Source organism: Hydra vulgaris, chromosome 09 (assembly GCF_038396675.1).
Source record: "Hydra vulgaris chromosome 09, alternate assembly HydraT2T_AEP".
In the NCBI taxonomy this organism is placed as follows: Eukaryota; Metazoa; Cnidaria; class Hydrozoa; order Anthoathecata; family Hydridae; genus Hydra; species Hydra vulgaris.
The window spans coordinates 47,629,664-47,694,087 of NC_088928.1; the positions used below are offsets into that span (position 1 = coordinate 47,629,664).

At 29.8% G+C, this 64,424-nt stretch overlaps 1 protein-coding gene across 1 annotated transcript; it reads right to left on the reverse strand.

Annotated features, from left to right (window-relative positions):
* Window positions 1–26,032: 26,032 nt before the first annotated feature.
* Window positions 26,033–56,129, reverse strand: LOC100197871 (uncharacterized). Its single transcript, XM_065805916.1, has 6 exons — window positions 56,022–56,129; window positions 47,862–48,288; window positions 32,343–32,452; window positions 32,211–32,252; window positions 26,659–26,817; window positions 26,033–26,438 (listed from the first exon to the last, which is right to left on the reverse strand). The coding sequence occupies exons 2-6, from the start codon at window positions 48,247–48,249 to the stop codon at window positions 26,265–26,267; spliced, it is 873 nt and encodes a 290-aa protein (XP_065661988.1). The 5' UTR covers window positions 48,250–48,288; window positions 56,022–56,129; the 3' UTR covers window positions 26,033–26,264.
* Window positions 56,130–64,424: the final 8,295 nt, after the last annotated feature.

Below are 64,424 nucleotides of genomic sequence, written 5' to 3' on the forward strand. Positions count from 1 at the left end.
ATGGAAACAGTATACATAAGAAAACTAACACGGGGTATAAAACAAAAATTCCCACTAAAGCAGCTTGAATTATAAAATATTGGCTGTTTTAATTATAAAATATTGGGTAAAACGATTCTCTCCACTAAAACGGTATTAACTATTAACTAAAAATTTGGAAAACAAATCTTTCAACTATAACGGAAAATTCTATAACGGAAAAAACTATAACGGAACAACATAAATTGAAAATTAAGGAAAACTAATACTTCCACTAAACCGGTATTAATTATAAACTAAAATACACGAACATTCCCACTAAACCTGCATTAATTATAATTAAAAAAACTAAAATTAGGAGAAACGAATATTTCCACTAAAACGGAATTAATTATAAATGAATTAATTTATATTATTTATAAAACTTAAACTAGGATAAAACAAAGGTTTAAACGATATCAACTATAAACTATAAACTAAAATATACAGTAACCATAACTTAGAATCTCCAGAAAAAATGAATTTTTCCACTATAACAGTTAACTATTAATTGTAACGCATTTATTTTCCGGTAAACGTCAACTAAATAATCACCCCAGAAACGTTAAAACACAATAATCAAAACAACGTACAGTACACTTAAAGGACACTTACCGTACACAGAACTGGACACTGAATTATATTTCCCTCTAAAATTCACTTCTTAATACTGGACACCTGTCCAAATATGGTAATTTACCTTGCACTCTCTAGCACTTACGTAAAATATCTCTTCTCTTCCCTCAGAACTACAACGGCCTGATGTGTTCCAAATAAGTGGTGGAACTTTAACAGCTTCCACTGCGAAACAATAGCAAAATAAAGTTAGTAAACATAACGGGTAATTATTAAAGTTAGTAAACATGACGGGTAATTACCCGTTATGTTTACTAACTTTAATATATCTTAAAGTAACCGGATTTCGTGTTTTATAACGGGTAATTACCGTTATGTTCAATTTATATTCGTATAAAAAAAATGTAACTGTTCGTTTTTGTATTCGCATGAAAAAAACGTAATTCGTATGAAAAAAACGTAACTGCAAATACCGTTATGTTTTTTTCATACGAATTATACATTGAACATAAGGGTGATTACCGGTTAAAAAATACGAAATCTAGCGTTGTTTTTGTTTTTTTTAATATAATGGGCATTTTTTTTACTGTGTATTCAAAGTCGATTTTTTTCATAAAGAAAATAAAAACCTAAAATTGTAACATGATTCAATAAATTTTTCTTTGCGGACTGAATTAAACAAGAAAAAACTATGCGAAACTTTTTTTGTTTTTCTTGATTTTTATTTATTGAATATATCATAAGTTAAAAATATATAAGATTATTGCAGAAATTTGACTTTTCGTATTAGCTAGATATTGATTAACAGCTGTTTTGGTGCCGGAGTATTTGCAACTAATTTTATATAAATTTGGTGCCCTGAATTCAATTATACAGTTAAATTTTGTCTATCAAACTTTTAAGGTAAAATTTTTTAGTGAAATATACATAGCAATATTTTCAGTAACATCTATGGATCAAATTGTTTTTGATTTTTTTGTTTTTTTGTCAACATAACATGTTTAACATATTACAAGTTTAGTGTCAGGAATTCAAGAAGATCTTATTATGAAGCCCTTTACAATGCTTTTTAGTATAATATAATATAATCTTTTAATATTACGATGAAGTTAAAAAAAAGTTAAAAAAAATAAAAACAATAACATAAAGTTTAATGAAACGCAATAATATAAAAAAATAAAATACGAAAATAAAATCCATTAGAAATCAAATTAAATCAAATGTATTCTGAAATAAATTTTACATTTCATGGAATATTTACATATAGTACAAGTACTAATTTTAAGTGAACACCATAATGAAAAACTAAAAAAAAAAGCGTAAACAAAACAATAATAACAATAATAAAAATAGCAATATTTATAATAGTGAGAGTTTGAAATAGTGATATAAAAAGTAATATTAAAAGAAAAAGTTAAGAAAGAGCAAGTATTAGTAGTAATAAATCAGCATTGAAATAAAGAAAGTAGTAAAAAAGAATTTAAAAAAAGATCAAGTGTTAGTAGTTATAAACCAGCATTGAAGCGAATAAAGTTGAGATGTTAGCAGTAGCGTAGCATAGGAATTAGGAAGAATAATTGTTTAATAAAAAATTAAATAAATTGTTTTTGAATTGTAAGAAAATGTAAGGAAAGATTTAAATTGTGAGGGGAGACTATTCTATGTGCATAAGCTCGAATATTTAATAGATTCGTGGCCACAATAAACAGTTCTATGTTTAAGTTTAGATAATTTGAAGCTAACCATGAGCGAGATCTCGTCTCGTTCTCGTTTCTCGTGAGAAATGGGACTTCTCGTGAGAAACGAGAAATAGAAAATTCTCGCGAGAAGTAGAACGAGACTTAAATATTATTTTCCAAATTAAAAATTATTATAGTTTACAAAATGCTTAATTATTTGTTTTTTTAATTAATTAATATTTTGACTCCATGATTTTAATAAATCTAATTAAAAATTTTTAATTTGATTTATTAAAATCACGGAGTCAAAATTTTTTTTGTTTTTGAAAAAATTTAAATTGTTTTTGACAAAAACAAATTAAATTTTTAATTAGATTCTTAATTAGATTTTTTAATTAGATTTTTTTTAAAGATCTAATTAAAAAATGTTAATTAGATTTTAGATATTTTTAATTAGATTTTAAATATTTTTAATTAGATTTTAAATATTTTTAAAATCTAATTAAAAATATTTAAAATCTAATTAAAAATATTGATTAAACACAGCCAAGATTACGCTGAGTATTCTGAAAAAACTGACGACTCTCTTCTTCCTCCTCCTAAGAAGAAACAACGAAACATGGTCGAAATGCTTGAAACAAATTCCAAATATGACAAAGACAATTCCATTCAAAAACAGTTTGACTCTGCAATGCTGGATTACTTTTGCACTGATCTGGCATCCTTTTCAGCAGTCGAAGGAAGAGGTTTCAAGAAATTGTTTGACATTGCAAACCCTAAACTGAGCCTTCATCGCAGAACAACATATTCAAGAAAGCTTTCAATTCGGTCAAGAGAAGTTCAAGCTGGAATGAAGAGCATAATAACGGAGATTACACCAAATCTAAATAGTGCTGCATTTACTTCTGACCTTTGGACTTCTAGAGCTCAGGACAGCTACATCTCTTGGACTTTTCATGCTATTGACGAAAATTGGAGACTACATCACTGGACTCCCCAAGTCCAACAGTTCCCAGGCAGACACACAGGTATCATAATTGAAGGAAAGCTGGATTCTTTCTTAGAAGAACTAAATTTGCCTGCTGATTTACCAATGTACTGCGTGAACGATTAGGCAAGAAACATGAAACTTGCAGTCAAATTGTCAAAGCGCCTTGACCAATACTTGTGCAACAATCATATTTTGCAATGTGCAGTTCGAGACTCATTTGGAATGACTGCTGGAAAGGAAGATACGTTGCAAACATGCAAAGACTTCTTTAACTCACGAGTTAACAGTTGCAGCTGAGTTGCTTGAATCAAAATCAGACGCTCAAGGAATCAATTTTAGACAGTTACGCCAATCTGCTGAAACAAGATGCAATAGTGAACTGGATTGCAAGGCTTCTGTCCTACATCTAAAGAGTGCAATTATCAAGCTTATGTGCAAATGAAGATATTTTTTCTTCAAAGACCATCAGTGCATCACAGTGGAAATCAATCGAGGGAGCAGTAGAAATTTTGGCACCACTTAAAGAAGCTACAGAAAGGTGGTCGGCTGAGTCTATTCCAACAATTAACACTGTCGCCGATTCTCTTTATTTAATCCATGACAAAATTGATCAACTTATTGAGACGGATGGAAAACTACGGTGTCTTGTATGCAAAAAACTTGAAAAGCTGCATTGAGAAAAGATTTCCTCTTTGTCACACTGGAAACTTATTGAGTGCTGCAGCAAACTACTTAAATCATGCTTTAAAGGGACTTCACTTGAAGCTCTTCAAAAATTTTCAAACAACAAAAGAATGGTTAGCCTCACATGTTAAGGATAATGATGAGTGCCAACCTGTTGCCAGAGTCCTTTCAGCAGATTTGTTCCCTAATTCAAAACTGAAACGCAAGTTAAACGTCAGACTTGAAACACAAGAGCCAACATCTGAACTGAATCCTATTTTAAGCGAAATGTGCCAGTATGAATATCTCCCTAATGCCAAAAAAGACTTTCCGATTTTTGATTGGTGGAAATTACATTCAAATACATTGCCAGAACTCTCTTCATTAGCTAGACAAATTTTAGCTATTCCAGCAAGTTCAACTAAATCAGAGAGAGTTTTTAGCTCAGGTGGAAATGTCGTCCAATCATCCAGACACAACTTACACCCAGAAAAAGTAGAACAAATCATCTTAATCAGAGAAAACATTGTCTTGTAGGAAAAGTTTGGCAAAAAAATTCTGAATTAATATTTGAAAAAGATGTTTACATTTGACAAATGTCATTTGTGTCTATTTGTCAAAACCATGTTTACATTTTTTTATTTTACTTTCTTTTTAATAAATTTGTTTTCAAAAATTGTTAAATTTCTCGTCTCGTCTCGTTCTCGGTCTCACGAGAAGTACTAACTTCTCGTCTCGGGCTCGTCTCGGTTTGAAAAAACCTAGTCTCGCTCATGGTTATTTGAAGCTTTAAGCTGATCGAAGTTGGTAACGAGTATTTTTTTATAAGTAAAAAATTTATTAAATGAAGGAGGTAAGGTTTTATGTTGCTGTTTCCAAACAAACAAAAAAACAGTTGGAGTGTTAAATAAGGTCTTTTAATTTAAGTATCTTTGATATGTAGTAGAGGATATAAGGGTCAGAGTTGCTGAAAAAAGGTTTTTTTTAGGGCTTTATTTTAGAGGCTAGATAATCTTTTAACTGTTAGAGATTGGGTTTGTCCCATTATTTGACAAGCATATCTAAGTTGAGGCTCAAAAAAGACATGTTAAGGAGCGTTTCAAGATTAGATAGGTAAGTTTGCAAAGAAGTTAAATGCATAGTAATTTAATTACTACTAGTTTAAAACTAATTTGCAAAGAAGTTAAATGCAGAGTAATTTAATTACTACTAGTTTATAAACTAGTAAGAGTTTTTATGTGTGCATTTTTTGCGAAGTTTTTTTAATAAGGTTTTATAGGTTATACAGTTATTTTTATGTTTTACTGATTTTTTTAAATATTTAATATATAACTTTTGTTTTATTTTTGAGAACTGTATTATAGACTTTATCAAATGTTTTTAAAAAAGTGTTGTGAATTGTGTTTATATTATTATTATTATCAATTTTTTCAATTTTTTTTTTAATTTTATTTTGTTGTTTAGGTGCCCTAAGAAGACCTAACAGTCTTGTCACAGCGCACCGCGGAAGTGCATTTAATTAGGAAGTTCACGCCTCCTTCCTTACCGTGACGCGAATATATGTCCAGAGTTCGTTTCGAACCTCGATCTCCTGCTTCTAAAGCAAGCGCTCTAACCACTGCGCCACGGCTGCACACGCAGTATTATAAAAAGTTGATATGATACTAACATTTTTTTTTTTTTTTTTTTTTTTAATTCACCTCCCGAGAAACAAGTTGATCGCAGTACTACCAGGGACGTGGTGGGAATCAAACTCGGAACCTCTCGCTTATGAAGCGAGCGCTTTACTACTACACCACTACCGCATACTACTAATTATTATTACTAAAGTTGATATGTTACTAACTAATAATAATATTATTAAAGTTGATAAAAATATTTGCATTCAAATTCTCTCTCTATATTTTTTTTTGTTTTTGTTTTTTATGTTGTTTTTTGTTTTTTTGTTTTTGCGTGAAGCTTTTATCGAGACAAGACACCTGCTAAAATTTTTGAATCTGACACCTTTGGAAAAACATTTGCCGAATATGCTGGAACGCTGCACTAGCTGGGTTTAATGCCAAATTGTAAGATCTTCTCAACAGGTATCAGATTTATAACATTGTGCGAACCAGGCTGTAAATGTTCTCTCACTGGCAACTCATGTCTCGTGAATGCTGGTCCGCAGCCCTGCTCTCCCATTTAGAAAGAAAACATGAGTACTTTCTGTATCCTGATTGTAGACCAAGAAGAAACGCTAGCATATTGAAGTCTCCACATACATCCCACTTTTAACTGTCATAGTTGATTTTCTCAAGCAATAACTTCACGTTCTTGTAGTCTTCCTTTTAGATGAACGGATTGAGCTAATGGAATCGAAGGAAATTGGTTTCCTTTATGGATCAAAACTTCTTACAAACTTCTTGTTGAACTGTCAATCAACAACCTCCACTCTTCAGGATTGTGAACAATGCCAATGTCATCGAAAAGACCACGAACGTCATGACAGTAGCGCAGCGATTCTGATACTACATAAAAGGATGCATGTGTTTCATGTCTTTTTTGGTATTTCGAGGTTCTGCAGTTTTAATCTAATAAATCCCATTCTTTCAAACGTGATGACAGAAGTTCTGTATTTGGTTTAGTGAGACCTAAATCTCGCACTAAGTCATCAAGTTCTTGTTGGTTATGGAAATTAGGTGAATCATTTGGTTCCCTGAAATCACAGTCATCACGGAGTTCATCCGGTGTGTCTACATGAGAATGATGTGCAGCTGCTTTTTCTAATTGAGGTGGGTTAGGAAAAGGCAATTCATTACTGTGTGGAACTGGTCCAATAGAAGAGGGTATACTATGATAAACTAGAGTCAGCCTATCTTTCGGCTTTTTATACTTTGAAATGTCAACTATGCAGAAATAAAAGTTATCATCATGGTTCATCGGTCCTCAACATATTCTCGGAATCGCAAAGGGTATTGACATTCGGGTCCCACGCAGCCATCCTAACAGAGTTGATCTGCAGCTGCCACAATTGTAGTGTAGTGCCCACGATGTGTGCTGATCCATAGCTAGGCCAAAATATGCATGATAAGCAATAAAGAGTTTTGTACCATTAACAATCTTATGTTTAGTTTGCGTTAGACTAATATAGTAACCACAAACATCCCAGCAGACACAATGACGTTGAAATAACGTTGAAACAACGTCGCAAACCGACCACATGCAATGTCAAAACAACGTTGAAATTTGTTGGAATTGGAAATAAAATCTAACGTTGTAAACAACGACGTTGAAACAACGTCGATGAATACGTTGTTTCAACGTTGTTCTAATGTCTTATCGACTACATATCAACCATTTTTCAACTTTAAGAAGGTGGTTTGGTTAGTTTGTTTCGAACTTGTTTCCCTTGTATATAACTTGTTGCACAAGATGAGACATGGTATAAACGTACATCTAAATAGGCTTCTATAATCAAATTGATCAGTTTAACCAAATGATTATCTTTCTCTGGAAGTTCCTGAATGTGATTTGTAAGTTCTTTAAAAATTGATTTAGAAAATAAATGACGGCGGATAGTCAATTTTAAATGTGGAATAGATTTCATAAAAAGTTGTGGTTCTTTGATTTTTGATTTGTCTGGAATTCTGCGTCTTATAAACTTTTCAACAAAAGAACAAATTACAATAACATCTTTTGATGGATGAAGAAGACCTCCTCTGCTTTTTTTTATCAACAAGTAAACTTTGTGAATTATCATCAGTTAGAGATGCTGTACAGGCCTTACATTTAATAGATCTTTTTAGTTTTCTACTAACAAATCCACCTATATACTTCATCACTTCTTCCGAATATTCAGACAACTGTGATAGTTCCATAATGCTTACTGGTGTAACATCCTCATTAGCTATAAATACAGTTGAATCATTGTCAATTAATTTACATTCTTGATGTTTCACAATTCCTTTTGTTACAGAAAGTATTTCTGTAACAAAAGGTTTCATATATTTTCTCAAACAGTAACCTGATGTTTTGCTTTCATCAAAGCAATTTTTAGAAAAATGATCTGAACAAATAAAACTAGTGGAAGAGGGGACAAAATTCTTTCGTTTTGTTGCAAGAATCCATACTGCTCTTTTATCTGGATTCACTGGAAATCTATTTAAAAATGGATAGCTAAGATTCATTATACATACAGTGTTTGTCTTTTAAACTTAACAAAATAAATTTTTATTGAATCTTTAAAAAAAAATGTTTAAATTATATAGATACTAAATTCTTATCTATGAAAACTTCTGAAAGCCCCTTTAGCAGATCTAGCTGTACACCCAAAAGCACTGCAAGAATTAACCATTTTAAAACAAGTACTAAGTCTTTAAATATATATGTATACTATAGATAATTATATTATACTTTTATAGATAATTATATTATAATTTTAGATTCAATATTAGTCTCTTCATATAAGTCTTGCATTTTACTACCATATACAAGTTAATTAGATAATTCATGGCATATTATTTTAACAAAATTATTATTTGCATTGCAGTATTATAGTAATACTGAGTATTTGAAAAGTTTTTTTTTTTTTTCAAACAGTCCGTTTAAATATACTAATTATAATTCCTAAAATACTTTTTTTTAGTACCAGGCTTTATATTCTTGTTATAATCAATAATAAAACTCAATAATAAAAATGTTTATCAATTTAATGATAACTTAATAAGTTAATAATATGTACCAAGTAAAAAATTTATCCTTCATAAAATTATTTTTAATTTTTTTTTAATTCTTTTTTTACACTTTTTTCCAATAAGAATTTACAGTTGTTACTTATAAAAAATAATTACATGACCGGGGCTAGAAAAAAAAACAAATTTAGTCTTATCACCAAGCCCCAAAAAACGCATCATTACTAGATAAAATATAGTTTAACAATCAAAAATAGTTTTAATGTATATATCTCTGAATTAATAGAATAAAAGAAAATGTTAATATATTGCATAGCGTTTAAAATTTATAGTTTTTCAAAAATAAGATTTAATTGGTAAAATTAAATCTTATTCTTTTGAACTGTTTTGTAAAATAAAAGAACAAAATTTAATAAAATATTAAAATGACATTTAAGAATTGGTTTGAAGCATGGCTATCTAGAAATACAGGCCTTGACAACGCGCCGAAATTTTTTTTGACTGGAGGCCGATTGAATATGGCTGAATTTCCACGATATTTAATTATTTTTGTTTTACGATAGTAATACTCTACAGCGATTGGCGTAAACACAAATTTTTAGCGACTTTGTACCGTTTTCTAATCTAACTTACGTTTTTTAATTGAAAACTTCGCACTTTTAGATATATTTTAATGAGAAGTGCAATATATTTCAATATATTTATCAATAAAGAATTATCAAATATGCCTCGAAAATGTTGTGTACCATGTTGTAATAGTGGTTATGCGTCATCAACTACAAAGGTGTCCACTTATCGATTTCCTAGCGATGAATACGAAAAAGACAAATGGATAAAAGCTATTCCTAGGAAAAATCTGGTTGTTAACAAGTACACTGTCGTGTGTCGTTTTCACTGGCCTGTAGATTGCAAATCATTTACATCATATCGTGCAAAAGAGCGTCCTACAGAACCACCGACTGTCTTTCCTAACATACCATCTAGCTGTCTTAGTTTACCTCCTTCTAAACCCATAAACCCAGACCAACAAAACTTTCATCATTCACTATAAGAAATACAACATCAGATGAACTAGATAGTTTTAGAGAATATAATCTTTTTCGATTTGATAACATCAAGGAGAGACTTTTGCAGAATAATGATCTTATTGTATACAACATAAATGATAATAATGATGTTGTTTACGTTCAGTCAAAAGAATTTATATGTGGTATTGCAAAGTTTTTGGTTATTATTAATAGGGATTTAACATTGACTTCGTTTCACCTTGGATCATCTTGCAGTATTCCTATTCTTCTATCAAGTAAGTCATCATCTTATTGTAAGTATTGGTCTGTCTTCGATGAGATTATTCGATACTTAAAAAATGAAGATATTTGCCATAAAAAAAAAATATTACTCGAACATATGGAGTGTATGTCTCAAAAGAAAATTGGTGAATTTAATTACTCTGCTGATATAATTACTAGAGCATTTGAATATTTTGCAATATCCAGGTCACTGTACAGTCGTATTTCCAATGACTATAAATTACCAAGTATTAGAACTTTGACAAGAATCACTTCAAAAGTTGGATCACAAGATAGTATGGAATTTTTAAAAAATGTTTTGATGAGTATTGAAGATACACAGCGTAAATGTGTATTGTTGGTTGATGAAGTTTATATCAAATCTATATTAACTTATCATGGAGGTACATTGTTTGGGTATTCTGCTGATCAACCCGGTGTCCTTGCCAAAACTATGTTGGCTATAATGGTAAAATGTTTATTTGGTGGACCAGAGTTTCTTATAAAAATGATTCCAATCAGTTGCTTAGATTTTCTTTTAAATCAATGCAAACCAATTATTGAAATGATTAACAATCAACCCAATGCAAAATTGTTATCGGTTATTGCTGATGGAAATAGAGTAAATCAAAGGTTTTTCAAAATTATGAATAAAATTGAAGGAAAACCTTGGTGCGGAGATGACGAGCACACATTTTTGTTATTTGATTTTGTTCATGTTATGAAGTGTGTTCGTAATAATTGGTTAACTGAAGAAAACGGAGAATTAGTTTTTGAGTTTGATGGTAATAAACATATAGCAAAATGGGCTGATTTAAAGAATCTTTATGAGTTAGAGTCTGGCAATCTTTTAAAGCTTAGCAAATTGAATGGTATTTCCATCTCACCAAAACCAATTGAGAGGCAGAAAGTTAGTACTTGTTTGCGAGTTTTCTGTGATGAAACAATTGCAGCATTAAAAAATCATCCATCCATTAAAAAGAATGATGTTATTGGCACCATCAAGTTTATTTCTATATTTGTGAAGTTTTGGAAAATTTGTAATGTGAAAGGTGTTGGAGCAGATATTCGTTATAAAGATGAGGACCGTGCAGTTATAAGATCACACACAGATAAAAGTCTGTTATTCTTATTGGATGTAGCAGATATGGTTGAAAGAATGAAAAAGTCAGGCCCTAAACGTGTTAAGCAGCTTTCAAAAGATACTTCTAAATCTATTTCTCATGTATGTAGGGGCTTAGTTAACATGGCAAGGTATCTTTTGGATTGTGGAAATGACTATGTTATCCTGGGGTGGTTCACAACCGATCCATTGGAGAAAGCTTTCAGCAAGCTTAGGCAGGGTTCTGGAGGAACCTATTTTATTACTGCTCAGTCTGTCATAGAAAAAGTTAGAATCCAACATGCAAAACTTTCTCTCCAATTAGAAATGCAGTGTTTTGATGATTGTTTTAATGGTCATTCCTGTAATAATTGTTTTCGACGTTTAAATGAGCAGGAATGTGAGATTTTTGATAACTTACCAGAATTAGAAGATAAAGTTCAAGCAGAATCATTGCTTTCAATTGTATATATCGCTGGTTACGTTCAAAGAAAAAATGGCTATGATTATACTGATACAAAATTTTATTATATAAAATGCGGTGCCTATATTGATGACCTGAATAGAGGTGGTCTTGTTATTCCCTTTGATAACATTGTTCAGTGGTGCATTTTTTGTTTTATTTTGTTTGAGCAGTTATCAGAAGAATTTTGTCAATCATTTTTGATGAAACAATTTTTATCTGTATCGGAAAAGTTTCAATTTGGTATTGATGAAAGACACTGCCGCACTTTAGCAAACATATTTCTAAAAAATTTAGCAATTATTAAATCTCCAAGATGCTCCAAGGAGTCAAGACAAAAAGTTATAAAACTGTCATGATATTCAGTCTATTTAAATTTTAATATGTTATGTTATAACTTTATTATATTTTATTAACCTTAGAACTTTATTGTATAATTTTACTTATAAGACTCCTAGATCTAATTAATAATATACTTAATTTGCTTTTCTTGTCCACATCCACTCTATTTATTAGCGCTTCACTCGGCCTCCAGTCAAAAAAAAATTCGGCGCGTTGTCAAGGCCTGTATTTCTAGATAGCCATGAGAGAAAGCAATCAATTAAGTTTTTAGGCGCGTTTCTAGACGAAAATGAAACCTGGAGGGAACATATAGGTGTGGTTGAAGATAAAATATCAGCAGTTATGAAATCAAAGTTGTGGATCATAACATTAAATAATGAACTGAAAATTAATTAATCTCTAAACCAATTCAAAACAAAACTTAAGCAATTACTTTCGTTGAATGAAAATGAATTAAACTTCTTCTAATAAAGCTTCTTTAAATTAGAAATCAATAATGAATAGTTAATTACTGTAGATTATTAATACATAATTAATCAATATATGTACATATATTTTATTATTTTAAATGATAATCTTCTTTTTGAGAAATTTATTTTTATTTTTGCGTTGTTTATTAATCCTTCACTTGTTACTGTTATTTCCTTTTACTGAAATAAAAAGTATTATAAATTTAACTAAATATGTTAAACTATAAATCGCTTCAAACCATGGCTATCTAGAAATACAGGCCTTGACAACGCGCCGAATTTTTTTTTGACTGGAGGCCGAGTGAAGCGCTAATAAATAGAGTGGATGTGGACAAGAAAAGCAAATTAAGTATATTATTAATTAGATCTAGGAGTCTTATAAGTAAAATTATACAATAAAGTTCTAAGGTTAATAAAATATAATAAAGTTATAACATAACATATTAAAATTTAAATAGACTGAATATCATGACAGTTTTATAACTTTTTGTCTTGACTCCTTGGAGCATCTTGGAGATTTAATAATTGCTAAATTTTTTAGAAATATGTTTGCTAAAGTGCGGCAGTGTCTTTCATCAATACCAAATTGAAACTTTTCCGATACAGATAAAAATTGTTTCATCAAAAATGATTGACAAAATTCTTCTGATAACTGCTCAAACAAAATAAAACAAAAAATGCACCACTGAACAATGTTATCAAAGGGAATAACAAGACCACCTCTATTCAGGTCATCAATATAGGCACCGCATTTTATATAATAAAATTTTGTATCAGTATAATCATAGCCATTTTTTCTTTGAACGTAACCAGCGATATATACAATTGAAAGCAATGATTCTGCTTGAACTTTATCTTCTAATTCTGGTAAGTTATCAAAAATCTCACATTCCTGCTCATTTAAACGTCGAAAACAATTATTACAGGAATGACCATTAAAACAATCATCAAAACACTGCATTTCTAATTGGAGAGAAAGTTTTGCATGTTGGATTCTAACTTTTTCTATGACAGACTGAGCAGTAATAAAATAGGTTCCTCCAGAACCCTGCCTAAGCTTGCTGAAAGCTTTCTCCAATGGATCGGTTGTGAACCACCCCAGGATAACATAGTCATTTCCACAATCCAAAAGATACCTTGCCATGTTAACTAAGCCCCTACATACATGAGAAATAGATTTAGAAGTATCTTTTGAAAGCTGCTTAACACGTTTAGGGCCTGACTTTTTCATTCTTTCAACCATATCTGCTACATCCAATAAGAATAACAGACTTTTATCTGTGTGTGATCTTATAACTGCACGGTCCTCATCTTTATAACGAATATCTGCTCCAACACCTTTCACATTACAAATTTTCCAAAACTTCACAAATATAGAAATAAACTTGATGGTGCCAATAACATCATTCTTTTTAATGGATGGATGATTTTTTAATGCTGCAATTGTTTCATCACAGAAAACTCGCAAACAAGTACTAACTTTCTGCCTCTCAATTGGTTTTGGTGAGATGGAAATACCATTCAATTTGCTAAGCTTTAAAAGATTGCCAGACTCTAACTCATAAAGATTCTTTAAATCAGCCCATTTTGCTATATGTTTATTACCATCAAACTCAAAAACTAATTCTCCGTTTTCTTCAGTTAACCAATTATTACGAACACACTTCATAACATGAACAAAATCAAATAACAAAAATGTGTGCTCGTCATCTCCGCACCAAGGTTTTCCTTCAATTTTATTCATAATTTTGAAAAACCTTTGATTTACTCTATTTCCATCAGCAATAACCGATAACAATTTTGCATTGGGTTGATTGTTAATCATTTCAATAATTGGTTTGCATTGATTTAAAAGAAAATCTAAGCAACTGATTGGAATCATTTTTATAAGAAACTCTGGTCCACCAAATAAACATTTTACCATTATAGCCAACATAGTTTTGGCAAGGACACCGGGTTGATCAGCAGAATACCCAAACAATGTACCTCCATGATAAGTTAATATAGATTTGATATAAACTTCATCAACCAACAATACACATTTACGCTGTGTATCTTCAATACTCATCAAAACATTTTTTAAAAATTCCATACTATCTTGTGATCCAACTTTTGAAGTGATTCTTGTCAAAGTTCTAATACTTGGTAATTTATAGTCATTGGAAATACGACTGTACAGTGACCTGGATATTGCAAAATATTCAAATGCTCTAGTAATTATATCAGCAGAGTAATTAAATTCACCAATTTTCTTTTGAGACATACACTCCATATGTTCGAGTAATATTTTTTTTTTATGGCAAATATCTTCATTTTTTAAGTATCGAATAATCTCATCGAAGACAGACCAATACTTACAATAAGATGATGACTTACTTGATAGAAGAATAGGAATACTGCAAGATGATCCAAGGTGAAACGAAGTCAATGTTAAATCCCTATTAATAATAACCAAAAACTTTGCAATACCACATATAAATTCTTTTGACTGAACGTAAACAACATCATTATTATCATTTATGTTGTATACAATAAGATCATTATTCTGCAAAAGTCTCTCCTTGATGTTATCAAATCGAAAAAGATTATATTCTCTAAAACTATCTAGTTCATCTGATGTTGTATTTCTTATAGTGAATGATGAAAGTTTTGTTGGTCTGGGTTTATGGGTTTAGAAGGAGGTAAACTAAGACAGCTAGATGGTATGTTAGGAAAGACAGTCGGTGGTTCTGTAGGACGCTCTTTTGCACGATATGATGTAAATGATTTGCAATCTACAGGCCAGTGAAAACGACACACGACAGTGTACTTGTTAACAACCAGATTTTTCCTAGGAATAGCTTTTATCCATTTGTCTTTTTCGTATTCATCGCTAGGAAATCGATAAGTGGACACCTTTGTAGTTGATGACGCATAACCACTATTACAACATGGTACACAACATTTTCGAGGCATATTTGATAATTCTTTATTGATAAATATATTGAAATATATTGCACTTCTCATTAAAATATATCTAAAAGTGCGAAGTTTTCAATTAAAAAACGTAAGTTAGATTAGAAAACGGTACAAAGTCGCTAAAAATTTGTGTTTACGCCAATCGCTGTAGAGTATTACTATCGTAAAACAAAAATAATTAAATATCGTGGAAATTCAGCCATATTCAATCGGCCTCCAGTCAAAAAAAATTTCGGCGCGTTGTCAAGGCCTGTATTTCTAGATAGCCATGCTTTCTCTTTATTAATTTATTATCAATAAAAAGGTCCGGAAGTTCTAAGAAAATATATGATTTTTTATGTAGACGATGGAATAAAGTGAATTTTGTTTTAGTAACATTTAAAGACAACCCTGATAAACAAGCTGTGGAAATCAAATATGTCTTTATATATTTTAATGTAGTTTTTAGCGCTTTTTTTGTATCAAACCATTTTTTTGTATAAAACCATTTTGTATAAAACCATTTTTTTGTATCACGTCAGGTTTTTCAGATATTTGTAAAATTGTATTTTCTATGTTTTTACTAAGCATAGAAATATATATTTCTATTTTTGTTATATTTTATTTATTTTTTTAATTTATTTTAAAAAGGTTTACATTATTAAGTTTTACCATTATTTAAATTTAAATTGAATTGTAAGTTAATATCATGGCTTTCAGAGTCTGTATTAATTCAAAAGATATATTTTGTTATGTCTGCGACTATCTAACGGACAAATCTCATCGTAAAAACGTTACACCATTTCTAAAAAAAGCGTATGAATTATATTTTGATTCAAAAGTCGATTTGGATAAGGCTTGGGCACCAAATTTTATCTACTCAGCATGTACTTGCAACATGCGTGGTTGGATAAGAAAAGCAAAGAAGAACAATCATTTTTCGTTTGGTGTTCAAATGATATGACGGGAGTCTAGCAACCATACTACGGATTGTTATTTCTGTACTGTAAATATTGCTGGATTTTCATATAAAACTCGATTGTCTGTTAAATATCCTGAAGTGGCATCAGTTTCAAAGCTCATACTTCATAATCCTGCCACTTTGTTAACACCTACTGCACCTACTGAATATAATATCGATGTAGAAGTGTTAGACAAATTTCAAATTGCGTCTTCTGTCAGTAGCTCAGACTCTGATTACAACGAGCATGACGAAAACGTCCATTTAATCAATAATGCGGAACTTTGCGATCGTGTGCGAGACTTGGCGCTGACAAAAGACCAAGCTGAATTACTTAGATCTCGACTTAATATATAATCATGGAGATTATTTATTGATTCATAAAAGAGCAGTTTAAAAGCAGTATTGCTTCACAACAGAAATATATATGCGTTTGAACCGATTGTATATTCTGCCAATCTAAAAGAAACTTACGATACAATGTCGCTGCTATTAAATAAAATTGATTATGGCAAATATAACTGGAGAATATGTGGTGATTTAAAAGTAATTACAATTCTCATGGAAATGCAAACAGGCAACACAAAGTATTGTTGCTTTATATGAGAACGGGACAGTAGAGATAGAAAGCAACACTATATAAAGAATATTGGCCTACCAGAGATAGAATGCAGCCAGGAAATAAAAATGTCCTTCGATTGCCATTAGTTAAACGTGATAAAATAATTATGCCACCACTTTAAATAAAATTAGGACTTATGAACCATTTTGTTAAGGCGCTACACAATGACTCAGAATCGTTTATGTACTTACGTAACAAATTTCCTGAATTGAGTGATGCTAAAGTGAAAGAAGGTATATTTATAGGTCCTTACATAAAAAAATTTTTTGCTGACATCCACTTTGAAAATTTACTTATTGGAATTGAAAAAAATGCATGACTGGAATTTAAATCCGTCGTTGTTGATTTTCTCGGAAATAACAAATCTGTAAGTTTTGAAGATGTAGTTAAAAATTGTATAAATGCTTATAGAGATATGGGGTGAAACATGTCTCTCAAACTTCATCTCCTTGACTCGCATCTTAATTTCTTTCCAGGAAGCATTGGTCCTGTAAGCGACGAACATAATAAACGTTTTCATCAAGATATAATTGTAATGAAGTCGCGTTATCAAAGTCGTTGGAGTGCAACAATGTTAGCGGATACTTCAACATGATTGGAGTGCAACAATGTTAGCTGGACACTTCAACACGATTTGCCGAACGTTCGTCACAAGCGTAAATCTAATGCCAAAAAACTTAATCCAGACAATATTTATTAATATTAAACTTTATTTTTAATATAAAAAAATTGTGTTTTTATTCGATTTAATTGAATTTAAAAATAAAAAAAAGTTTATATATAATACAATTATAGTTAAAAACCATTTTAGGATTTAAATAGCTACGTTTTAATTTATAATCACGAAGTTAAATAAATTATTTAAATAATACATGTAAATCATTCTAGTAATATGTCACAATAAAGATTTCCATGTATTATATTATAGTAAAATCGATTTAACATGTATAAATGCTTATACCTCAAAATCTAAGGGTGATAGGAAGTAATAATCTTCATATTTGAAATCAGCATATTTAATTTGTCTTAAAAAACCACCTAGTTAACAAGATTTCCACAAAACATTTTTATTTGTTTATCAGTGTAATTTGTTTGATTTACCAAACTAACCATTGGGTTAGTTTGACTAGTTCTTTGCTTACTGTTTGAAATAATATATTGATATCTTTATTTACTGATATCTTTATTGGAATAACAAAAGCTGGCATCATCTGCAAACTAAATCGTATTTAAAATGTTAGAAAATTTATTTAAATTGTTTATATAAACGAGAAGTAGAAGTGGTCTTAAAATTGATCCTTGAGGAATACTACATTTAATTGTCTCATAATTAGTTTTTCCTTCATTATATACTATATACTGCTTCCTATTAGTCAAATAGCTCTCGAACCAGAACAAGTTAGTATTTTTTAGCCATAACTTTTGAATTTCGATAGAAGGATTTGATAATTGATCGTATCGAAAGCTTTACTTAAATCAATAAAAAGACCTAGGGTATACTTGCCTTCATCAAACGATTTAAATATGCCCTGAACAAGATGAATGACTGCATGATCGGTGGAATGGCCAGATTTGAATCCAATTTGTTTATGGTAAAGAATATATTATGATCAAGTATGTGAAGAATAACAAATAATGAAGTTACAATACAAGTATACAAAAAAAAAACAGAATAAAGTTAAGATCTTTTACATACAATTTTAAAATTTAATGAAAACATAACTTTGAAATGCATGAATACAAAATAAAACATAAAAAAAAAAACACAACAAAAATGTAAAGGTAAAAATATTATTTAATATAAACAATTATGAAGATCTAATAGTAAAAAGATAAAACTTCGAACCTCAAAAATTTTCGAGGGATTTTTTTTCTCACAAAGCCTGCTCAAATTTATATATGCATAATAACTTTATTAATATACTGAAGGTTGAGCGAGTATGTAACACGATGCCTAATTTTCCTATTTTTAAGTAATTAAATTTATTCAAAAAAGTAACATTGTTAGATTAGATTAGATTAAATTTATTAAAACAGTGATACATGTTCTGAAGGACAAGCAAGTCCATAAAATATGAAGGACTCTGACAACGTGCCCTACAATCACATAATACATATGCTAGATAATTTACAACATATATGTATTTATATATATATATTTATATATATATATATATATATATATATATATATATATATATATATATATATATATATATATATATATATATGTATGTATATATATATATATATATAAATATGTATATATATATATATGTGTGTGTGTGTGTGTGTGTAAACGTATTTTAAAAAAAAACACGATATTTTTAATCTTGACATGTTTCGTAGTTAACATACTACATTTTCAAAAGATAAAATTACAATTTAAAACTTTGGATATAAATATAAAATCAAAACATTAAGACATTACAGAGAAATATTAACAGACAAATAGAATTGTTACAAACCAATAAAAATTATAATACAAATTATGATACGATGTAAACAGCAAAAATACAAATTATGATATGATGTAAATACCAAAAAAGGAAAAATAAAATTATAAGTAAATTAAAAAACAAAAAAACAAACAAAAAAACAAACAAACTAGATAGACAAATTTATATTATAATGAACAGTTTGTTAATTTAAAGATGACTTTTCCCATTTAATATGGAGTGCTTCTTCAATTTTCAATTTATTTTTGTCAGAAGAATCTAAAATTTAAAAAAAAGTTACAGTTACTAAGATTTTTACAATTAACAGATGAAATTAAATGCTTATAAACATTAGACTGTTTGTCACTTGTAAGATGCTCATGAATCCTTGTTGTTAAGTGTCTGGAGGTTTCTCCAATATAACATTTCATCCAGCACAAAAAAATTTGTAAACAACATTGGATTTGACCAGCTTAGGAAGTGGATCTTTTGTACATTAACTGTTTTGTAATTTGTTGGTAGTGAAAATTAAATTAATTATAACATCTTTACAATATTTTTAAATGATTTTATTAACTTTAGATTTAGTAAAATTTGAGTAAAATCCTATAAATGGAAGCTTATAATATCTTATATTATGGATTTAACTTTTTATCAACAAATAATTTAATTTCAGAGTCAATTATTTTAGGTGGAAGTTAATTATTTTTTAAAACATTAGATCGATTTTTTATGTCCTTATCAAATCCTAGCCATGTGTTGTTGATTTTATACGTTCTATCAATTAAACAACGTAATAGACTAATTTTATAGCAATAGGGAACAAAACTGGAAAATTTTTGTAAAAGACCAGTATGTGTTTTTTCGTGATAAACTGATGTGAAAAGTGAAACAGATTTATTAATAAGATCATCTAAAAATGCAATTTGATTATCTTGTTCTTTTTCCATAGTAAATTTAAAGTTTTTATGTTGTTTATTAAGATGTGTAAAAAATTCCTGAGCTTCGAACTCTGAATTAAAAATAGCGATAATATAGAATACTGGAATTATTAAACAACAGTCTTAATTTTGCTCTACCATCAGTATTTATAAAAAAGACGGACGTTTTAGCTCAGTTTGATAGCATTGCACAGTTTCTCAATACTCAACTTAGAAGCAGTGATTTGGAACCTCAACTTAAAAGCGAACTTTCTCATTTAGCGAACAATTATGTATATAAATACACACCATCTGAAGGTTGTCTAAGGAAACACAAAATATTGAAGAGACTAAAGAAAAATGAAAGCATTAAAATCACAAAACCAGACAAAGGGAAATGGTATAATTATTTTTAATAAGGTTGACTATATTAAATCTTTGTCTAATGTTTTTTTGTTTTTTAATTAACTTATAATTTTATTTTTTATTTTTTTTCTATTTACGGTATCATAATTTGTATTATAATTTTTATTGGTTTGTAACAATTCTATTTGTCTGGTAATATTTCTCTGTAATGTCTTTATATTTTGATTTTATATTTATATCCAGAGTTTTAAATTGTAATTTTATCTTTTGAAAATGTAGTATGTTAACTACGAAACATGTCAAGATTAAAAAATATCGTGTTTTTCTTGAAAATATGTTCACGTTTATTGCTATTGCGTTGCTCAAGAAATATATTTATACAGTATTGGACAAAACATTTGCTACCAACATCGAAAAATGCTAAAAAGTGTTCCTAATTTTTCATGTCTTAAAAACGAAACGAACTATACTACCATAGCAAACAGTTCAGGAGTCTGGAGTCATAGCATGCCATGACATGAGTAATCAACTGACAGGTGACAGCACACAGGCAGAATTTCGTTGACAAGTGCCATTTTGCAGCGGACAAAACAAGTGCAACTTTTTTGGTTTGTTTCATTTACTTCAGCCTGGTCCGTGTCAACGTCACGGAAGTTCTTTAATAATTAAAGGAAGTATCCAGAAGTTTCCAGAAGCATGCAGAAGCTTCCAGAAGTTTCCAGAAGAAGCATCTGGAAGCACCCAGAAATATCCAGAAACATTCAGAAGCATCCAGACGCATCCAGAAGCGTCGTAATTCAGTCAGTATATGGAAGTCAATCAGTCAGTATTATCAAGACAGTTTATCGAAGTGAGTTTTATCAAAGTGTTTTATCGAAGAACATCAATTCAAAAAGTGAAATACAACAAGTGTTTCATTACATCAATACAGTCCACATCCAACCAAGACGTTGTGTTCCACAGAGCATTATTGCATCATCACAAGGTAAATGTAACACGGTAAGCCTTGAGAAGCGTGATTATTTCTTTTTATTATTTTTATGACTTCAAGTGCAAAAATGGCTCTCGACAGACTTGGATTGGAACTAAGAAAGAAAATTATTGACGATTACGTAAGTGGAATGTCACTAAAAAGTATTTGCGATAAATATTGCGTGAAAAAATGGACCGTATCAAAACTATGTTCCAAATATCGTTCTACGGGGAAGTTGGCAGCAGATAACAAAGGTGGAAAACCGCGTTCCACCACTTCTAGAGAGGATTCTATGATCGTCAGATCCGTCAAGAAGGATCCCTGGATATCATCAGTCGAGATGCAAAAGCAATTAGAGCTGCCTGTATCGGACCGAAAAATCAGACGACGTGCTGTTGAAGCCGGATTGTTTTCTCGAAGCCCTGCAAAGAAACCGCTGATTTCACTAAAAAACCAGAAGAAAAGACTCCTGTTGGCTACATCTCATATTGACTGGAATGTGCAGAAATGGCGAACTGTCCTATTCAGTGATGAATCGAAGTTCAGCATCATTGGGAGCGATGGCATTTGCCGTGTACGTCGACCGGCCGGAAAACGCCTCGATATACGTTACTGCCATAAGACCGTGAAGCATGGTGGACGCAATGTAATGGTCTGGGGGTGTTTTTCTGCTAACGGTCTAGGTCCAATACATCGAAACGATGGAATAATGGACCGTTTCATGTATAAAAATATCATGAAAGATGTTATGTTACCTTATGCTGAATGGAATATGCCAATAAAATGGGTTTTTCAGCAAGACAACGATCCGATACACACTGCAAAAGTAGTCAAGCAGTGTTTTCAAGACAACCACTTATCGGTGATGGATTGGCAGCCTCAATCTCCGGATCTCAACCCTATCGAGAACCTGTGGGAGATCGTCAACCGCAGAATTAATCGTGAAGGTATCGTAAAAAAGATCAACTGTTTAAACATATCCAAAAAGGCCTGGGCAGCGATTCCACAAAGTTTCATTGATTACCTTATCGAATCTATACCTCAAAGATGCAAGGTTGTGATCGACAACAAAGGATTCGTCACAAAATATTGATAGCGAAATACAGCTTGGTCAACATTTTGTTGAGTTGCACTTGTTTTGTCCAGAAGGAAATCAACTTTTTTTAATACTTTTGATTAATTTATTAATTTTCGAGTACAAATAATGAACTTTGTGATGAATGAAACTTGAAGAACTTTGTCTCTAAACAGTTACATAGTTATTTCTCTAAATTGAAAAAATGAAACACTTTTATATAAAGAAACTAAATTAGCATTATTTGGTTGCACTCGTTTTGTCCGATACTGTATATATATATGTATATATATATATATATATATATATATATATATATATATATATATATATATATATATATATATATATATATATATATATATATATATATATATATATATATATATATATATATATATATATATATATATATATATATATATATATATTTAAACAGTTTTAAAACATATTCGACAAAATAGAGTGCTCAATGTTCTTAAAAGAACAGAACAATTATAAATTAGTAGAAAATCACTTAACGAAAATTTTTTCTCATTTAACACTGTGTTTCATCAATAAAGACTCTTGATTTCTAATGAATCTTTATTGATGAAACACAGTGTTAAATTAGAAAAATTTTCGTTAAGTGATTTTCTACTAATTTATATATATATATATATATATATATATATATATATATATATATATATATATATATATATATATATATATATATATATATATATATATATATATATATATATATATTGCAATTATATATGATATTTTTGGCATTCACGACGTCAGACGGCAAGTTATTCCAAATATTAACAAACCTGAATGAGAAAGAATATTTACGGACATCGACTTTTTATTTTAATTTGCGTAACTTGAAATTATGATGTCGAGTGTAAATATAGTTGCTAATTAAAAAGAACTTGACTTATTCAGACAAACTAAAATGTTCAAAATTTTGTAACATGAAATCATGTCTTGCTTAAGGCGACGAATTTCTAATAGTTCCAAACCAAGAGTTCTAAGTCTATTTAAATATGATAAGTTATTTAGGTTGGCAATTCTCTTGGTAAAACGTTTTTGCACTCTTTCTACTGTTTTGTTCATTTCAGTGCGGTTTGGCGACCAAACCGGAGATAAATATTCTAAGATCGGTCTTATATAGGTAGTGTAGGCTTTTACAATAACACGTGGATCACGACTTTTAAAACACTTAAGGATTAGATATCCTCGAATGTTTGATGCGCGGACGATATTTGAAATATGATTGTTGTAATTTAAGTAAGAATCCATGGTCACACTTTTGGGTTTGTACACCAGGTTAAATTATGATCTCCTAATTGATAGTTGTAATTTATATCTGTATGAAGTAGGTGCTATTCTATGAGTAAAGCACTTATTATTGGCTACTTTTAACTGCCATTTTTTTGACCAGAGATAAACTTAATAAATGGCAACAGTAAGATCGTGACTGTAATCGGCATCCTTAAATGAACTGTATAGCTTGATACCGTCAGCATATAACATTAGAGAGCAATTAAGATCTTTTACTATAGAGGGTAGATCATTAATATATAACAAGAATGACGTTGAACCCTGTAGAACTCCACTAAGGATGCTTGTTGGATTTGATAGTGAATTTCCAACCAGAACCCTTTGATATCTGTAGAAAAAAAATGCTGATATTTAGAAAAGCAGATTATATATTATGCCGTACATTGCAAGTTTTTTCAAAAGTTTTGGATAAGGTACAGAATCAAATGCTTTTGAAAATCAATGTACACCACGTCTGTAATTAAATTGCTGTCTAAAGCTTTATTCCAGTCATTAGTTGACTCTGGAAGATTTGTGCACGCAGAACTTTTGGATAAAAAGCCGTGTTGATCAGGTGTTATTAGATTATTTATATTAAGATAATCAGCAATACTTGAACTAACAATACTTTCCATGACACGATAGCTAGTACATGTGAGGAAGATAGGTCTATAATTGTTAGCATCTAAAATAGATTCTTTTTTAAAAATAGGGGAAACCGAAGCTTGAAGCTTATTTTGGTACCGAGCTTGACGTAAAACGTGATTCAAATATTTATGAAAGCGGAAGCGTATTATATGTGCTTATTGTTTTAAAAGTATATTTGGTATACCGTCAGGTCCAAATGATGTGCTAGGTTTTAAATTTTTATGTTTTGATAAACTATCTTTGCTGAAAAATCTAAAAAATCCATCTTAATATGTTTACTAACAAAAGTATTTAACATTGCTAGTAGTAAAGTTGCTATTGTTTTTTAAAAGATTTATTTTTTGTGGCGTTGTTTAGATTTTTATTTACGTAACTAAAAAACTTATTTGAGTTATTTTCTTTGACCGGTTTTTGTTCCACATTTTTTAAACTGTTAAGGTGTCTGGCTTCTTAACATTTTGATATATATTGGATAAATGCCTTATTGTGCAAGATGGTCTTAGTGATCGACCATCTTTTCCATAAAAATGATTTACGAATTAGCATTTTATAAATATACTTTGGATAATAAAGACTTTTTTTCTCATGGTATATTGTTCTGATTGGAACAAAACAATCAATACCTTTACGAAGATGATCAGAAAAGATGTTCCAATACTCTTCAGTTGTAAAAACAAAAGAAAAATCAAACAAAAGAAAAATCCCAATTTATTTTTGATAAATGAGAAATAAAACCAATTAAATCTGTATAACTGAGATCGTAAAAAGATTTAGAGTTTATTTCGGGTTAATAATAATCAAAGGTGTTTATATGAAAAAGGACGGAGTTAAGGTCGCTTGTACTAAATGGACACTTAACAGAATTATTTCTTAATGGGGAAATAATATTTGAAAGAACAAGGTTAAGAATATTATTTTCTTTAGTGGGCTCCAGTACATATTGGTGGATTCCAATACTGTTTACTAAAGTTAAAAAAAGATTATGACATTTCACATTTGGCAAAACGTAGTTAATCCAATCAATTTTCGGTAAGTTGAAATCTTCAACAATGACAAATTGAGGAACAGATTCACAAAGATGCTAATTATTGAAATCATTGATTCAAGATAGATTGTTGACGTCAACTTGTCTAGACCTCACCTCCCCCATGTCAACAATTTTCAAAAAAATTCAAACCCTTTTTCCACCCTATTTTGTTGACGTGATTAAAGGAAAGCCTCTAAACTTAACGTTGAGTAAGGCGTTTTGAAAAACGGCTGTAGAAATGCATCTGTTCAAAATAATGGGCGTACGCTATACATATGCGTTACTTAAATAATATAAATTTTGTCCTTTTATAATTTTTTACAAATTAATATTTTGCAACTACTAAGAATTTAAAATAATTGCAACAAGTTTAAAGACTACTGATTAATATACATTAAAAAAGAAAGTTTTTCCAAACGAAACCTGGGGTTTAGTTTAGTAAACCGAATACTTAATCCATTGCGCCAATCAAAACAATGAAAACAAAATTGTTTGAAAAATATATATTTTTCAATTATATACAATATTTACAAAAATATTTTGATAGAAAAATGTTAGAAAAATATTTACAAAATAATCAAATTTTTGATATATATAAAAAAGTTTAAATAAATAACAGCCATTGATCCGATAAGATAAAATATAATTTTTATTTCTTTATTTTAATGTAAATAAAACAACCTATAGAATTAACCACTAAGAGATTTTGAAATTTATTAAATACTAAATTGGACACAGCCAGTAATGGGCTCGACATTTTAATTCATCTGTATAAAAAGCTTTAGTTTTCGGTGCACCAGCACATCTGCATTTAAAAGCAGGTTTATTACCAACATTTTCGTAAATCAAACCATTTTCTTCGCCTCCCATACAAGTAACTCCAATAATTAAGAAGCCCTAAAGTTATAATTGTAATTAAGGTGTATTAAAAAATCTACAAAGTACATACGTCTGAATGTATTATAAACAAAAATACTTCTGAAAATATACCTACAGGAATAATTGATTCAAATATATCTGCAGGTTTTAATTTGAAACACGTCTACATATAATACTGCTAAACACATCTGCAGATATAAATACATGAAAAGCTAATAAAAATAATAAAATAAAATACCTCTTCGCTTTCAACCTTAGCTTCAACCATAGATAAACTGACTTCAAATTTATAGGTAGATGATACTATTTTGGTTCTGAACTCACATTTTTTTATATAATAATCGCCAGGTGGTCCAGGTGGTCCAGGAGGTCCTTGTTGAAAAGTTTTAAAGACACTCTAAAATCATAACAAATAATACATCAAAAAAATTTTTGATAAATATTTAAAAGTCAAATTTATAAATTTTAAATTTATTTGTAATAAAAAAAAACTGTTTAAGTTTTTATTAGCAAACTATTGAACAATTATTAGCAAATATACTTGTAATACATGTATAAATCAAAAGCATTTAAAACTTATATTGACGATTATACATAGAACATAAATACTAAAATAGAAAATTTATTTTACTGAATAAGTTGGTTATCTGTTTTAAATTTAAAACACAATGTGTTTTAAATTTACAAGAGAGCGGCCGTGGCACAGTGGTTTGAGTCCTGGCTCAGACCCAATAGGTCACAGATTTGATGACCTTAACAATTTATTAACAGTGCCATGTTGCGCATGGATGGTGTCCCTGTTTGTACTTTTGGTGTGCATTGCGGAGGCCACATTTGGAGCCCTTTGTTACGGCTTATGGTTTATTAGTAGTAATGAGGCAATTGCTTGGGCTATTAAACGGTGTTCTGAGTACTATCTATGCTTTGAGTCGAGTTCTTCAATCTAATTTAAAAATGAATAAAGTACCAAAAACTATAAAACACAAAAAACCATCATCATCACCAAGTTCTCTAAACCTATCATTCACTAATATTCGTGGTTTTTGAAGTAACTTTTCTTCTGTTGAGTCTTATCTCTTGCAAAGTTCACCAGACCTACTTGCTCTTTGTGAGTCTAATTTGAGTTCAGCTGTCTCATCTTGTGATCTTAGTGTTGATGGTTATCTTCCTCTGATTTGTAAAGACTCCAATAGTCACATGCTTGGCCTGGGCATTTACATTCGTAAAAATTCACCTGTTTGTCGTGAAACTAGGTTTGAATCCACAGACTATTCTTTCATGCGCTTTTGTTTAGCACCACTTCACTCTATTGCCTTTCTCTTTGTTCTATATCGCTCTCCTTCATCTCAAGACTGCACTCTTTTTGATGTTATTTCTGATCATATTGACCAAGCTCTCTCTCTTTATCCATCAGCTAATATAGTTGTTGTCGGTGACTTTAATGCTCACCACTCTGAATGGCTTGGCTCTAGTGTCAGTGACTCTGCAGGCATTAAAGCCCACAACTTTTGCCTTTCTCAATCCCTAACTCAAATAGTCAACTTTCCAACTCGCTTTCCTGACAACCCTAATCATTTACCTTCTCTACTCGACTTATGTCTTGTTTCTGATCCTAGTCAGTGCTCCACATTCACCCTTAGGTGCTTCTGATCACAGTTTGATCTCTTTAAAACTAATATCTCATTCTTCTTCATCACCTGAATACCCCTATTATCGAACCTCTTACAACTACAGTAAAGCTGACTGGGATTCTTTCCGTGATTTTCTTCGTGATGGCCCTTGGGTAGAAATCTTTCAACTTCCTGTCGACAAATGTGCTTCTTACATAACTTCGTGGATTCAGGCTGGCATGGAATCTTTTATTCCCTCTCGACGATTCCAGGTCAAGCCTCACTCTCCTCCATGGTTTTCCTCTCACTGTGCTGCTGCGATTGTCAATCGAAACCGTTACTTCCATATTTATCAACAAAACAATTCTCCAGAAAACAGACATCTGTTTATTACTGCTAGAAACAACTGTAAAAAGGTTTTGTCTAACGCCAAAACCCGCTATTCTCAGGTCATGAAATCTCGTATCTCATCTCAAAAATTAGGCTCTCGTGACTTCTGGAGAATCTTTAATAATATCAATAATAAGGGGAAATCTATAATTCCACCTCTCTTGTATGGTTCAGACTTTGTCACCTCACCTAAAGACAAAGCCGAACTGTTTGCTAAAAACTTTTTATCAATATCATCTCTTGATTCCACTAATTGCGTTCTACCTGATATTGTCAACAAACAGATTGATCTATTGCTTGACATTCGTATCACTCCAGCTTCTGTATTTAAAGTGATTTCCTGCCTAGTTTCTTCTACAAATTGTGGCCCGGACAATATACCTGTTATTGTCTTGCAGAAGTGTTCTCCGGAGCTGTCGTCTATACTCTCAAAACTATTCAACAAGTGCTTATCAGAGTCTTGTTTTCCAGCCTGCTGGAAAGCCGCATTTGTTATCCCTATCTTCAAAAATTCTGGGGAGCAATCTGATTCGTCTAACTACCGTCCCATAAGTCTTCTTCCTATCATAAGCAAGGTTTTTGAATCTTTAATTAACAAACACTCTATTTCTCATCATGAATCTAATAACTTACTTTCTGACCATCAATATGGATTTCGATCTTCTCGTTCTACAGCTGATTTGCTAACAGTAATAACTGACAGGTTTTATCGTGCATTAGATGAAGGTGGAGAGGTTAAGGCCATCGCTCTTGACATTTCAAAAGCGTTTGATAAAGTTTGGCATGCTGGTCTTCTTCATAAGCTTTCTTCTTATGGTGTATCCGGCAACATCTTTAAGATCATTGAATCCTTCCTTTCCAATCGTAGCATAAAAGTTGTCCTCGATGGACAACACTCTTCTTCTTATTCTGTAACTTCAGGGGTTCCTCAAGGTTCTATCCTTGGCCCTATACTCTTTTTAATTTACATTAACGATCTTCCAGATATTCTCACATCTAAGGTGGCATTGTTTGCTGATGATACTACCATTTATTCTTGTCGTGATAAGAAACCAACACCCTCTGATAGCCTGGAGGGGGCATTTGAGCTTGAAAAGGGTCTCACTTCTGCTACAGCATGGGGCTCACAGTTTAATTCAGATAAAACTCAATCGTTATCGCAATAATTTAGATCTTCCTATATTTATGAATAGTGATGTACTCGATGAGTCACCTACTCTTCATCTTCTAGGATTAACTCTTACTTCCAATCTTTCTTGGAAACCATATATCAAATCGGTTGCAAAATTAGCATCTGCTAAGGTTGCATCTCTTTATCAAGCTCGCCACTTTCTTACTCTGGATTCTATTCTCTATCTCTATAAATCTCAAATCCGGCCTGGTATGGAATACTGTTGCCATATCTGGGGCGGATCTTCTAATGATGCCCTTTCTCTTTTAGACAAGGTGCAAAAACGCATTGTAAACATAGTTGGACCTGCTCTTGCAGCCAACCTTCAACCATTATCACATCGTCGTTGTGCTGCTTCTCTTTCTCTTTTCTACAAATACTATAATGGGCACTGCTCTAAAGAGCTAGCGTCTCTTGTGCCATCTACTAAAATTCATTCTCGTGTTACCCGTCATTCATATAAGTGTCATCCTTTTTCTGTGACTGTTCCTAAGTGCTCCAAAAACGCTTATTCGTCTAGTTTTTTTCCTCGAACATCAGTTCTTTGGAATTTGCTTCCTTCATCTTGCTTTCCTGATTCATATAATTTGCAATCTTTTAAATCGTCCGTCAATCGTTATCTTGCTCTACAATCTTCATCTTTTCTCTTACAGTAACTTCCAACTTTAATTAGTGGCTGCTTGCAGCCTTGTTGGAAGCGAAGATGTTTAAAAAAAAATTTTGTCTTAATGACTATGGTCATATAAACAAAACTGTTAAGGACATATACACTTCCTTATATAGGACATAAAACTTCCTTAACAATTTTGTTTATATGACTATGATCATATAAACAAAATTGTTAAGGAAGGAGGCATGAACTTCCTCGTTATAGGCTCTTCCACAGTGCTCTGTAATAAAACTGTCAGCTCTGTCAGAGCACCGCAAAAATTAAAAAGTGTTTTAAATAATGTCTTTCATAAATTGTGCTTTCACAATTAATTTTAAAAACTTTAATTTTCAGTTAATAGTGAGACTTTTTTTCATCGACCACAACCAAGATATTATTTTTATTTTATAATTTCAATATTCACCTTCCATCATACATGGTAAATAATTCAAAAAAATATATATGAATACAATTCCAGTAAAATATTTAAAAATAATGACAGTTTAAAAAAAATAGAGCAATTATAACAATAAAAATTTTTGTTGCTATTATTGCATAATATCATGAATAAAAAAATAGAGTACTTTTGTTTGCATATTTCATTTGTTTTTAGCATTATTTTACGCACAGGGATTATCCAGGTCATATTTTAAAATCCAGAAAATTTTTTCCTAAAAATATCCGGAAAATATTTATGAGAAATATCCGGAAATATACACATTTTTTGTAACTAAGAAAAAATTTTTCAGATTTAATAAACCCTATTTCAATAAGTATTCAAATATTTTTCTATGAAAGAAAAATATTTGAATACTTATTGAAATAGGGTTTATTAAATCTGATTTATATAAAAAAAACTATTAAATTAAATTACACTAGATTTTCAAGTGGCCTAGTTGAAATAATTAATAATAAACAGGGATGCAAAGTCTGAGTCCGGAGTCCCTGTTTTTACCAGGAGTCGTGTGGCCTATGTCATAAAATTGTTGGAGCACATCAACTTAGACTGCATATGACAAACGCTCGAGCATATAAATTGTTAAAAAATGTGCGGTGTGATTATGGCATGCATCACCTATAGCATACTGTGCTTTTAAAGAATATAAGAGTTGAATCACATCATATGCAGTGTACAAAGAAACCTTTGGCGTACACTGATAGCTTAATGCCGAATTATTCTTAGACTAAGGGTGACATTGCATTGGCTTTTCTGTAGGAGAACACAATGAAAATTTTAATTATAATTAGTATAGCGCTTCAGTTTCTGACATAAAAACCGGGATAATGGCAACCCTAGCTTAGGCACAATTATTTACACACCCAAACCTGTGCTGATGCAAAAGTAAAAGAAAGTATTTTTCTAATGTGTTTTCCTAATAATATTGCTTAAAAACTCTGGTTAATTGACTTAAAAAAAGTATAATAAGTAGAGTCCAAGTCCCTATTTTTTGACGCCATAGTCCAGAGCCCCTAAAAATTGATAGGACTTTGCATCCCTAATAATAAATATATGCATACATATAAGAAAAAATTAGTTGCACACGCTTATAAGTAATGCCCTGACCTAACTAAATATAGCATAGAGTAATTAATGAATAATACCTTTACTGTTTTAATTATCTAATGACAAAGTTACAAATATTTTTAACTTGTATTTTCAGAAAACTATTTGGATATCTGGAAAAACTAAAATTTTAAAGAAAAATCCAAAACTTTGGAAAAATCTTGAAAAAGATAATCACTATACATTAAACATAGGTTCTTATGCCTAAGAATCTTATAATGGCTTTCAAATAATTAATTGCCAAGTTAGGATGCATATATTTGGGACCATATAGATATGCTGACTGAAAAAATACTGACGCCAAATACCATAATACCATTTTTCCAAACTCTACAAGTTTTTTCTTTTAAAACTTCACATTTTGCATATATACAAACTGAATTATCAATAGAAAGTGAATACTTACATAGTTGCTTTCGAGAAACTTTACATGGTTTTGCAATGATGCCTAGAAACAATTTGATTTTTCAAACAAAAAACACAAAAAAACTAAGCAATAAAATACTTGTGTATTAAAAATAAAAATAATAACACTCACCAACATTTTTTTAAGATAAGTTATATTATTTTCTAACTCTGTGAACTTTTCTACATCCATTGCATGTCCTCCTTTCAATGATGCACTAGAACTGACTGGAATATATACCTCTAATTATAAAAAATATTTTTACTGTAAACTTCCAGCAAAAATAATTTTGTGGGTGTCTATATATGCTTATGTATGTATGTATGTATGTATGTATGTATGTATGTATGTATGTATGTATGTATGTATGTATGTATGTATGTATGTATGTATGTATGCATGCATGCATGCATGTATGTATGTATATATGTATGTAAGTATGTATGCATGTAAGGCATATATACATATATATATATATATATATATATATATATATATATATATATATATAAATATATATATATATATATATGTATATATATATGTATATATATATATATATATATATGTGTATATATATATGTATATATATATGTATATATATATAAAATAAAAGTTGTTTTGACATTATTTTTTTTAAACCTTTAAAAATAATAATATAATATTAAGTTAAATAAACTTATTAAACTATTATTATTAAATACTTAATATTATATTTATAATCTTAAGTATTTAATAATAAAAATATCATACTATTGGTGTTGATAAACACACAATAAAAAATGAAAACTATAATAAACATAATAGTTCTATATATTCTATTAAATTATATACATTTCAGGATAACTTAAAAAATCATTTTTAAACTTTTGAAAGTGCAAGCTAACATTTTTTCACTTTAACAATAATAAAAAAGATTTTAAAAAAGCACGCTTTGAAGAAAGCAATATTTTAGCATAGTTTCTTTTAAAGTAATTGCAAATACATTAATTTTAACTAAAATTTTGCATCCTTTTGTAAATGCATGTTAAAACCATGCTAAACATAATTCCTTTCTTCAGTAGGGTGCATCACAAAATTTTTTTTTTTAATTTCAGTTGTCTGCTATTTTATTTTGTTTTACCAGCTGACATGAGCATTATGTTGGAAAAAAAAAAAATTTGGACAATATTTAGAGGTCCCCCAGGCCCTTGATAGTTTTGCAGATTTTAATTAACAGAATAAGCCCTAAATAAATTATTATAATATTTAGTCTTTGGTTTCTATGTTTTTAATCTTTGGTAGCCATGTTTAATTTTGATGTTTTTGTTCTTTCTTTCATAGTTTCACGAAATGGATTTGAACGATAATGCAATATTAGACAAAGCAGTAACACCTCCTAAACCTAATAAACTCGACAATTTAATTCTTTCTTCACCGGTGGCAGTCAGTCATCAAAAACTCTAGAATCCGGGTCAAAAACTAAACGACAAACTCGACTAGCCATGGACAAATATTTGGGTTAGGAACCTTAGTTTGTGTTGATGATGGAACAATAACTGGCATTCAGCTGCCAACATGTATGCAGGTTTTGAGGTGTATGATGTACTACGCAAATGTTGCTACAAAATCTCAGCGACCAGGGTCTGTCGGTGCTCCTGCTAGATTCACAACTGCAAAGATCGTGCTAGACCAAATTAAAAAATTCTATGAAAAAGCCAACATTCCAATGGTTACAGATCGTAGAGCTTGCGAAAAAATTGTCAAACTGCTTGATGATAACAACAAACTTCGTTCGATAGAAAAAAGTCGACGTGACACTCCATCCACGAAACAAAAACTGGAGGAAATGCAGACTATGTTGGCATCAACTTTTCAGCTCTGGTCTCCAAATGTGAAAAGTCTCATTAAGAATGCAGAGGATCTGGCATTTTTTGACTCAATGAAAGGTGACAGAACTGCCAGTTTTGGGGCTTTTGTCAAGACACTTGCAAAAAAAATATCCAGACGCCATTGTCGAAATGCCACAGAAATTGAGCGTATGAAGTGAGCACATCGTGAGATTGAAACATCATCAGCCATGGTATCATCTGAAGTCGTGTTAAGCGACGAGGGCAATAGTATCTGATCTAACAGTTCCGCTTCGGAAGATGATGTAGATTTCGAAGCTGCAACAAAAGAAAAAATTTCAAAACGACAAAGACTTCCACTGGGAACAACAGCATTCATACCTACAAACGTGTTTAGCCGACCAAGTCTTGTGTCACTGGCAACTTGATTGAAGATGGTGCCAACACAACAAGCAGCATTCACACAAGGATTGATAAATGAGTCCGGAGGCGATGTTTCTATGGTTGCTGCTTCTTATGCAAGTGCGGATTGTTCACAACGCAAGGTAGTAAGTGCAATAAAATCCACGATGATTGGGTACCACCTAAACTGTGTTCCTTGCATTGGGATGGAAAAATGACTTCAACTCTTAGGAATCATCGTATTACAGAAGAACGCATGACTGTGATTGTGGGCGATGCTAAGCAGATTAAGTTGCTGGGGGTTCCAAGTTATTTCAAAGCCACAGACCAAACATGCGGACAAGTCATAGCTGAATTAACAATGAAGCTGATGACCGAGTGGAATTGTAATGATAGAATTGTGAATATGACATTTGACACAACAAGCTCAAACACTGGCCACTTGACAGCTGCTTGTATTGCCATACAAGATAAATTGCAACGTGCTGTCCTTTGGTCAGGCTGTCGCCATCATATTGGCGAAGTAATTCTTTCACATGTTTTCACGGATCTAGAGATTGAAGCATCAAAATCACCAGATGTCACATTATTTACAAGACTTCGCAGTAATTGGGATTTGGTATCACATAATTCCTCTTAAGTACTTCCATTCCATCCAGCTGATTATGGCATGCAGGCTCAAGAGCTCCTGGCAATGATAAAAGATGAGGTGATCGCTCTAGTCAACGAACAGGTTGAATTTCTACGTGATGACTACCAAGAATTTTCCGAGCTATTGCTAGTCTACCTGTCTGCTTCCAATGGTGAAGTGAATTTTAGAAGACCTGGTGCTCTGCATAAGGCTCGCTGGATGGCCAAGCTTATCTATAGCCTCAAAATTGCACTTTTAGAATCACAAATTGCAGAACTTTCACCGGGAATATTACCAGTCGCCACCAAGTTACAAAAATACGTGCATTTACAACATTCGTTACTCATATTTACATCACATGGTGCAAGAAAACCGTAGATGCGCCTTGGAATGATCTATAGCTCTACAAGCGCTTACTGGAATATGAGGTTGTTGACAAAGTTATTTCTCAATCAGCAGTTCAAGCATTAAATCGCCATCTTTGGGATCTAACTGCAGAAATGGTTTCTCTCGCACTGTTCAGTGATCATGTACCTTTGTTGGAACGACAAGCTCTAGCAGATGCTATACTCAAAGTCAAACCGTTGGCTGATCTGCAAGCGCCACTCAATCGATTTGGTAATGGATGGGGTAAACCACGGTTTCCATTGTCCATTGATCGTTTAACACAGCTGTGCGACCTTGTTCAGGTTGATTCATGGTTCACAATTTATCGTCTTCAATTGGATACCAACTTTTTACAACTTCCTGTCAATGAGTGGAACAAGTCTGCTGCTTATATATTGAGTAATGAAAATGTTGCAGCAGTGAATGTTGTAAATGATGGTGCCGAGAGAGGTGTTAAACTAGCATCGGATTTTGTCGAAACTGCCCAATCGGATGAACATTTTCAAAACATTCTTCAGGTAGTCGAAAAAGATCGCAAAGACATTCTGAATCTGCGCCTCAAAAGAAAAAATGTAACAACAAAACAAAACTAACTGGCATTCTGATAACTGCATTATATGCAAAAATGTTAATCACAGTCAAACTGTTTCAGATTTCAACAATTTCAACTTTTACATTTTAAAATTTATATTTAGACTAGAGATTTAACAAAATTATTCGATAATTTCAAGTAAAATTGCAGTTTTTTTAAATGTGGCTCTAAAACATTGAATTTTGAGGTTTAACATTATTATAGTCAAAATAGACATAATTATACGGAATTTTCTGTGACTGTTTCTGTGATTTATTCAGAGTCGCACATTGGTGGTAATTTGAATAAATGCTTTTCTTCATGGGGGACCTCTAAATGTAATTAGATTTTCAAAATCTTTTGCCTAAGTTATCTGTAGTCATAATGGAACAAAATAGAAATATAGACAGCTCTGAATTAGACATTCAATTTTTTTCCATGCAGTTGTGATGCACCCTATTCTTCAGTTGCGAACTTAGTTGAAAGTAACGCTATAGAAGTAATCATGTTTTAGCATGGTTTCTTTTAAAGTCGTTTTGAATTTAAGTAACTGATTGTTTTATTATTTTAAATATGTTTTTTATAATAAATGAAAAGCTACCAATTGCATAATTATTTGGAAAAAAAATTGCTGAAGTACTCTATAGCCCCTAATAAAAGGGGGGGGGGGGCATTTATAAATTTTTGGAAAATTTTTCCCACCCTCCCCAAGCTTATTTAGACCCCCTCCCCCCTCCTTTGTTTATTAAATTTTACTTATTATCAACAACAACAAAAACAGCAACAACAACAAAAAAACAGTGAAAATCGGCCTTTAAATTTAGAAAATAATTATTTCAGTAACTAATAAAAACTACATTTTTCAGTGTTTAAAAATTAACAACCAAATAAATCTTGATGTATCGAAAATGAGCTTTTAATTAATTTCTCCCCAAAGTATAAAACTTATATCAACATATTAAATCCAATTGAAATTATTATAAAACAGCTGTTAGAAAATGCGCATTTGACCGCGAGCTGCGATAAATTTAAACACTGTGGACCAGAGAGCATATTAGGTTTGATGGAGTGTCACCTGGGATATTTTTACTGACAAAGTATTGTTTTCACAAACTAACATGGTTTAATCATATTTAAAATTAGTTTCACTTGCTAAGAGTAAAAAAATACGAAATTCTGAACTTCTTCCCCCAATTAAAATTTACATCAGTAAAACTTTTTTTTTTGAAAACATACTTAACTGAGGTGGGCCTGGGTTGTCAAAATTCTTGGGTTTTATTAGTCCTCTTGAAAAAAAGTTTGCTCCAATCCCATGATTTTTTTGAAAAGAAGCTTCTTTTACAGATTTAAAAGTTCTTAAGCTTTGGACTACAAGAAGTAGATATGGTACTTTAAGTTGCACTTCAAGTTGAAGTGAATCAAGTAATTTTAAAACTTTATTTGCATTATTACCATCCCATCCAATTAAGTATCCATTGTTAATATATGCTTCATAACAGGAATCAAGATCACCAATAGTTTAAAGAGTTTTTATATCAAGTGTACATTCGCCATTACACCACAAGCAAGCTTTTTTATCTGCGTGTGATTAAAGACCAAATAATACATTAGCACATCTAAGATCAAAAGCAATATAATAGTTTAAATCTTCAAAACTGAGTTTCTCAAGCACTAATCTAAGGTTTTATATTTTTTAGGAACATCTTCAACAATGGCTAAAGTAAGAATTTTTTAAACTCTGCTATTTTGAAATTTATTTTCAGATTCTTTTTCTTCCTCAAAAACATTAACAACAATTTTTAGGAAGCCTCCTCCACCATCTAAAGAGACTCTTACAAAACTTACACATGGATTTCCTCTTTCTTTAATAATATGCAGCATTAAATCAGATTTTTAATATAAACTAAATCTCTTATGATATGTTCATTTTGGTTAAAAACAAATTCAATTTTTTCTCTCAGGGACAAACCCAGACCTGATTTAGTACCGCTGGAGCAGTATGGGCGCCCAAAAAAAAGCGCCCAAAAGTTATTTTTATTTTTTAATTTTTCTTTTGCTTTTTTATAGAAAAAATAGAAAGAAAAAAATTTCAGTTTTAAATGCAGTAGTATATAAATAATTTTCAGTTTATTTTAGCTACCTTCAGGACAATAAAATGAATTTAAAAGAAATTGCTTTTTTACGTAATTACATGACGTAACTGTTCTTGGATTACTAACTGAATGTTAGTTTTTAAAAAATGAATGTCATTATGAAACTTAATTTTAAAAACTTGTAGCAAAATTTTATAATAATAGAATGTATAAAAATTTGCTTTCTTGAAAGATAAAACAACTTTAAAAAATCCATTCAGAGTAAAGTTAGCTTTTGTTTTTTGGCAATTATTATTAAACTGTTGTATATGTTGATAATAAATGAACAAATGTAAAAAACTTCAGTCTTAATACTTATCGTGCAAACTTAATGCTTGAAAGAATGAACTTTTGATGAACGAAAAAAGGAATTGTAATTTTTTCAAAAAGTTTTGTTTCGTTTCCATATTCTTTTTGACTTTTAAAATAATAAAAATAACAATTACAATAAATTAATAAAAGTTTTACTAAGATCTGTTTAAAATAACTCATAGTAAATGTATTTTATTTATTAAACGCAATTTTTTTAATTATACTTAATGATTAAAAAAATATATTTTTCAAAATATAATATGCTTTTTAATAAAAAATATATATAACATTTTAAAAATTATCTCTTCTCTAATTATCTTTAATTTAAAAGGCGCCTTGAAATCACTTTAAAAATTATCAAACTTCAGTAAAAGTTAAATGAACAGATTTGCTAATATTTAAATCAAAATTTTAAAATTAAAATACTAGTAAATACATTCATTAAATGTTTATGTTTTTTATTCGAATAGTTTATTAAATATGTTTATTAAATGCTTATGTTTAAATTTATGTTTTTAAGATATAAGTTTTGTTAATTTTACAAATATTATGCGATTTAATATCATGTAAAGTAAATATTGATTGAAAATTGTTTAAAGTAGTTAAATATTTAATTACTAATTATTTAAAACAATAACTACTAAAATTAAATTTACTAAAATATTGTTAATATATGTTTAAAATACTTTAAACAATTTTCAATAATTCTTTACTAACAGCGTGACATTTGCAACAAAAGCGTTTATAAAAGACTTACGTAAAATAGCTTTCTTATTGTATCTAAAGTAACATTGTCCACCGGTAAATTCATGTATTCAAAAAAATGCCTTTAAATCAACTCCTTATCTTAGGATAAAACTAAACAAGATAAAAACAAATGATTAAAATGATGATTGAAAAATGATGATTAAAAATCATTGTTGTGGCACCACTATGGAACAAGAAGGAGGAGGAGGGGAACTCAAAAACATCCCCCCTCCCCCATCAATGTTGCCAGAAAAAAAGCGGTATCCCCAAATAAACTCTGGGTTCTTCACTGTCTCTACACAATAAAATTCATCAAGTTGTGCTTTAAGATTATCTAGTTTTTAAACTATATTTCCTTCAACAGAGTCTCTTCCATTTAATGTAGTCCTAATGGGAGAACAAAGTTTTTTTGTTGTATTGTCAGAAAGTTCAAGGGAGACTTGCAATTCCATGACTGTTCGAAGAGAAAGTTGTTTACTGCATCTGTTACTTTTTAAATTGGGAGCTCCAACTCTAATAGAGATAGGTGTTCCTCATATTTTTAGTTTGAAAACTGTTCATTTTTCTATACCTTCGCTCTCCATCTTTTTTCAATTGTAGCTATAGCTATTTGTTCTGCATATTCTCCTAATTGTAAGCAGTGGCCAATCAAATTGTCTACAGCAGCAGCTTGTGTACACTGATGAAAAATGCCTCATCCAATAACAAGAAAATAAATGCTACATACGTTTTCAGACACTTTCGGTTCAGTAAATGTTGGAGCACTGATACCTTGTTTCTCCGCGCAGCGGCCTTGCTCGTCAAGGTTCGTGTTTCGGAGTTATAGAGTTGAGAGAGGGTTATAACCACAATTAAGTAGCCTCCTCGTCTATAGTGGCCTTCTGGGCCTTGAGGAGGTGAAATAAAAAAATAAAAAAAATAATCTCTCAAAATAACAATTAATTACAATTAATGTTTATAAATTAACTAACTACAACTTAACAAATAATTATGCTAAGAGATTTGTTTGTAACAACTTGTTTTAGTTATGTTTTATATCTAAATATATATTGTATATAATCATTTGTTGTAATTACTGCCACCAATGAGCAGGAATAAAGAACAATCCTTAAAATCTATAATAATGTTTAAATGTATAATATTTCAATGTTATGTAAAAAAGTTTAAATTTTTTTACATAACATTGAAATATTATACATTTAACAAGGACTGAGGCTAAAGATTTTAAGGAGATTTAAGGAAACATTTTCCTATTATTTAAGGAGATTTGGTCACGAACAACAATTTTTTGAAAGAAAAAGTAAGGAGAATTAAGCAGAAAACGATTACATCAAAAACAGAATCTTATTTTTTCCTATAAATTATAAATTAATATATTACTATTATATATATATATATATATATATATATATATATATATATATATATATATATATATATATATATATATATATATATATATATATATATATATATATATATATATATCAGGCCTTGTTAAGAAGCGTTACGCAGCTCACATTTTGCTTGCGAAAAGGCGATTTGCCTACGCGTTCAGCAGTTTTGCGCTACGCAAAAACTTATATGTTTCAGAATATTTGAATTATCTTTTGATTGTCGTTAACGTGACGTAACGTAACGTTTATTCTGAAGAAATAAAGTCGTTAGTAAAAGCATTTTAACCGCAATTGTAAAGTAATAGATTTTTTGTTAAAGAAACAGTTTGTTTCATAATTTTTTTTGTTGTTGTTAAAAATTAGTTAAAAAAAATAAAGTGTTTTAAGTTTTATCTTTAAGGAATTAAATATATAAATTCCTTTTAAATATAAAAATTATTTTTAGTCATAATAGTTTAAAAAATGCACGATTTATTTTGATGTAAATATTTTATTAATAAGATATTTTGTTTATTGTTAATTCAATAACGTAAAGTTTTAATGACGTTCGTTTAATTTATGAAAATAAATTATGATCACGAATATGTTATCGGTAACTGAAAAATAACAAAAAAAAAACTCTTTATTGTTTAAAAACATTATTAAAAAGAGTTTACAAATTAAATAAGAAAAAGTTTATTAACAGTTAATAAAATAACCAAAAACCAACTGTAAAATCATAAGAAAATAAACAAACATTATTTTACGTTTTATAAAAAAATATTTTTTTTCAAAATAAAATTTAGTTCATATTTAAAAAAAATAATAAAAATGATTTTTTAAATAAGAACTTATTTAAAAAATCATTTTTAAGATTTAAGATTTTATTTGTAACTTTTATTATAGTGAGAAAAAAACAGTTTGTATGATTTTTAACGCGTTAATAAAATAACTTTAATTACAATGCGGTACTTGAAAAGACGCTAGTGACGCAATATAACTTCTAACGATGCAAAATATATTTGCTGAGTTGAGTTACTTAGAAATGCGTTACGCGTTTTCGCTACGCAGCGAAATCTCGTAACAAGGCCTGATATATATATATATATATATATATATATATATATATATATATATATATATATATATATATATATATATATATATATATATAATAAAAATACAGGTTTGCAAACTATCAAAGCACACAGTTTGTAGATTTTTGACCTAACCCCAATGAAAACACCCGGAAAAATCCTTTTGAGGGATGATAGTACATACCAATAAAAGTTTATAGCAATAAATCTTAAAATCAGGGACTACCGTCTGTGGGACTTTTTTGCCTTTAAAGTTCTAAATTAGAGTGAAAGTTAGTTTTCTTTATTTTCCGAATTCAATAATTAGTTTTACAAAAAACTTTATAAAACAAAAAAAATTCATATTTTCCAAAATTTGATTAGTTTCCCTTGAAAAAACATTTCTCTATAAGTTCGAATATTCTTCTTCAACTTCATTGGGTTTGGCTCGTTCTCACTTGATTCTTTGACATTTTTGTTTTTTCTTGTTACCTTTCCTTTAGTTCTAGAGGAAACTGAAAAAAAAGCTTTGGATTATTCTTTGAAATCATTTTTGATCTGGGTTTTCCCCGAAATTTACGTTTTTTTTTTAAGATGCAACTTAGCAATCTGTAGCTATAACTTACCATTGACTTTCTGAGACTAGATTTTTTTGCTATTGTATTCAATGACACAAGAGAGGAGATGCTTGGAATAATCAGGATTCTCTGGATTTCTTTTGTATCTGTCCCAGAAGGGCTTGAAATTTGAGTGAAGAGCCTCAGTTGCTTGTTCTATCCTAAAGTCCTAGTCCCATATTTTTTCTCTTGATGAACTGAGGAACATGATGAAGACAGCATGTACTTTGGGAGTAATAGAGACTGGAAGATTAATGTAGCTCTGTTTAAAGCTTTCAATTTTTGCTTCAAAATCAGGATCCAAAGTGGTTCCAAAACAAGATGTAACAACATCTTTGAACAGAGCAAAGTTTGAATAAATCCATCGGCCTGTTTGAAGTGCTTTTGCTCTGCAATTTGCTTCAGGCAATCTAATCCTCTCAGCAGCTTAAGGCAATCATTTCCATTAAAATGGCCCCCATGGAATGGTTGAATAGAAAGGTGCAGTGTGGTTGGCCATTGCTTTGCATCTGGCCAAAGATCACAGAGGTTTTTGAAGAGATGGTTGACCACACCAAAAGTAGATGAAGCTCCATAGGTGGGATGGCTTCCAGCACAAGCATGTCATCATGAAAATCAAGCAAGGGCAGATGAACAACATTTTTGAAATCTTTCGACTTGCGAATGTTACCGCCTGATTTCATGAACTCTGCGAATTGCTTCTGAATTTGACCGAAGGTTCTTGGATGGTCACATCTGATGAGGTTTGTGTTCTCTGCTTCACACCAGCAGCAAGGGTGTTTGCTACTATGTGATTGAATTCCACAGAGAATGTTAGCAAGCTTCAAATCACAGGAAATAACTAAAGAGTCTAGCAAAGACTTCTTATGGATTTTGATGAGACCAAAAATCTGCTTGACATTCTGGTAAGTTTCAGGTGTGTCTTGAGAGAGAGCAACAAGCATTTGCTGCTTGACACTTGTAGCTTTGGCTGAAAGTGGAGAAGTTAGTTTCATGTTTCGGGTTTTGAACAGCTGTTGTGCTACTAATGCCCAATTCATCTGACTTAACAAGCTGAATGGCTTTGCCAACAGCTTGTTAAGTCAGATGAATTGTTCCATTAGGAGATGAATCTTTTGAAGCAATAACTGCTGAAGCTACTAGCTCTGCGCCCTTTCCATCAGCTTCAGCAATTTTTTTCAAATTTTCAAGGCGAGTCCCCGGTGTGTAGTTGTGAGGGAGTCCACGACCAATTAATGAAAGACATTTGGTGCATCTCTTTTTTTCTGGTTTTCAGGCTTGATTGATTTTTCAGAGGAGTCCTCAAGTTTGTTCAGAGGATGTTGCTCCTTTCCTCTCAGTTTACCTATTTGGCAGATCAAACGATCACAAATAAGTGATAAGCAAGTTGAAGGCTTTTTTGAGATGTTCTGAAAGTTGAAAAGTGTTGGAACTTTTTTCATGGAGCCATCCAATTTTCCAAGTTGAAATCTGCAGTTGACACAAATTCCTAATGGAACCCTGTCATCATTGAAGTCTAAATCAGGTTCAATGAATTGAAGAATCTTTTCCTTTGCTGCAACTGTCAGTTCTCTATCACTTTTTTTCATGCACACAACACATACAGATTTTCTGCATTCATCATGTGTTTTTGATGCATTAGGCATTTTGGTCGTAATGAGTCAAAAGTTAAAGCTTAGTCAAGCTTTTCAAGTGCCATTTCCTAAAACAAAGCATTGTTTTTCTGTGCGACTAGATGAGATCGTCAAAAAATCGTTTTTCAGTGTGACACAATGGTTGTAAAAGATATTTTTTTAGCATGACATTATGGTAGACAAAATGCCGATTTTTTGTCTCGAATTTTGAAGGTTAAAAACGCGTTTTTGTGAAAATATGAAAAAGATAAGAGTTGTTTAGAATTTTATGTAGAACATTTTTTGTTTTATAAAGTTTTTTGTAAAACTAATTATTGAATTTGGAAAATAAAGAAAACTAACTTTCACTCTAATTTAGAACTTTAAACGCAAAAAAGTCCCACGAACGGTAATCCCTGATTTTAGGATTTATTGCTATGAACTCCTATTGGTATGTACTATCATCCCTCAAAAGGATTTTTCCGGGTGTTTTCGTTGGGGTTAGGTCAAAAATCTACAAACTGTGAGCACTATATATTTTCTTCTTTATTAATAAGTTTAACACAAGTAAACAGTTTATGTTTTCTGAAATCTCGAAAAAAATACACAAATGTTAAGATATTAGTACTAAAAATGAACTGTGTTCTAAATTTAAATTTTATAGAAGCAGAATCAGCAATCTACTAATAATTAGTAAAAAATCCTATTACACAACCTATTTTAGTAAAAACTTAAACAATATTAAGAATACTTGGAAAGGGATAAAAGAAACAATTAATATAAAACCTTCCTACTATAGTTCAACTCTCAAACTTAAATTGAAAGAAAATATTATCACAGATCAAACTACTGTATCAAATAAATTAAACAACTTTTTTGTTACTATCTAAAATAAACTTCAAAACAAAATCATACCTTCAATATCCAAATTTCAACAACAATTTACTGACTATATCAACTCTCCAAATTCTAATACGTTCTTTACAGAGAATCAAATCTCTAATTTTATTAAAACCACCCTTAGAACTGGAAAAAACTTTCGTCCTAATAGCCTTCCTACATTCTTTCTTAAACTTATTCCAGACATAATTTCTTAATCTCTCAGTATTATTATAAATAACTCATTTCAAAATGGTTTATTCCCAGATGCTTTCAAAGTTGCTAAACTCATTCCAATATTTAAAAAAGGTTCTAAAATGGATATGTCTAACTACCAACCCATTTCTCTTATTTTAAACCTAAGCAAACTCTTTGAAAAAGCTATGCATAAGAGTCTCTATGCATTTTTGAATAAATTTAAATGCTTTTACAAACACTAGTATGGGTTTCGTGCTAATCATTCCACAACTCACTCACTTATCAAAATTACTTAGTCAATTAGAAAAGCTCTTGATGATAAAAACTTTGCATGTGGTGTCTTTGTAGATCTACAAAAAGCTTTTGATACAGGAGATCATTCTATCCTACTCTACAAGTTTTCATTGCTTTTTTGCTTTTAATTTAGAGTTTATTTAATAAGTAATATTTTCTATAAAAAATATGAAAAATAAAAATAATCGAGTTTAATGTAATCCTGTTACACATGACCTCATGATCTGAAACTTTAAGCATGATCAATTTAAGGTAAATGACAAGTATTGCAAAGTATAATGTAAATGAATTTTGAATTTTGTTACAATATCACACAGGCATTGCCCACTGCAATGGTTTGATTATTTACGAATTGGTGTTTTTAGGAAGCATTGTGTATGATGGGATTAAGTTAATTAAACTTTCATTTAGAAATGGTAAAATAATTTGTGGAAGTTGTCGAAAAAATAATTAATTTTCTAAATTAAATAAAAATTTCAAGCCATACAAAATTTTTGAAATTTTGCTTTTTTACCTAATTTATAAAAAGTAATGAAACCGAAATTTCGATAACGGTTCAAAAAGTTTCGGCAGAAACCGATAAGCAAACAGATCACTTATATTGGAAACTGATAATTTATGAACGTTGTGTAGATCACATAGTCTTAACCAATAGCTATAAAAATTTCGATTTCAAGATAATGGATTGTATGGAAAAGTTCCTCGTAATAACTTAATTGAAAGTTTAATAAAAAATATGACACTTATGCTTATGCATTCTGAAGAAATGAATGAAAAAGCTCACAATAATTTAACATCAAACAGTAAACACACATTCGCCATAGTTAAACTTCCTGAAAAAAATGAACTTCCAAAAGAAGCGTATTTTCATAGAGATTTTTAAAAATTTTAAAATCTCCATGAAAATACGCTTCTTTTGAGACCCAGGTTGACATACTTTTGAATAAATTTTTTTTTGACAATATTAGGGATTTTACCCCAAATATCTTTACAACTTGACCTGAGGTGAAAAATGAGTTGCATATTTGAAATCAAAATGAGAAATACTATACAAAAAACAAAATATTTGCTTGGCTTTTTTACGTTTATTTAAGGGCATTTATATTTAAGGTTTTTAAGGAGGAGTGGGAATCCTGTTTAAACATTATTATATATGTATTATATATAACACATCCACAAAAAAAATTAAACTTTTTTTTTGAAATATTATACTTAAATTTATACATTATAATTAAACATAAAGAATTTATGTTTAAATATATATTATTTCAATGTTATTTTAAAAGGCTTAAATTTTTTGTGTGGATGTTCTATATGGGTGGTGCTTTGTTATTTATACTTTACTATAGTATTAGTATAAAACAAACTGATTTAAACATAAAGCATTAGTGCATAACATACCTTAGCAACTTGAACTCCCCATGATCCTCTTGAAGTATGGCCACTCTTAAGAAGGTATAAATTTCGTCTACAATTACCACATATGACATTAGGAAAAGTTATAATATTTTTATCATAACCATCATATATGTAGAGTTTGATCATATCTTGTATTCAATCGGTGACTTCTGGTAGCGACTTAGATCTAGCACTTTTTTCAACCCAAAACACTGCACAAATTGAATCATGTAAGAAACTGTTTCCAGACATAATATCCTTGGTATTTTTATTTATTAAATATTATAAAATTAAGCAAAGAGTAATATCCATTCAATTATTATTAACAGGGAAGCGCTCTTATGTTTTATTATATTGAAACAGTTCAGTTAGTAGTCTAGTATACTAAATTTGTAACAGTAACTTTTTTAAGCCAATTTAAAATTTAGTTTAAATGAATAACTGGCAAATTAAAGAGTTCTTCTACGTAAAATTTGAAATGCAATTTAATTTTACTTACTTATTTGCACATTTTATGTGAAAATTGATTTGACAATTTTACTGTCTTAAAAAGTGAAACTAATTTTAATTATGATTAAACCATGTTACTATAATGATAATAATAATTTATCAGTAAAAAAATCCCAGGTGACACTCCATCAAACCTAAAATGCTCTCTGGGTCCACAGTATAAATAGTTTTATGCATGTTTTATAAAAATTATTAGTTTGGATTTATAAACTGAAAGTTTTTATAAAAAATACTTATTATTAAATATTATAATATTGTAACATAAAAAAATTTAATTCCCACTGCCCCCTCCCCCTTTTATTAAAACCCCTCCCTCCCCACCCCCACCCCCTTGCTATGTGTCATACCTAGATAGGAGAGCCTATTAAAATCCTAAAAAGTCTTAAACTACACTTGAATACATAACAAGAAGTACACTGGTCAACATATCATATAAGAATTTTATTTTCAGATAAAGTGAAAAAAAAAAACAAAGCTTGGTAAAAATTTAACATTTTTAGTTGAAAGAAATTTTAACTAAAAAATTAAATTTTCAAAATTATTTTTCAGGATTGTCAAAAATTAAAGCATTTTGGATTCTTTCTTTTTAAAAAATTTAAATTAACTTAGTGTGATTTTAGAGTATAAACCATCTAATTAAAATGAATAGTATCACTCTAATAAAATATAAAAATATAACCTTTTATACATTTGTTACAACTTGCTTGTGTTACACCAAAAGTTGTTAGTACAGATAAAGTGAAAGAACCAAGAGACATAAGTATTATTACAACAATGAGGAATCTTTGTAATCTTTCTTTCATAAAACTTTTTTTATTTTGCACAAGTAACTTTTCCTCATAAGAAGGAGAGCATGCAGTTTTTGTAAACCCATTAGTCTTGTTTCTTGGTGGTAGTGGTTCATAAACTAAATTTTTTTTTTTAAGTCCATCAGCTTTTTCTAAACTTTTTTTAAGTTCTTGTGGGTTTGCATAATCATGTATATCCATCATTTCAAATTCTTCCGTTGAAAGCATTTGTGAACCTTCATCTGAAAAGTTAGACGAGCTTTTTTCGTACAAAGTCATTGTTTGATTGTTTTGATATTTCAATACCTTTAAATTTGTCTAAAATTAAAATAATGATTACTTTTCGAATTAATTTTACAATTAAAGATTACTTTGAAAACATTAGTTAAACATTTAATATTGTTTATAAAATTTAGAATACACGATTCTATTAACTACACAACAACAACTTTATTTAGTATGTTGACAGACTCAAACTTGAAAAGATGTAGTTAAAAACTTGAAGTTTTTAAAACAAACATAAACTTAAAACATTAGAGATAACATGGTTTTTTATTATGCCCAAATTTTCAAGTTTGATTAAAATCAAAAGTTTGATTACAATTATTCTGAAAATATCAATTTTGTTAAAACTTTCTAGAAAATCCAAAAAGATATTTAAACGCCATAGAATGTCAATTAAAATATTATTAATTGTCACGGCACATGGTGAAAACATCAGCAACCGTTCCGCGAAGAAACAAGAGTAATGTTTGTTATATTAGAAGTTTAATAACAAATCATTGTGACGCTTTGTTATTAAAGGTACATTCCTAAAGTTATAGTGCAAAATCAGTTTATATAACATGTAATGTAAATATAAGTAATGTACGTTTTTTGCGGTTACAAACCAAAATGATATTATTTATAAATAGAAGTAAAAGTTATAGACCAGTGGGTGAAGTTTCAAACTTTCAATCCCCTTGCAAACTTTTTCGAAGTAGGTCTCTTTCCCTCCGCCTTCCTGTTCCACAAACAACTTGGAGAAAAATATATCTTAAATCATTGAGTAAATTATTAGGATTAAAATTTAATGATTTTAGCATACTACTTATTTTATAAATAATCTGTATGCCGTTAAAATGAACTGAAATCGATTGAATATTTTCAATAAAATCTGCTACATTTTTTTTTGCATTAAATCATCAATATCATATAAATAAAACATATAAACACGTTTATATCTATCCAGCCAGCACACTACGTTAGTGAACTGTTAAAATACTTACTACTGTGTCACAGTAAAGCATTAAACATTCTAGGTAAAAAAAAAAAATTCTTTGGAGATCGAATAAGGAACTGTTGCTTGAATAAGATTTTGATGCTCATCGCGGCTAAACCGAAAAAAGCATCCTTGACAAGTTAAGATAATTTTTTATAAACTTATACAGATTTTGACATGTGAAAAAGTTTTAAAAAGTACATTTCTGGATGTTTTTATTTTATATTCATTTTTTAATCTTTTCCTGTAAGCCTCTTCATCTCTCCCTTTTCTGTTTCAATTCTATTTTTGGTAAAAATAAAAATGAGACGATAAGCAGCTTTTTTTCAGTATGGATGTTTTAGCTCTTACATGAGTTTCCGAAATTCAATTTTTGACTAATTTTATGCTGCAACTGCAATGTCTGATCATCTTTAATTTCTAATGGCTTCAATTTAAATCATTCCACAGAACAATACTTAAAAAAAAAACTATACCAAAAATCCATACTAAAAAAAAATATAAGTACTTGGAAAACTAAAAAAAAAGTTTCAAATTATTAAAAGAAAAAATGAATTTTTTAACTTTCAGGGCGAGTCACAGTTAGCTCAACGAAGAGCCACATTAGAGTTGCCCACTATTGACAGAATAAATACAGCAGAAGAAGCGGGAAAATGTATTATATCTTGTGGTGTTTGCCAGGAATCAATATTAGGACCGCTATTATTCCTGTTGTACAGTAGGAAATCACATGGCCACCAATCAAGAATATGACTTTCTACAAACATAATGTCTGATAGCGTTTTTTTTTACTAGCACTCTAACTAAGAATTTTTCCATTTATGAAATTTCAAATGTGCTAGCAATTAAGTTGGTAGCGATTAGGTTTGTAGCGATTAGGTTGATAGTAGCTTCCTAAATTTAGGATTTTAATGTATTTTTGATAAATATTCTTGTGATAAAAGGTTTTAGTTATTTTTTTAATATATAGATCAATCGAAAATAGACAGTATATACATTAAAATATTGTAATATAAGCTGTTAAAAATTAAAGTTAAAAAGTTTCCTGAAAGACTAGGTACTACAATTTTTATGCATTAAAAGTAAAAAATTAATCATAAAAGTGCTAAATTTCAACTTTGATGGAGAATTTAAATATTTCCATTTGTATCTTTTTCATACATTGATATTTTTTAAACTGTAGTCTACCAATTATCTACCCAGTGAAGTGTGGCTGCAATCATCTTTGATCTTGAGCACTTTAAAAGATCGTTTTTTCAAAAAATCTTTTGAATCTTGATTTTTAATTTTTTAAGGTTTCGTGACAACTTGTTACTAAAGAGTTAAAACGGTCGAAAGTTGCGTAACGTAATTCAACATTTTGACTTAAGTTGAAAATAAGGGCACTGTGACGGTTTTTGTCCGACTGGTTCTTGAAGACGTTTAGGCTTTCAGCATTTACAATTTCATCTAGTAGGCGATTCCAGCTGTCGACAACTCGATTTGTGAAGAAGTCACCTCTGTTATACTGTTATTATTGGATTGAACTATTTTTTTGACCAGTCGACTTCTATGGCCATCGCGATGCGCAGAACGGATCGGAGTGTGATGCTAGTTAACAGTTTTTTACTAGATTTGATTTTAAAAAGCAGTATTAAGTCTCCACGATGACGTTTTTCTTTGAGCACGGTCAGGTCTAAAATACATAGTCTATTTTCATAAGGTAGAATCTTTATACTATAAGCTATCTTAGTGGCGCGTCTTTGGAATCTCTCTAAGATATTTATACTTTTAATAATATGTAGGTTCCAACATAAGGCAGAGAATTCAAAATGAGGACACACGTGCGTTATGTATAATTTTTTCTATAAAAAATTATGCATAACGTACGTGATTAAAACCAGAGTTCAAACTTCTCATATATTGAACAAGATTTTTTTTTTATATAAATATTATAGTAAAGGTTGGGAACTGTTCCTTTTTTACGACACTGTTCCTTTTTTATGTTTTTGACACTATTCTGATTTTACTATTTGCGACACTATTCCTTTTATTATTTGCGACACTATTCCTTTTTCTCGTTTTCGACGCTATTCCGATTTTACTGTTTGCGACATTGTTCCTTTTACTATTTGCGACACTATTCCTTTTTTTTGTTTTCGACACTATTCATTAAATTCTTTTGCGACACTATTCCTTTTTTTGCGACGTTAGGCCTTTTAAATAAATTCGACATTATTCCGAAAATCATTTTTCAACATTATTCCTGTCACCCAATAAAATGTGTAAAAACTAATATTCGATTGCTCAAAAAATATTTCTTATCTCCTTTTTTTCTATAGGAAATCTTGAAGATGGAAAACAAATAAACTAGAAATTTCTGTTAGCATAAATTTTCCGGCTTCCCCAAATAAATTCTATTTATTCAAAGATGACCAAAATTATTGGTATTGTATTTAAACGTTAATCCGTAAGGTAAAGTTATGTATTTTCACTCATTCACTGTTACAAATTACTAATTCAAAAATTTTACGCGTGTCATAAATAATGCAAGCCAAAAAAAGCGTTATAAATACAATGCCGGATTAACCCGGGTTCCTGGGAGCCTAGGTGCCCGGCCCCTAAAAATTAGGGTACCAACGGTGCCCCCAATTTTAACTTATATATTATTCTCTTTATTGCATATGACTTGACATTCTAAATTATTTTCATTAATTCTTAATGAAATTAATTTTGATAATTTGTAATCAAATTATTTCATTAATTTCTCATGTAATTAAAAGTAAAAACTCAAAACTTTTTTAAAAAAGAGTTCGAACTATATTGGACACGTTCGAACTATATTGGAAACAAGTTCGAACAATTTTTATCTTTTTTTACTTACTTAAAAGTGAAATAAGCAGATAGAAGATAAATACGAACTATTTAATTATTTATTAAGAAATGCGAATTGACTAAATTTTGATTTGATTTTTTATTTATTTGAGAACAAAAAATATCACTTAAATTAATAGTTGTTTGTTTTTTATATAATAATATTGAAATATTTTATACATTTTTTGCTATATTAGTTTTTTTACTTCCTTTGTTTTACCAATAATGAATTATAAATTAAGATTACAATTATTATAAATTAAGATTACAATATTATTCTTGTAAAAATTACACAATAATGGACAGAAAATATTTAAGCGGAAATTAAAAACCCAAGCTGCAAAAAAAAAAAAATGTGACTAACAGCAAACAACATTAAAAAAAATCCCAAAATTGACTACTTTTTTCCGATCTCCTGATAGAGTATGGGAGGAGAATCAATGTGTGTCAATTAAATCCAACCCAACTGCAGAATATCCACAGTTGCAGAACGTAACAGATAATTCTTCAATAGACAATGTACCGGTGTTATCCAATGCAACAGCGCAGCCAAAAAATGTGTCATAAGGCAATATAAGAATACTGTAGAATTTAGAGAAAAGAATAAATTATTTCTATTCCTGTTATTATTATTATTGTTGTTATTATTGTTATTATTATTATTGTTGTTGTTATGAGTAATATTGTTAAACGTATTATTATTTTTAATTGTATACTTAAGCTGCACCGTTCTTTTTTGTTTTAGTCCAGTTTGTCAATATGTCAATCTAACCCTGCGTTGTGGACGGATTTGAAATAAGCGCAACGCTACTGGATTTCCTGATCAAAATGTTGAAAACAAAAATTTTGAAAAATTCCAAAAAGTAACAAACACCAAAATAAGGTGCTCCTCTCTTATCTATTTTTCTTTTAAGCTGAAAAATGGTGAAATTCGAAAGAGAGGCTTATTTATTTACCATCCACAGGAAAGACATTTTGTTTCTTCTGCTTGCTTTTTCAAGATTCAGACGACAATTTAAGAACTGGATTCAACGATTGGGCACATTGACTGCGTTCTATACATAGACACAAACAAAGCAAGCAGCATTCTAATACATTCCAGTGCTATTTTGTAAAAGTCACAATAAAAGAAGAAATTGATATTCATTTAAAACAGCAGTTAGAAGATGAAAAACATTACTGGAGGAAAGTTCTAACAAAAGCTGTTGAATGCTTCAAGTTTTTGTGCAGTCGAGGTCTAGCTCGGTGAAGGTCTAGAAGGTGACTTCAGTGATGAAAATTTTCTTGGGGCCTTGTAGTTCTTAGCAAAATTTGACTCATTCCTTGCTAAACATTATGGAAATGTTTCATAAATTTCATCAACAAGTTATAAGGAAATTGTTTTCTTAAATACAAAAAAAGTTCTGGCTTCCATTGGTAGCGAAATTGACAGTGCTAAATTCTTTTCACTGATTATTGACTCATCAACTGACACTGCACACTGTGACCAACTTACAATAATCATTCGATATGTGAGTGTTGTGGAAGAATTATTTATTGGATTTAAATCTTCATGTGGATAAAACGGAAAGGCTATGGCAGATGCTGTCAAGAAAAAATTAGATGAGCTTGGCTTAAATATTAACGATGGTTGTGGTCAGTCATATGACAATGCATCTAACATGTCAGGAAAATACAAAGGCTTGCAAACACTACTGAAAAATGAGAACCCAAATATTGAATTTATTCCTTGTGCAGGATGTTCTCTAAATTTAGTTGGCATAAATGCTGTTGACAACTGTGAGACTGTATACAATTTCTTTGGGTTTCTCTAATGCCAGTATAATTTCTGTGCTTCTTCAACTCATAGATGGCAGATATTTTGTTCTGGCCTTGTAAGTGGTGCTGGAAAGGACAGAAAAGTTACCATTGATGCCTAAGTGGGACAAGGTGAGAAAAAGAAGAAACTTTTCTTGCTTTTACATTTGCAAGATCAATTACGACATCTAGAAAATTTATGTTTTTTAACAGTGTTCTTTCAATTGTCATTAAACAAAGAGCATTTAAACAATCATTAAACATTAAAAACCGGAGAGCATTTTCAAAAAAAGCAATAGTTAAAAATGATCTCCGGTTTTTAATGTTTAATGATTGTTTAAATGCTCTTTGTTTAATGACAATTGAAAGAACACTGTTAAAAAACATAAATTTTCTAGATGTCGTAATTGATCTTGCAAATGTAAAAGCAAGAAAAGTTTCTCTGTAAACAAAAAAGTAATCTTATGTTTTATACATTATTTAGGAATGGGGCCCCAAATATTTTTTGGTTCCCGGCCTTCAAGATCCTTAATCCGGCATTGTATAAATACTGTCTTAAGAAAATACTTTTAAAATTAGCACGTATATTTTTTCACTTGTATAGTACTTCATATTTCAGCACTGGGCTGAAATAGGAAGTACTACACAAAAAACCTGCTATCTGTTTGTGTTTTTACTTTTCTTTCAGAATGTTTTTCCATCAGAATTTAATTCACATTAAAAAATGTCTCTAACTTTTCATATACTTTTAAAAATTAGGTCATAAACAACATCCAAAGTTATGCTATTGATTTGAATGCTTTTTTAAAGTGTGAAAATTACCAACCATTTCAATTATATAAAAACTATGTGCACTTAAGCTCATCTCTACTTGAATGGAAATACTTATATTATCCTACCTTCAGGGCCGCTGAGAGCCGTCACGCCGCCTGGAACAGCAACCCTGATTGGCCCCCTTTTTTAACAAAATTTCCCTACATTATAAATGAAGGACCTTTTTTTCGTTTTTTTTGTTTGTTTTTTTGTTTTAGGTACCTTCTTTTCATTTGGGGCCTCTTTGGATATATGCCGCCCGGGACAAATTGTCCCTTTCGCCCCCCCTCTCGGCGGGTCCTGCCTATTTTAAAAAACTGACTCCCTATAGTTTCTAAAATCATCCGTTTATTCCACCCGCAGAAGTGGGCTGATTCCAAACTTTTAGAGTTTTCTTTATGTTTAGAAGACCTACACAACTACAAAACACGAATCAGATAAAGAAGTTGTCACATTAATTTAAAAAGTAACTAACAAAAATGTAGATACTACAATATTGTTGTTAATACAACTTTGTTGTTGATGTATCTACAACGAAGTTGTAGGTACATCATTTTTATTATAGCATTTTTATTATTTCTTATTTTTTGCACAAACCTCGAACTTATTGTGAATTAAATTTTTTATTTCAACTGCACAACTTAGGGGGGGGGGGGATGAATCGTTCCTTTACAGGTAGGAGTGAACCACGGCTCTCTCTTAATTAGTGTAAATTTTACGTTGAAAAAGCAACTTTTTGCTTTGTTGTTTATAACAACAAAGCAAAGAGAGAATTAATTTGTGTTACCATTATAATTAGGTAAAATTTAAAAAAAATGAAAAGAAGTTTATACATATAATATTTTATTTCATAGAAGCAAGTAAAATGGGATTATTTAATGTTTAAAAGGACCGTTTTAATATAGCTTAGACGTTATGTTTAATGTAAAAAAATCGCAAGAAGCTAAAAATAAAATATAATACAAACAAATAATAATAATCATAAAATGCCGTAATTAATTAATAAACCGTGCCACATTTCGTGCCAGCAAAAATATTTAAACAACATTTTCATACATATTAGATTTAAGAGTCCAAACACTCGTTAACAATTTTAACAACATAATATTATAATGTGTTTTTAATTAACAACTGGATATTATTTGTTTTTTAACTATACGAAATTTCTGCAAAATCTCTCCTCTGCAAAAGTTTTTAATTATACTTAATTATACTTATTGCAATTATACTTATTTTAATTATACTGTTTATAAATTTAAAACATACTTATTGTTTATAGTTGCAGAGTAGCATATTGAAAAACAACATAATAAAAGGAAACACATACCAGTTGGTTGTTAAAACTTGATGATTGTTTTCTTTATTAAAAAAAAATTATTTTAAATATATGACAAATGTTACTTCTATTAATTGTAAAATTTTTAAAGAATTTTAAGTCAACCTTGCATTGTGTTGAATAAATAAGTATATCCACTTAACTAAAGATGAGCTTAGGTGCACCTAATGTTTCTATAAATGGAATGGTCGGGTGACTTTCACACTTTAAAAAAGCATTTATTTCAATAGCATTAAAATTTTGAATGTCGTTCATGCATAACCTAATTCTTAAAAGTATATGTAAAATTAAAGACATTTTTTTTTAATGTAATTTTTCAGACGCATAATTACTTGATTACTTTAAATAACTTATGACTTTAACATAACGTTTACAGATTTCCGTTTTTTCTTTAAAATTTAAAATAATACATTGGTATAAAAAAAGACAAAACTTTTAAGAAAGAAAGTAAAAAGAATTTAATAGTTTGATTTATTTAAGAAAGAAAGTAAAAAGAATTTGTTTGAATTATTTAAATAATTTTTACTCGAACGCTTATCTGCTGTTATAAAAAAAATTTCTTTTATTTACACATTAGTTCTAGAATGAGAAATTTTAAGTCGAAACAGCTACCTTCTAATAAAAGAGTTTTAGAAAAATGCATGATATGGTCGTGATGGAGGTGGGTCTACTACTGCAGAGTTTGAGATGATTTTTCCACTTCTACGCATTAGACTAGAGCTATTTTCAAAAGAGACTTTTAAAATTCCTCCCCTGATCTGTATAATAGCTCTGCTCTATAACCTCAAAAACATTTACCAGTAAATTATCTTTATTACCGATTTACTGACTTGATAATAAACATTCTTAGTAGAAACACCAATTTAAAATAATTTTTCACCTGTGGATCACGAGCTTATTGCATTGAATGTAATATTGCATTCAATGCAATAAGCTTGTTCTAATGTTCTAATGTTCTAATGTTCTAATGTTCTAATGTTCTAATGTTCTAATGTTCTAATGTTCTAATGTTCTAATGTTCTAATGTTCTAATGTTCTAATGTTCTAATGTTCTAATGTTCTAATGTTCTAATGTTCTAATGTTCTAATGTTCTAATGTTCTAATGTTCTAATGTTCTAATGTTCTAATGTTCTAATGTTCTAATGTTCTAATGTTCTAATGTTCTAATGTTCTAATGTTCTAATGTTCTAATGTTCTAATGTTCTAATGTTCTAATGTTCTAATGTTCTAATGTTCTAATGTTCTAATGTTCTAATGTTCTAATGTTCTAATGTTCTAATGTTCTAATGTTCTAATGTTCTAATGTTCTAATGTTCTAATGTTCTAATGTTCTAATGTTCTAATGTTCTAATGTTCTAATGTTCTAATGTTCTAATGTTCTAATGTTCTAATAATGTTTTAGCTAATTAAATGTTCTAGCTAATTAAAAAATTGAATAAAACTATTAAAAATGATTGAACGCAATATTGTATACAATTGTCATACAACTTAGAGCTAAAAAAGGCCTTTAGAAATTTATAAACGCGCATTTAAATTATTAAAAAAGAGTAAATTAATTGAAATTAATAAAAAAAAAAAGTTGCAATAAAATGTGGCGGGTTAGATGGGCGTGGTTGTGGAGTCGTGCAAGTATATAGTTTGTTTGTTTTTGGCTATTACTTAACATCAACTACTGCAACAATTAAAATTTCATTAAAAAGGATTATAGATATGCCACTGGCTTCGGTTAGACAGGAATGATAATTTCGATCGTTTTAAGCATTGTATTAGGAAAAGTCTAATTCTTATACTATATTTTACCAATGGAGTTTTGAATAATGGCAAGAAAGTTCATTGGTAGTAAGAATTATGTTTAAATCATAAAGAAATAGCAAATAAAAACTTGATTGTTTTTTTTATTTTTTTTTTTTAAACTCTTAGTTGGATTATTTATTAAACCTCTTTAGCTAAGCCATAAGTTTTTGCAGACATTTTTTGCAGATGAATAGATAAAATTTTTCAGAAGAACAAACTTAAACCACTATATTAGTTAAAGTAACGTGTGAAACCAACGTTAAAATAACTTGTGTAATTAACGTTAAAGTAACGCGTGTAATTAACGTTAAAGAAACGTTTGTATATAAAGTTAAAGTACCATGTGTAATTAACGTTAATGTAATTAACTTTAAGATAACGAGTGCAATTAACGTTAAAGTAACGCGTGTAATTAAGATTATGCTAGTTTTAGCGTTTGCTTCGTTTGTTTTTGTTTCTGTTAGATAAATTTTTTTTTGAATTATATTAAATATTGAACTATATTAAGCGGAAAAATCCGGTTAACTTTAAATTGAGATTTCTCTAAAACCACAAATGTTTTTAATATATTTTATTTTTTTAATTAAAGTTTACTTCCTTATCTTTAATTGTGTTGATAAACTTTTGTTTTCAAATGAACGATTTGCAAAATGTTTAAGACAGTTGGTGTAACAAAAATTAAAAACGACTTCGAAAAAAAGTGGATTAATGCCACCATTAAGGTGAAAAAAGAAAAAAATTTAACCCGCTATTAAATTTAATCTTTTGCCAAACAGCCCATCTAGCTCCTTAAAATTAAGTTGAAACCCTAATTGATGAAAACGCATTTAATATCTTAAAAAAATTGAAATAAAAACATTTATGGTTTTAGAGAAATCTCAATTTAAAGCTGACCAGATTTTCCCGTGTCTTCCCGATATTATGCGTATTAGGCGTGCTAGATTAATCTGTATTTCAAATTAATCAATTAACGTTTAACTTTCCAAAAATTAATCGATTAATCGATTAATTTTAATTTTTTTTTACAAATAAATTCATACAGTTTTAAAAAAGTAAATACAACTTCTTATGATTTTATTTCTTTCTTTTTTTAATCAGATATGATCTTAAAAAATTACGTTATTAACAGTGTCATCATTAAAACTAGTTCTTAACTTAGTAATAATTAAACCTGCAACACTGAAACTTCTTTCTGTTTTTACAGAAGATGGTGGAAGGCTAAGCATGGCGTTGTAAACCTTTTCTAAGGAGTTTGGTCTTTTTCCAGTGCTTTCAAGTGCTGCCATTTCTTGTCTAATACAAGTCAAAACCTTTTGAGGAGATGACTTACCAGTTATCCCTTTATTTCTTTCAGTTGTTGAAGTTATATTTGATAGCATTTCTGCTAATTCTTTAGGTTTAACTTTTTTTTCTTATTGGTTTTATATTACAAGTAGATTTAATATCAGACTCAGGTGTTGCTTCTACTTCCTCATGTAGAAACAAACGTATGAAGATATCTCAAGCTAATTTAGCGATTTCATTTTTATTTGGGTATTTTAAAATATTGAATCTGATTTAAAGTCCTCTTGATTACGCAAATAGCATTGTAAACCAGCAAAAACTTGAATTTTTTCTTTCAGTAATTCTCTCAGAGACTAAATTTCTTTTTCTGATAAAACCAAATCTGTTCTGTTATTTTTCTGATAAAACCAAATCTGTTCTGTTATTTTTCTGATAAAACCAAATCTGTTCTGTTATTTACTAGGGCTTTTACAATACAATTTTTTAATTCCGAAAATCGTTTTAACATACTGATTAGAGGATGCCATTTATTGTTTTAGTATCTAGAATAGGTCTAAGCACTTTTCCTAAATCTGATCTACAAATGTTTTAGGAATCATTTTAAGTGTTAATTTTCTAAACAGCTTGACAATTTTACTAACCTTTGATATAATAATACCATACTCCTCATTAAATTGCATTTCCTTATTAACAAAGCTGGTACTTTCCTCATTTCAACATTCTTCATTTTCATTTTCACCATCAGATTGGAACAAGATTCTTAATTTTCATTTAGCTCTTCCATAATTAGTTCTTCTCCAGTTGTTTCTGTTGCTAAACCTTTTTTCTTATAAAGAGTATCACATACTGCAAGATAAATTCGATGGCAATAGCAAAGTTGGTGGGTAGCTCCCATTTCTCATCCCATTTATTTTATGACTGATGCACCATCAGTGACACGCCTAAAGATATTATTGATCAAATTTAAACTAAAAGTGAAAAGTTTCTGAAGGTATTGAATCATTTATTCTTATCATTCCAAGACCATTATAAAATTTGTTTGAACAATGTACATTAAGACACAAATACCTTCTAATTCCACCTGAAGTCAACTCATCAAGAGAAATAAAAAATTATTTTTCCAGTTGTTTTTTTTTGCTGAAGCTCTTGAGCAATTTTAAATTTTATTGAGCTCGCGTAGTTTATAACAGTTGCATTTATAGCATGTAGATTATCGGGGATTTTAATTCTGTGAGCTTTCCAGCCATTTTTAATATCTTTACTAATGGCCAAAGTTGCAAAAGAAATACGATCTACAGCTGTTAAACGAGCTAATACTTCTTCCGCATTGTTACCTGTTTTATTACAGTAGGCAGTATCGAGTAATTTAATTTTAATCTTAACGGTAATTTTTCTTACTTACGTTTCGTATGTTTAAGACTTTTGTTATTGAGTTTATTTTTCTGATTTTAATTTAGCTTTTATAAATGGAGGACAACCTCTTATATAAAAGTAATGCTAAAAATATCATCCTTAGCGTCAATGACTCTGCTAATAATTATAATCAAATCATCTTAGAAAGTGAACACTATTGACTACTTAGAAAGTGAACACTATTGACTACTTAGAAAGTGAACACTATTGACTACTCAGAAAGTGAACACTATTGACTACTTAGAAAGTGAACACTATTGACTACTTTGAAAGTGAACACTATTGACTAATTAGAAAGTGAACACTATTGACTAATTAGAAAGTGAACACTATTGACTACTTAGAAAGTGAACACTATTGACTACTTAGAAAGTGAACACTATTGACTACTTAGAAAGTGAACACTATTGACTATCTAGACTTAATATCATTATGAGAATATGAATTTTTAATTTTGTATATTGATATAGTATGTGATAACCAAATCTACTTTACGTTGGATTTTAACAATTTACTTTGAAAGAAATGTTTTTTGTGATTATCTCAAAAACTAAAAAACTTTGCCCACATGTCTTAGGCTGTCCATATGTTGTACTATAAAAAATTCAGTTTAAAAAAAAAATCGTTTTACTGACCACACAATAACAGTATTAGTTTAATGGTAGCAGGTCGTTAAAGAGAAAAGTTTGAAAGCAAAAAGGGGTCGTCCATTAAGTAAGTACGCTTTTTTTTCGTTACCCTCCGCCCCCCCCCCCCCCCCCCCCCCCGCATTTTGCAATACGCTTTTTTGAGTACCCTCCACCTCCCTAAAAGTATCTACGCTTTTGACCTATTTATCTAACATTTTATGATTTTTATTTATTTTTTAACTTATAGTCACCTTTCATATATAACTCACTGCCCTCTCATCTCATATACGCCATCTGCAGACCCCCTCTTCCCCTCCGAGCGTACGTACTTTATGGACGATCCCAAAGATTTTACGAATTTTCCTTTGTTCTTTTTTTTTTGAATACAGCCTGGTTTTATCTTTGATTTTTAAAACGTTGTATTAAAATAGTTTTTTATTAATAAATAAATATTTGATCAACTGTTTTATATTATTAATTTTACTACTTTAAGTATATTAAAATATATAAAAAATTCGTTTTTATTAAAAAAAAACATTAATAGTTAAAGTTTGCTAATAGAAACTAGCAGTTTTTTCGCTTTGCCGACCCTGAACCAGTTTAACATATCGCGAAGTTAGAATTATTTTGTTCCATCTCCATGTTTTTCCGAGCCGAGAAAATCAAGTTCAAAGTTTTAAATAGACCTGCAGGCCAAATAACATAAAAAAAGCAAACAAAACCAATTTGTATTAGTTTCCTATACAGGATACCACAGTTTCAAAAAAGTTGTTTTAAAACATTTAAAGTGCAGGTGTCTGAATTACTAAACCCTGATTTGGATATAGAACAACGTAATACGCACTTTTTTTTAAAAATACAGCAGGCATATACTTTGGAGGATATTGGCTTTATCATTTGAAATTTGAGCACTCTGATTCAAGGCAAAAAACATTAGTACCACTGTCATGACTAAGATCATAGATTGTTAATTCATGCTTTTGAACAAACATTAGAACATGACTTTCTGTATTATACATGATCTGAATGCAAGATGCTTTATCTAGATATAGGGAACAAGCTTAAAATTAAAATAGCCTGCAATAGCTGAAAAATATTTGAAATCCAATTTCTTCATTTGGTAGACAGAAAAAAAAATTATTTTTTGAAGAGCACGAATTGTTTTGATTAAACCAAGGGGATTAAATATTTCAACAGGAGCGAATGTTCTATCAATTTGACTCTGGATGTTATCAACCTCTTCTATACTAGAATTCCCTTGTCTTAAACTTTTGGTAAATTATTCTGATTTTTGGGAAACATTTCACAAACTAAAAATCAACAAATATACGTGTCAGCGCCGTACTATCGCAAGTGCAACAAGTGCAATCGCACTGGGCCCCCTATTAAATAAATTAGAAAAATTTCTCCAATACCATAAATTACTACGAATTAAAAGAAAAAATTTTTTTTTTAGTTTCTGCACAGGGCCCCCAAAAGTTACAGCACGGCGCTGATACGTGTTCATTTTTCATCACTGATATTTTTTGTGCATTTAAATTTACAAGAATTTAACAGTTTTTCTTTTTGGTTATAGACATGCATGAAACATTTTTCCCCTTTCTACTTTTATACGGCTGATAAGTTTGTCTTTGCTGCTTTCTCACATTCTGTGTCCATGTTTTAGGTGCTGACTTTCTTTTCCTAGTTTTTCCTTAAAGTAGGAGCAGGCAGCGAGCTGGTGCTATTTTAGATTTATCATCATGATAGCCAAGAACAGTCAGATCAGTCTCTGAAAAAAAAATATATATGTATATATATATATATATATATATATATATATATATATATATATATATATATATATATATATACATATATATATATATATACATATATATATATATATTCATATATATATATATATATATATATATATATATATATATATATATATATATATATATATATATATATATATATATATATTCATATATATATATATATATATATATATATATATATATATATATATATATATATATATATATATATATATATATATATATATATATATATATTATATATATATATATATATATATATAAAACCTGTTGGCAAATATCGGTTATATCTACCTTCTCGGCAAATGTAGACTTTCAGTCGGCAAATATTTAAAAACGAGGACTTTTTTTTTTTTTAGTTTTTTTCTAATAAAATGTAAATTTAGTCGGCAAAAATGTATGTATGTGTGTGTGTGTGTTTGTGTGTGTGTGTGTGTGTATTTGTGTGTGTGTGTGTGTGTGTGTGTGTGTGTGTGTGTGAGTGTGTGTGTGTGTATGAACAATAAAATATTTTACCTTGAAAGTTTTGTTGTTGTTTTCTGTAATAAAAACATCCGCTACCATTTCGGCGTAAATAACTTTTGATTTGATAAAACGGAGATAGCACATTATAATTTTAATATATAAACAGGGTTAAGGAGATAGAACAAAATGCAATGTCAGGTATAGTAAGTTAATTTTATTTATTTTACTGATTTATTTGTAAAAAACTAATATTTTATCCATGAAAAGAGAAAAAATTGATCTAACTCAATTTTTTTGATTTGTAGAGAACAAAATAATTCTAACCTCGCGATATATCAAATGATTTTGATAGTGATTGTTATACCATACCCGGTGGAAATTGAACTAACTTTACTTGAGCTGACAAGTTGACAACTTTAAAACATAAATTTTGTAACCAATTTTTTCTGATATTTCTATTTTATTTTATTAAGCCAATCTCGTTTTAAATAAGGCGATTTTCAAACTTTTTGAATTCTTTTATTTAAAATTTGCATGGTTTTATGAGCGAATTATGTCCAAACAAAAGCTTTAGATGTTATAATTTTTTTTGCTTCAGGTTTTTTAATTTTTGAAGAAAACTTTCTTTTTTTTGTAAAATTTTGAAAACCTTTTTACTACCCCTAATAGCGAATCTAAAGAACACCATTTTGAAGTCTTTAGATCACTTTCGCTTATCGGCGTTAACATAATTTTAGTTAAAATCTTTTGAAAAAGTGCCTTAATTTACTATAGATCCTAGTTCTAATTAGTTTTGACGTATATTAACTATATATAGTTGACAAAATATAACATTTCTATCAGTTTTTACAAAAAATACGAGAATTCTGACCAAGAAAGAGCTTATAATTAAGAAATATTGTCAATATACGATTAAAGCAGATCATATTATTAAACTAAGATGTTCATCTTACCTAAAAAACGTATTTATTTAAAATCTTATTCA

Coding starts and splice junctions, on each gene's coding strand:
- LOC100197871 (XM_065805916.1), bottom strand. CDS start 48,249: ATGACTTTGTACGAAAAAAGCTCGTCTAACTTTTCAGATGAAGGTTCA. Junction 32,453..47,861: donor TTGTAACAAATGTATAAAAG/GTTATATTTTTA, acceptor TTTTATAATTAG/AGGTATATATTCCAGTCAGT. Junction 32,253..32,342: donor CTTATCTTAAAAAAATGTTG/GTGAGTGTTATT, acceptor AATTGTTTCTAG/GCATCATTGCAAAACCATGT.